The 72089-nt window shown below is 37.1% G+C and overlaps 1 protein-coding gene and 1 long non-coding RNA gene across 2 annotated transcripts; both read left to right on the forward strand.

Moving 5' to 3' along the window:
- Nucleotides 1–29465: 29465 nt before the first annotated feature.
- On the forward strand, nucleotides 29466–30975 carry LOC148852574 (uncharacterized). Its single transcript, XR_016099549.1, has 2 exons — nucleotides 29466–29876; nucleotides 30079–30975. It is a non-coding gene; the product is annotated as an uncharacterized LOC148852574 (long non-coding RNA).
- A 13907-nt stretch (nucleotides 30976–44882) lies between these two features.
- LOC148852575 (nascent polypeptide-associated complex subunit beta-like) lies at nucleotides 44883–60419 on the forward strand. Its single transcript, XM_088944006.1, has 6 exons — nucleotides 44883–45159; nucleotides 51180–51247; nucleotides 53394–53542; nucleotides 53762–53818; nucleotides 55733–55771; nucleotides 59857–60419. The coding sequence occupies exons 2-6, from the start codon at nucleotides 51180–51182 to the stop codon at nucleotides 60009–60011; spliced, it is 468 nt and encodes a 155-aa protein (XP_088800132.1). The 5' UTR covers nucleotides 44883–45159; the 3' UTR covers nucleotides 60012–60419.
- The last annotated feature ends 11670 nt before the right edge of the window (nucleotides 60420–72089 follow it).

Raw genomic sequence — 72089 nt, forward strand, 5'->3', positions numbered from 1 at the left:
GTGTCGTCTGCAATACCGAACTAACCCTAGGGATGGTGAGCTTTATGCTCCAACTGAAACACCACCAGCAGGGGTACTATTACTTCTCCACCCAGCAGAATATTCGGTCTTTGGTCGGGGCCCCTTCTTCTGTGAAGTACTGGAAGGAGTTGTTCTTCTTTGTGTGCATCCCCGGGAGTCTCCCTTTTCCTACCGAGCTACAGGGGCCGGGGACGACTCTGTCGCAGCCCCAATGGTTGGTGCTTACTTGGGAGGAGAGGTCGGCCCTGAGCATGATCCACAAAATCGATGTTATCACGTACACATGCTCGGAGATGCTAATGCTTGTCGTGCTGATGGAAATGGTGGCCGGTCTGTTTCCTTTACTTTTTGTTTGTCGAGTTAAATTTACCTTGCTTGCTTTGTACTTACCTTGGGTATCCTATGTTGCAGGTGTGAGTATGGCTAGCGAGGAAGAGATTGTTCACCGGATGAAGGCACTCTAACAAAGGCAGGAATGAGCCGGTGTGCAACCGGAGGCTCATACCGATGTAAAAGAGCGACCATGATCTGAGGACAAGGTGACTCGTTGGTGAAAAAGAGTCCGACAGTAGGAGGTCGAGGAAGACGACTTTGTTTTAGTTGACCTTGAAGGGGTCCGTCATCCCATAGGTGCATCGGTAATTAAGGGAAGTAGCAACTTGGGTCTGCACGTGTCGAGGTGTTTAGTTCACGTGGATGATAATTTGGAGACGCCTGGGGTTCTCGAGCAGTTACTATGGGGAATCATGACAATGTCAATATCTCGGGAATTGGTCAAGGTCGGTAGCGGAGCCTTGGAGTGTGCGTTGATGCGGTCCGCTACCCGGGTAAATCCTCTTCTTATTCTTTGTGTTTTGCTCTCCTTTTTGGTATACTTATCATGTTTGTCTACAGAATTCTTACGCAGAAATCATGCTGGTTGGTCGTCTTCGAGATCTTCGATCACCGTACAAGCGGGAACACTTTGAGTACATGCGGTAGAAAACCCAATTGGCTGAACTTCAGGTCGCTGGGAAGCGGTCGACCGCACTGGAGAGGGAGGTGGCTGAGCTAAAGGTGCAGTTGGCCGAGCAGGCTAGTCTTGCTCGGGAGCTAAAGCGAGAGAGTGCCGAGCTTAAGGCTGAGCGAGACAAGTTGAGGCAGGAGGCCGTTGAGGAAGCCGTCAATGAGTACAAGGTATCAGAGGAGATGCAGCTGCATATGGACGAGTACGCCGAGGTTTCCTTCGCGGCTTGGTTCAATCTTTTCCGATGAAGGATCCTTCGCCGCCGGAGTTGGCCTTTGAGTCACAAGGCTGAGATGCCTTTGATCCAAATTCTCCGCAAGGGTCTACCGAGGGAGCTGAAGATGAGGTTGAAGCCGTTGCCTATGTTGTTGATTCTGTCGCCGAGGATTGATCGGTTGCCTTCTATGTTTATTATTTTCAATGTTTTTTTTGGGCTCGGTATGACGAGCCTTAAACGATGTAATGAACAGTTTAGTTGAATGTTAATGTTTCTTTATCTGATCATGTGTTGCTACACTTGTGCCTCTTTTTCCAACCGAAGCCTATCTGGCCGAGTTGTTGTGTGTGCCAGGCTAGGCTATGCTTCTATCTTGTGCGATTCTATTGGTCAAAGTATGGCCGGTCGTGATATTGCATGGGTTGGGGTCGATTGAGCCTTGGGCGGCCTCTTTGTACTTCGTGATTTTAGTTTGTCAGCCGAGGTATAGTCGACTGAGGTATAGTTGGCCGAGATGTAGCCGGCTAGAATATGCCTCAGTGTCCCTAGTTCTGTGCTGATCGAGGTGTTGCTGTCTGAGATCTTTTGGTTCCTGCATTCTCAGCCATGGGGTGCTCAGTTTCTGGTCTCGAGTGCCTTTGGAGGCCTTCTAGGGCTACCCGTTTCCTAGCTAGCTCAGCCGTTAGGCTAGCGATTGTGCAAAGTTCCTTGACTGCCCTCAGGCCTTGGCGGGCGGGGGTGTTCTTCCTCCACGCTTAGGCTCAACCGTTGGCAGCTGAGTCAGGTAGCTTCGTTGGCAATGCACTACCGAGTTGGGCATTATGGGCTCAGCCGTTTGGGGATCTGTGGAGTTAGCTCAGTTGGCAGTGCATCTTAGCATGTGCGTGTGTAGTGTGTGCAGTAGGCGTGGGCATGCCTCTGGGTTGAAGAAGTAGCTTAAAAGGAGACTTTTATTGCTTGTAGGTCTATTGGTAGTACATCTTGAGGTTTCCCAAGTTCCAACTCCTCGGTATTGGTCAGCCTTCAAGGTCTTCAAGTCTATAAGTACTCGGTCTGAGGACTTCGGTGACCTTGTACGGCCCTTCCCAGTTTGGTGCAAGCTTTCCTTCTCCTAGTGTAGGGACTATGACTCTACACAGAACGAAGTCGCCTGTCTTGAATTCGCATCTTCTTACCTTAGAATCGAAATGTTGTGCCATCTTCTACTGTTGTGCAACCATATTCACGTGTGCTCGGTTCCAAGCTTCTTCTACTAGGTCCAACTCCACGCATAGATCTTCGTCATTCTGCCCCTCATCAAAGAGCTCAATCCAAGGGGTTGGGGAACCTATTTCCATGGGGATTATGGCTTCGACCTCATAGGTCAGATTGAAAGGGGTCGCTCCAGTGGCAATTTGCAAGGTCGTCCTATAGGACTAGAGAATGCTCGACAGCTCCTCAACCCACCTTCCCTTGGCCTAATCTAGGCGTATTTTCAGGCCGTTTAGCAGGATGTGTTTGGTTACCTCGGTCTGCTCATTGCTCTGAGGTCAGTGTAAGGTGGTAGTCTGATGATCGATCCTTAGGTCGGCATAGAGGGCCTTGAACTTCTTGTCGGTGAACTGTGTTCCATTGTCTGTGATGAGCATGCACGGGATACCGAAGCGGTAGACAATGCCCTACCAAAGGAAGTTTCAGGCATTATGGGCGGTGATGCGTGCCAGAGCTTCAGCTCCTTAACCCACCTTCCCTTGGCCTGATCTAGGCATGTTTTCAGGTCGTTTAGCAGGATGTGTTTGGTTACCTCGGTCTGCCCGTTGCTCTGAGACCGGTGTAAGGCGGTAGTCCGATGATCGATCCTTAGGTCGGCATAGAGGGCCTTGAACTTCTTGTCGATGAATTGTTTTCCATTGTCTGTGATGAGCACGCACGGGATACTGAAGCGGTAGACAATGCCCTACCAAAGGAAGTTTTGGGCATTGTGGGCTGTGATGCGTGCCAGAGCTTCGGCTTCTACCCACTTCGTGACATAGTCCACTACTACGAAAAGGAACTTCTGCGCAATCACGGTGGGGAAGGGGCTGAGGATATCCATTCCCCACTAGGCAAACGGCCATGGGCTAGCGATCGGCTTCAAAGGGGCCACAGGCTGGCCATGGAGATTAGAGTGACGTTGGCAACTATCACACTTCTGCACTAACTGGGCGGCGTCCTGCTTCATCGTCGGCCAGAAATACCCCTGTCAGAGCGCCTTATGGGCTAGTGTGCACGCACCGGGGTGATCTCCGCAAGTGCCCTCATGTATCTCCCTAAAGACGTAGTCATCTTCAGTTGGGGGAGGCACTTCAAGTATGGAAGCGTGTAGGAACGACGGTAGAGTTGACCCTGCATCAGGCAGTACCTCGCTGCTCTGTGTTGGAGTCTTTTCGCTTCTACCCGATCCTCTGGGGAAGTGCCCTGTCGAATATACTCGATTATGAGGTCCATCCAAGAGGAGCCATGTTGCATTGGAAAGATGAGGATGGATGATGGTGCGATGCTCGGCTGGGCCAGTGTGTCTAACCAGACAGTTGAGTCAAGGTCGGTCTACTGTGAACTTACGAGCTTTGAAAGGGCATTGGCTCAGGCGTTCTCGACTCGAAGGATTTGCTAGATGTCGAAATGCTTGAGCTACTGAATGAGCTCCTGCACCTTTTGTAGGTAGCTCGCCATAGAGGGATTCTGAGTCTCAAACTGGTCGTGGATTTGTTTGACCATGAGCTGAGAGTTACTAAAGGCCTCAATTCGTCGTGCCCCAAGGACCAATGCAAGGCGGAGCCCAGCAATCAGGGCCTCATATTTGGCCTCATTGTTGGATGCTTTGAACTCAAACCTGAGGGCATGTTCCAATACTATGTCATCCGGGCCAAGGAGGATAAGGTCGGCGCCACTGTCCTGCTAGTTTGATGAGCCATCTACATGAAGGGTCCATATTGGGGGCAATGGGGCCAGTTCCTCAATGGTAAATGTACATTCTGCGATGAAATCTACCAAGGCCTATGCTTTGATCGCCGTCGGGGCGTGTACTCAATGTTGAATTCACTCAGCTCCACACTTCACTTGACTATGTGGCCCAACACTTCTGGTCTTTATAACACCTGCTTAAGAGGTTGGCTGGTGAGTCCTCGAAAGATGTGGGCCTAGAAGTAGGGTCTATGTTTTTTGGCTGTGATGACGAGGGCCAGAGCCAACTTTTTGAGATTGGAGTACCGGGTCTCTGCACTACTGAGGACCTTGCTAGTATAGTAGATCAGCCTCTGTACGTAATCCTCTTCTTTAACCAAAACTGAGCTGACGACCTCATCCCCGGCCAAAAGGTAAAGCAATAGCTCATCCCCTGGGCTTGACTTAGTCAAGAGGGGCGGCGAGCTCAAGTACTGCTTCAATTCTTGTAAAAACTGCTCACACTTTTCTGTCAAGTGGAAGTCCATTGGCCATTTGAGGGCTTTGAAAAAGGGGAGGCACCGATCCACAGACTTGGACATAAACTTGCCAAAGGCGGTTATTCTCTCGGTGAGCCATTGCACTTCTTTGTAGGTTCAGGGGATGGCATGTTGAGGATGGCTTTTATCTTCTCCGGATTTGCTTTGATTCCTCTCAGTGTTACCATAAACCCTAGAAACTTGTCAGAGACAACCCCGAGGGCACACTTGGTTGGGTTTAACCTCATCTTACACTTTCTAAGTGTATCAAAGACTTCATGGAGATCGACCAGGTGATGTTCAGCCTTTTTGCTTTTCACGAGCATGTCGTCGATATATGCCTCCATGTTCATACCGAGGTGTTCTTTGAATACCTCATTCACTAGCCATTGATAGGTGGCGCCAGTGCTTTTGAGGCCAAAGGGCATTACCTTGTAGCAGTACAGTCCGTTGTCAGTGATAAAGGTTGTTCGCTCCTGGTCGTCTAGGTCCATCCGGATCTGGTTGTAGCTTGAGAAGGCATCCATGAAGCTTAGGAGCTCATGTCCTGCTGTTGCGTCGATGAGCTAGTCAATCCTTGGCAGGGGAAATCTCTCTTTGGGATAGGCCTTATTCAGGTTGGTGAAGTTAATGCATATTCTCCACTTTTCGTTGGCCTTCTTCACCATCACTACGTTGGCCAGACAATCGGGGTATTTGACTCCCTAATGAAGCCGGCATCGAGCAACTTCTATACTTCATCAGTGATTACTTGTCACCACTCTATGGCAAAGTTTCTCTTCTTTGGCTTCACATGTCGATAACGGGGGTCAACGTTCAGCTAATGTGTGATAATTTATAGTAATGTTGCACTATTTTTTGGTCTCTACATGCCACCCCTATGCCAAACTTGGTTGGAAATTTCATGGCGAGGTGGTACGTAGAGACTATGGCCTACAGGGCGTTGAGGGTCGGCCTACCGAGGATCACGTTGTAAGATAAGGGGCAACGCACAACAATGAAGTCTACCATGGTCGTCGCAGTCACATCTCCATCTCCGATCAAGAGGGGAAGAGTTATTCTCCCACTGGGTTAGAGGGACTCCCCCGAAAATCCCATCAAGGGAGTGCTAACTAGTGTAAGTCGTTCTCTGTCAATGCCGAGCTTTTCAAAAGCATCTTCAAACAATACGTCGGCAGAACTCCTTGTGTTGAATAGGATTCGCTGTAGCTCAAGGTTTTCCACTTTGGCTGTGATGAGCAAGGCGTCGTTGCACGGTGTCTGGACCCCTCAGAGGTCGTCGTCAGTGAAGGTGATAGATGTGTCGTGCCTCCTTCTATGACCTCGGTCATCGATCTCGCATAGTCAAGCATATCTTTTCCATCCCGAGTTGCTTTCCCCTCCGACAGTGGTTCCTCCCGATATCACGTGGATGACGCCGGCTGGGGGGCCTCGGGGCAGGGGTTGCCGAGCTTTATCCGCTCTTCGTTCCTCTTGGGCTGACTTTTCCTTTCTGTCTATGAAGCCGCTGAGATAACCGCACCTAATCAGATCTTCGATATGGTTATGCAGGTCGAAACAATTCTCTTTATCGTGGTTGTGGTCCTTGCGAAACTCGCAATATTTGTCTTTGTTCCTCTTGTTATTTTGCGTCTTCATCTTCTTGGGCCACCAGACGTAGTTGCAGTGACGGATTTGCATAAGAATTTCAAATCGCGGAATATTAAGTGGCGTAAAATTCTGATAGGTTGGCAGAGGGGTGCAAGGTCTATAGTCGGTCTGGCGATCTTGTCTCTTGTAGTCTTTGTCCAACCTCTTGGACTTCCGCTTGTCGATCTCTCTCATTTTTTTGTCAGGCTTCTTATCTTCGTCTCTGAGCTGCGCCTAGGCCTTTTCAGCATTGATATACTTCTGCACGTGGCCCATTAGTGCGGCCAGCGTCTGAGGGTGGAGTCCGTGTTGTATGGCCGTCACCGCAACTGATTGATTTAAGTCCCTAACTTGGAGTGCTTCTTTGTTGAACCTCGCCAGGTAATCTCTAAGGGACCCTGTCTTCCTCTATCAAATTTGCATAAGGCTGGCCAAAGTTTTCTAATGCTTCAGACTAACTATGTACTGTGCTAGGAACTGGGTCTCCAGTTGGGCCCATGATGCTATAGACCTCGGCAGCAGGGAGGAGCACCATGCCAAGGATGAGCCCTGTAGCATGGTTACAAGGGCTTTGCACATTAGTCCCTCCGATGCACCATGTAGCATCATCTGTGCTTTGAGCACCGCGATATGGTCGAAAGGGTCGGAGTTCTCATCGTACTTGTCGAATTGTGGGGCTTGCCATCCGACAGGGAGTATCTCGTCCACGGTGTCCTGGATGAAGGGTGACTCCTTGGTGATATGTGCGGTGGCCTGCACAAGTTGGTCTACAGCGGGAATTGCACTCTTATGGGTGGAAGTGCACTCTAACTCTTCCAAACATTGCCGAAGCTCTTTAATTTAAATATCTCTGTTGTTTGGGACTATAGTGTGTATGGCCTCCCTCTTGGGTCGTGTGGAGTGATCCTTGATCGAACTTGACTCGGCGATAGAGACTACGCAGGGCGGCATCCTTTTGCCGAGCCTTTCTTTGGCGGGGATGCGCGCTGATTGGTGTATCTGGCTATGGTAGTCCCATCCACGGGAACGGGCAGTGGCGACACACCTTCAGGTTGTGTCCTGCCTCATACGCTTAGAACGCTCTCCCCTTACATCTGACCAGCGCGCTTTGGGTCCTCAGTCTGAGGATCACCCTTTGTGCGCGTCAAGGCGTGAGGGGGGACAGGCCAGTTAGGTGGCGCAGTAGACCCCAGTGTCTACATAAATTCAAAGATCTTATCAACATTTTTCTTGCATGGCTCAAAATTGCGCTAGATCTACTAGGGTCAAAGGTTGCAAGACTTCTTGGTGCGGGGAGTCACGGTGTCAGTTTTCCCGAGATGGGGAATGGCCAATTGATCATTCGGAGTGGTTTTTAGGCATCTTAATCACTTACTTGATTGCGCGGTGAGGAATGAAAGATTTTCGGGAAAGGATTTTTGTGTGTTCCCATAGACGGCGCCAATCTGATGCCGCTCAATTCGAGGTAGTACACGAACCGAAGATGGCAATCAGTCAGATAGTCCTTGCTGGCAGGTCGGGGCCGAGCTTCAAGGACGAGGCCGTGCTTCAAGACCTACGATCAAGGAAGAAGTTAGAGGCCCGAGGAATTATCCCCAAGTAAGTACTCCGATACTCAAGTCAGTAAGAGGTGGTGGATGGCCCGGCTGAGCTATGGGGATGCTGGTCCCGGCTAATTAGTAATATGGGTGTTAGAAGTTGGGTGAGTCCCTTACCTCGAGTATAGAGTACCTTTTTATAGCCAAAGGGTTCGTATCCTGATTGGAGTAGGTTTCCAGGGAAATCGGGGCAGAGTTCCCTGCCGAGGTTACAGGGGGTAGAGTCTTACTCCTCGGCGGAGTTGTCTTCCCATCCCTATCTGCTAGGCGGGCTTATCCGTGAGGGGCGTAGCTGACGTGGTTGGCGGTATCATAGTAATGCCATAACTTGGCCAGACTGTACCGATGTGGCCGAGTTGTGACAGATGGCCACGGGCCTCTGGGCCAGCTCAGCCATGTCTCCACCAGGGATGTTATTGGGTTATATTTGATAAGGGGTAATCAATCAAATAGGAACCGTGGATTCCTTCTCTTCCTACTTTTAAGCCTGTTAGTGAACAAGAGTTAGGTGGAGAGTTTAATGTAGTTGATCTTATTAACCACACTAGAGAGCGGAGTGAAGTTGGTCATAGTGAGCATTAAACAATCTATAATGCTACCCATCAAAAGACTTAGGGGTTGTTTGATAAGTCTTTTTGGGAAGATCTTCTGGTAGCTTTGACAATTAAAAGATGCATTGAGCTTTTGCATTAAGATTTGAGCAGCTTAAAGCCCATTTGATTAAGGCATGTCTTTCCACGCGAAGACGAATAGTAAAAAATGCAAAATCTCCATTTGGAGATTTCCAAAAATTGTTCGTTTTAGACTTCTCACATTTTTTTGGCACATCAGCTTTTGGCGGTTAAGTCTGCCATCAACCAAACAAGAAAAGACCAAATCGTGGTCTACCAAACTTGTAAATAGCCAACGGAGCGCATGAAAAGAAGCACTAATTGAAAAAAGAGGTTAGCCGAATCAATCGGTTCAATATTTCTGAAAATTTGAAGGATCAATTAGATTTTCATTAATCTAGAAAAAACTAATGGTTAACTGAACCGACCAGTATATATATATATATATATATATATATATATATATATTTTTAATATAAATCACATATTATCTACATATTATATATAAATATATACATATATTATATTTATAATATATAATCTATTATAAATATATTTTATATATTAATATATAGTATTTATAATATAATATATTATATATTATAAATATAATATATTTTATATTTATTTATAATATATGTTATAAATATCAAAAACTGAAAATATGAAGAATTAAACTAGTCAAAAATAAAAAACGGTTAACTGATTAACCAGTGGTACTAATTCAGTTTCGATTCAAAGAAAACGCAAAAACTGGTAAGACCAATTTGGTTTCAAAAAAAAAGTCCATGATTGGGTTACCCAAACTGTGAGCACCCCTAAATGAGAAAATTGAGCATATTTTTTAGCTATCAATTCACACACATTATGTGTGGTCCTACGAAAGGGGTGGTCTCCCCTTTCACCAAATGGCAGTAATTAAATTACTGCCATTAAATTATCTTAACCCAGTTTTAATTACTGATTATGGGGTGGTCTTAATTACTGCCATTAATTACTTATTGCCATTAAATTACTGCCATTACTGATTATGATTAATTACCGATTATAATTATTAACCATTACTAATTGGTTATAAATACCAAACTCGATTTTATTTATAAACCCAGTTTAGATAAATACTGTTATCTATTTATTTTAACCCGGTTTTAATAATTACTGTTTATTATAGTAATTTAATAAATATATAATTAGTGGTTATAATTAATAATTACTGTTATTATAAATATTGTCAATAAATAGATATTTACTTTAATTTTACTTTAAATTAAAATTATAAATACTCTTAATAAATTTAGTAATTATTGTTATATTAAAAATGTTATTAAAAATATTGTTATTGATTATTAATAAATTATAATAATTACTAACTATTACTGATACGTAAATATTGTTAATTTAATTTAACTTTGGTAATTATTAATTTAATGAATATTGTTAATAAATCATTAAATCCTATTCATAAATTTAATAATTACTGTTATATTAAAAATAACTAAATAATATTATTAAAACTATCATTATTGATTATTTAATAAAATATTATAATTACTTACTATTATTGATAAATGTTGTTAATAATTAAATATTTAATAAATAACGTTAACAAAAATCAACAAAAATAAAGTTTGTCTTTTTGCTTATTGAATTTCTTTGGTTTAAATTTGTGGGTTCTGTGCTTTGAATATTATTACATAATGTTAGTTAAAAATGCTATTTGCATTTAACTTAATGAATTGATTCCTGGTTTTAAATATCGACATGGGCCAATATGCCCTGTGTCGGTGGATTTTTTTATGTTTTAGTTATTATTTTTTGAAATCGGTTTAGAGAGGTCGGTTTAAGGCCTGGCTACCGTCTGAACCAGTGGCTGGCCTAATACAACCCCTGTAGGGGCATATCGGGAAGCCACCAACACGATACATATTGGCTGATACAGACCGATACATATCAATACTTTGAACCTTGAATTGCTTTTGTTTACATTTATAGAATTTGTGCTTTGAAGATTGTTACATATTGTAAGTTAAAAATATTGCTATTTGATTTTTTATTTTGAAATTTGATAAACGTTATACGTAAAATTGTCAAATAATGTAATAATAACAATTGTTAAATAATTATAAAAATTATCAAATATAAATTAAAAGAAATTACCATTATTAGACATAAATTACCAATATTTATAAAAAATTACAAAAATAAATCAAAATAAATTATCACAAATTAGAAGACTTTAGGATGATAACTACTTGAAAGTATCAAATAATATAATCCTAATTACATTAAAATAATTTTCCAAAAATTATCATAAATTAGTAGAAATGTCCAAACATAGCCAATAAATTCCATAAAATCAATAAATTACTAAAATTTATCAATAATCTATCATATAGTAATATAATACATTAGCATATATTTACCAAGAAATTAGTATATAATAGAAATTGCCAGAAATTAGTAGAAATTATATAATAGAACTAATTTCCACTAATTGACCAATAAACTAACGTATAATAAGTATAAAAAATAAGTACATATTGACCATAAATTCTCATAAATTAGTACAAGAGAAATTACTAGACCTTAGCCAAAAAGAACCACTAATTTCCATAAAATATTATATTTACCAAGAATTATCATAAATTATTGTATAATAGAAATTACCAGAAATTAGTAGAACTTAGGGAAAAATAATCACTAATTTCCATAAAATATGATAAAATAGATGAAATTAGTATAGCTTTGGAAAAATAACCATTAAATTCCAAAAAATAGTAGAGCTTAGGATGATAATTACTTCAAATTATTAAATAATATGAACCTAAATAAATTACAATAATTTTTCAAAAACTGAATTTCGTTTTCCCGTGCATCATTGCACAGGTACCCACTAGTGTATCATTGAAGGAGATTCAGCTATGTTTGTGAAGTACTTGTTAGAGGATGGTTTTCTCTCCTTCGTGTCTGCATTCTATACTAGACAATTGCATATTGCTTCTTTGTCATTGTAATTCATATCATGTCAAGCACGTTTTGAAGAATGGAAATAAGGTAGCTCATTTAGTAAGGCCTCATTTGGCACCACTCCTGATAATCGCTTCTAGTGATTCTTGGAAGTAAAATTGTGTTTGGATTTGCCTAATTTGGAGAATTCATTCTTTTTTTTTTTATGGAATTTCTCATCCAAATTTCCGTTTTCCTGAAGCGACATTTTTTAACTTCTTAGGATGAGAAATTTTCATCCTCTCAATTCTCACTAGGTCCTTAATGAAATTATGAATACGTGTGATCCTCAGACACGTAAAAACAAGGGCTTTTTGGTCATCTCCCTACTAAACATAGCATGGAATGGGAATTGGGAAAAGCCCTAAAGCCACTGTTCTCTCTTCTCTCGTCTTCGTTCAGTGGTCCTCTGTACTCCTGCATTTCTCTTCTTGTAGCTAATGTTGTTCTCTTCTAGAAATCCATGCTTAATGTTGTTCTTGTTGATTCGTTAATGTTGTTCTCGTCAGGAAATCCATACTTAATATTGTTCTCATTGAGAAATCCATATTTCTAGGGCCGAGAAAAAGAGTATAGTTATGGGTTTTGTTCGAGAATGAATTTGGATAAGATTTTTCTTTCTATTCTTGTCGTTAATATTGTTCTCATCCAGAAATCCATGATTTTAGGGCTGCGAAACAGCGTATAGTTTTGGGTTTTGCTTGAAAATGAATTTGTTAAGTTTTTATTTTGGCTTTCTTGTATCCTTTCTATATTCGTGAGTAAAGAAGATTGACGCCCCGTTTGGTCGCAGGAATAGAGGTCTGAAATCGGAATTGGAATGGGCTATTCTGATTCCAACTGTTTAGTTAGGCGGAATCAGAATTCCATTCCCATTTCTGTTGGAATGACATTTCCCCATTTGAGGGAATGGCCATTCCCTGCCCCTCCCTTGGGAATGAAATCTCATTCCTCCTGAATTTAATTCCCATTCTCATTCCTGTCTGAACCAAACAAATTATGGGAATGGACCATTCCAATTCCGATTCCGATTCCAATTGCGAATCAAATGGACCCTCAGTCTAAGGGATTGTGGTCTTGTCTGTGAAATTGGATTTGAATCGAAGGGGTTATGGTCTTCCAATCAAGATTGGGGTGCTTGATGAAGCCACTCTACCATTGGTTGCCATTAATTCTTCTGTGGAACCTAAGGCTGCCACTCATTGGAATATATGGGAATAGCGGTCTAGAATCAGAATAAAAATCTAACTCCCATTTCTCGGGGAATAGCATTCCCCCATTTGAGGGAATGGCCATTCTCTCCCCCTCCCTTAGCAATGAAAATATTCTAGCTTATTCCGATTCCCATTATAATTCAGGTATGAACCTAATTGGCAAAAGTAGACCATTTCGGACCAATGGATTTCAATTCTAATCCAGACTATGAACCAAACAGACCCTAGTTAACAAAATTTGCTTCCTATAGTACAAATCTGTCCTCATGGTATTTTGAGGTACCTTGGTTCATTGAAGATGTTGTAAACTCTTAGGCCATTGTTTTAAAGGCTCAATTATTGAATAAAGTTGCCTAAGGGCTTTTTTTTTATAAAAAAAAAAAGGATAAACACTAAAGAAAAAAATAGTAAGTCATGTGCTAAATATGCCCCCATTCTCATGTGTGAAATTAAAGATAAAAAAGTAAAAAAGATGAAGTGACATAAATTTTTGAATTTTTTATTATATTATTCTAAGGCAACAACAACACCTTAGAAATCATTGAAGTACTTTAGGTTCTATGCATATTTTTTAATGTTATTTGGTGTGAGCCAGGCGCCACACGGGTAAAAAAGAGAAATTTTTTCTCCATTGCAAGAATCGTCAATTTGACGTTTTCCGTACAAGTTGCTTGCACAGAATCCAAGGTAATAAGTGTTACTTAAAATTATTTGAAAATGTTCCAAAAACGCCCAACCGTACAAGAAAATGGAAAGTCATTTAAAGTATCACCAAATTATAGAAAATTGACATACTCTACCCTTATTATTTATTAATTGCCTTAAAGTACCTATAAGTTTTTTAACAATTGACTAAATCTTCCCCTACCATTAGCATCCATTAACAGAAAGAGGAGACATTCGGATAAACCTGTTAACAGAAATGTAGGCACCAAACCTCCCACTTCACACCAATGGACAATGATGGGCATTTATTATAGTTTTACTATTCAATTTTATTGTCAACAATGATAAACATCAAATGACATTTGAAACCAAAATTACAATTCAAATTGTAAATAAACCAATAAATGATCAAGCTATGAAAATCATAGAAAAGCGATCAAAATGGTGTCAACAAATGCTCAAACCAAGCTTTTAGGTGATCTATCAATGGCATTCCAATTCCATGTTTCTAGTGGTAGTGGCATTGTTGAAAATTTAGATGTGCTGAATTTTATTTTGAAAATTTGAAGAATAATGTAGGGAAAAATCGACCACAAAAGGGTAATATTGGGATTTAAAAAAAATATTTATGTCACGTGATGTCACTTGTGTACAAATTGTGATGGAACACTTAAAAACACTAGCAGTAGGGGAGGATTTAGTCAATTGTTAGAAAACTTGGGAGTACTTTAAGGAAATTTTTAAACAATAGTGGTAGAGCAAGCTAATTTCCTAAAACTTATGGGTACTTTAAGAGATTTTCCCATAAGAAAAAGTAGAGAAAATGGAAAAAATACCTACATGGTACTGATCTAGAAGAAACGCCTTGGAGAAATGGCATTAATAGCAAACACATACTAGGTTTAAAGATTAAAATATTTGAACAACTCTATTTGCAAGTATGGATATTATATCATTTATATGGCAAAGATTTAAAGATATAAGAAAGTGTTTTATTTTCTTCCATATTGATCGAATGGAAAAGTCTTGTTTCTTGCTTTTTATTTCTGATCTCAGTTGCGGAGCCAGGGGGTGGAAGAGGGGAGCCATCCCCCCCACCCCCACCCCCACCCCCACCCCCACCTATCAATGTTTTCTAGGTTTTGACCCCCCTCAAGAAAAAAACTCTAGCTCCACCCTTGTCTGATCTCCTATAGTCTTATGAGAATCCATGCCATGTAGTTGGTTTTGTTATTATTTTGTGAGTTGTTTGGGGGGTGGAAAAATATTGAAAAGTTAAATGGTTAACTCCTTTATTAATTAGAGTCTCAAGAGATCCTTTTCACCTCTAGTATTAAGTATAACGTTTTAATGTGACTAGTAGATGTGGACATGCTTTGCACATGGCAATTTTTGGTGGTGACAATTTTTTATGATGATGATGATGATAGAAAATAATATGTTTCTAAAATTTTCTACAATTTTTTATAGTTCTATGTCTATAAAAACTATTCTTATTTGTTACACATGTTTGTTTAATATGATGAATATACGATATTAGAGATGTGTCCAAATGTTTTTACAAGTTTTTTATATTTTTATACTTTGTATGTTTTTATCTATTATTATTATCATTACTATTTTATAACATGAAGGCTTTACACATTTGAATCAAAAGGTTGAATTGTTGATTCACCATCAAATAGGAAAACAAGTCCATTTTTATGTTAGTTTTAAATTTGTATTTTATTTCTAACATTAATAAAAACAATTATTCTTTATCACACTTTTTTCTTTAATATTGGATCCAATGAAAGAATAAGAGTTAGTATAGCCTAAATATAAGATTTAATGGGAGAGAATTAAATGATAATAAATGTAATAGTTCAAATTAATTATATTTTGTGCCCTCACAATTATAGATGTATCAAATTCAAAAATAAGGGTATTCTAGTCAAGAGTAGGATTCAATGAAAAGTTACATAAGTTAATACCTTAAATATAAGACTTAATGAGAGAGATTTGAATGAGAATAAAAGTAGTTGTTTAAATTACAATTTTGTCATTATAACTACAGAGCAAACAAATTAAAATAATGGGTTATTTTAGTCAAACATAAGTTCTACACTCTCATTCACACTTTTAATAGTAGTATAGATAAGCATTTTCTTTTGATTCAACATTAATTTTATCATTTTGTTTCTTTCTTTTGTTTTAAGTGGTAATCTTGAAATTGTCGGAAGGAGTACACTAGCTTCAAGCAAAGTTTGAAATATTGATGCATATCAATCGATGTATATGGTCTACTAAGTGTCTGTTTTGCTGAGAAAGGGATGAGAAAAGGGAATATTCCTGAATTATTCTCCCTTTCTTGTGTTTGTTTACTAGTAAACAGTGTTTTGGGATGAGAAACAAGAGTGACACGGATCCCAAAATTAAGTGAGCGGGGTCGCACCAAAACAATGCGACCCTGGTGAGAAAAGAAAACGTTAAGAAAATTGCTCGGACTTTGTTAGAGCAAAAAGTCGATCATCTCCTCTCTCTCTCTCTCTCTCTCCACCACTAACCATCTTCTTCCTATTATCAGCACCTCCACCACCGTCGCCAATCATCACCACATCCTCCTCCAGCATCCCAGCCATAACCTCCTCTCTATTCGCTCATTTGTCTACTCCTCATCGGCAGTGTAGCGGCCAAAATCTTTGTTGGCGATGGAAAGCTCCTCTTCACTCTCGCGCTAAAGGTCGTCGTCGGCAAAAATCAAGAACTCACAGCGGCCAAAATCACCGTTGGCGACAGAAAGCTCCTCTTCACTTTCACGCTAAACGTTGTCGTCAATAGAAATCGAGGACTCATAGCGGACAAAATTGTCATCAACAACGGAAAGCTCCTCCTCATTCTCACGCTAAAGGTCGTTGGCGATGGAAAGAGGGAGATGGAGAGAAGGAGGGATCTCTCCAACCAAACCAAAGTTACATTGAACTGCATTAGACCCTGCAACTCATGGCGTGAACAAACCCTTCCTCTTCTTCTCTTCACCTTGTCCGTCAATGCCAGAATGTCTCCAATGCGTCCTCTTCTTCTCTTCACCTCATCTACCAATGCCAGAATGTCTCCAATGCCTCCAATTCGTCCTCAATAAATGCCCTTAAAGTGCCCAAGGTGGGAACTTAGTTTTTGCGTTTGCCATGGCCATGAATAACTATGGCACTCAGCTGAACCTAATTGCATATGGGAACTTGGTTGTCGTGATTCCATTCTCATCAGTAAATAAATCAAAAGCTTCAAGCATGTAAACAATTATCTATAAATTTCTTCCCATAATGGACCTTTGAGAGTGGAATCATAGAAAGCAACATCCATTTTTAGACTATATCTTCAAAAAGACCAATGTTTCTTGAAGAGACATTTGATGATAAGAGTAGTCGGTGGTAGTGGAGAACCAAATAGTTGGTCCATGACTATTGTTGGTAGTGGAGAACCAAATGTTGCGAACCACAGCCAATCCTCAACGGGTGTGAAGGCATTTTGAAGAGGTTTCATTGCTAGAGGGATTATTGTTCAAATAGAAGAAAAAGAGACAGATTGTTGGTCCATGACAACTTGGTCTGTGATTGTGCAAACCTTGTTTTCGACAACCGAGTTCCCATTATCAAAACAAAGAAGATTGTTGGAACAAGTTCACAACATCATGAAACGACCCTATTGACCAAAATCAGACTCTCCATAGGAATCGATGCTTCAACCGTTCTCAAAGTTCGCAACATCTGTGAAGCTCTCTGCAACTAATCTTCTAATCAGCTTTTCCTAGGTTTCATCTCATTTTTCTTTTTTACTAACTTCAATTTTGTGTCTTGGACAAGAATCTCGATCTCAAGGAGTCAAAATCATTGAGAACAGTGGAGTTTTTGTGTACTTTTCAGTGATTTTCTTTGAAAACCTATTCGTTGCTGACTGAAACTTGAAAGACTCAAGGAGTTCCTCTGTGAGTTAGATGATAGATGGAGTAGATGAAAAATGGATGAAGGATTTGGGTGGTTTTGAGCAACATTTCTAGTGCGGAAGCAATTGCGAAGGATAAATGGAGTGATCTGAGTGGAAATTTTATCAAAGTTGGTTGATTTGATTTCTATCGAACAATTGTGAGTTATTTTTTACCAGATTCTATTCCTTGCAAAACAAACACTAGAAAGTGGATTTTCTCACAAAAATTTTAAACTGTTACATTGATACCCTTTTTTTTGGCATTTCTATTACATTGATTCTCAATTACAAATACATCAAACCCTTAAAAATCCATATCATTTGTTACAACCAATGCACATCTACCTATTTCAAATTTGAATAATCCTATTAATTAACACCAACTAATATGTACATGACTGCAAGCATACATACATACATACATACATATGTACATACATGCATACATACATGCATACATACATACATATATGCAAGCATTATAAAGATATAAATGCAGTTGCTTATAAGATTCAAATGCATGCAATGCATCTATATGGAAAAAGAATGATTCTTCCACAAAGCTATAATACTACAAGTTGTCCAAATGATAGGGGTTTAAGCTTAAACTAAATAATGACCATCGAGTACCAAGTATGTATACCAGGCCCCTAGTTTGACCTACTTTGTTTGACTCCTATTATCAATTAATGTTAGGTTTTTTATTTGATTTAAGAGATTAACTTAGGCTTTATTTGAAAAAAAAAATAAGTCACTTGCTTTGAGATTCACTATTTATTTGGTATATATAATTTGAGTTCCTTATTTGATTTTTAAAAGTAAATTTAATTGACAACCTATCTCAACTAAAAAAAATGGACTCATATCATTGAAAGTCTTTATAATGAATTTAAAAAAAATAAAAGACTAATATATGGATCCCACATCTTTTGAAGTTGGTACTTTTTTTTATAGGTAGACACATCTCTAAAGTTAGCATATTTTATGAGAGTGGAGTTAAGTATTAATTCACTTTTTTCAGATTGGGTAACATGTGTTGAGGAATAAGGCTTTTATTTGCAAGTAGAAAAACCATTCTTTGATTCTCTTTCTTGATAATATAGAATATGCCACTTGTTTGAAATAGAAACCCTATAATTTGAGAGTTTTCTTTTAGACCTTGTTCATTTGCCAAGAAGCCCTATGGTCTTTAGCGAAAATATATTTATTGGGTAAATGAGACAGTTTCCCCAAAAAAATCCAGCAAGAGCATTTTGGTCCCGCATTGTTTGGCCAATTTTTGTCCTCCATAAGTAAGTGATTTACCCACCTAAAAGAAGGATAACTTAGAATCAATTTGGAAAGAGTACAAATACATACAAAATAATACAAAATACAAGGTTTTGCACCCTACATATTTTTATTTGTATGCCTTCCAAACTAAGTCTTACTCATGAAAGTGATCCAAAAGTTTATTGGACATAAAGTTTATTTTCCATAGGCCCTGTATTCCATAGGCCCTGTACACTTCCTTGCAAATGAGTGTAGGAAAATTAATGAGCTTCTACATTTACCAACTTTTCCATCCAACTTATTGGAAAATGGAACGAACCCTTAATATATATTAACTTAGTGCCTGTTTGGAAAGAAGACTATAAAAGCTGGAAGACCGTTTGGTATAGTGATGAAAATGTGTTATATATTTATGAATGCTTCATGCGTAGGCCCACAGACCATTCATTTAGCACATGTGGGACCCACATATAGGTCTGAATATGCATTTCATAGTTATAGGCCCCATGTACACTCACCATAAATGAACCCACATTAAGTCCACCTATGCATATCCTTCACTATGGAGTCTGAAGGGAAGGAAGATCCACCATATGGATGGCTGAACCTTACAAGGATGTTGGGCGGATTTTCAAAAATTTTCTTTCTCCCTTTCGAGAATCCTATTCCCTAATTTAGGAAACTGCATTTTCAAAATTTGTTCTTGAAACAAATCGGACCAGATCTAAAACCAAAATGAAGCAAGTAGGGATATACCTGATACGAAATAATAGTAACTCCCAACGTAGGTGTTCACGCCGAAAGAGGTGACCAAAACCCGCCTCCATTGAAGATGACACGGCTTATGGTGAGGTAGAATCAGCAAAGTGGCTCTTCAGCAAGAACCCTAACTCTTCAACAAGAATCATGCAAGGGGCTGATGAGCACGACTTTAGATTGTTTCTTCTAGAAAGAAATAAAATCAAGAACTATTCTTGATCAGATCCAAAGGTGAAAATCGAATTGGGTAGGGGCGATGAGAACTGGAGGAGAATTCTATAGATTGTTGAGTGCATAAAACTGGTGAATTGGCCCTTTATTTATAGCCTTCTTTGGATCAACTTCCTAATCCAATTAGGAAAGAGTTTATTGATTCAAATTTGATATTTGGATCTGGACTCTTAAATGGATAAGATTTATCTTTTCCTTTAGGTAATCCTAATCAGATTATAAACCAAAATTTGCCCCATTTTAATTAACTCACTTAAGCCTAGTTCGAAATGGGCTTTAGGCCCATTTAGTCACATAGCTCATTTTCCCTTTAAATGCTGGCTAGCTTGGCTTTCTTTGTATGGCGTGGGACCCTAGCATTGATCTACACATTAGTCACATGGGTTCAGCCCAACTTTTGTTATAAGGCTTGACTGAATTCACTGTAAAACACAATGAACCCCTGAGTCCATCAGCATGGGCTCTTAATGGGCCCAACATTTATACTAAATGGTCCTTGGGTCCAGCCACCTTATAAAGGCCAAAGGACTATGGGCAGATGCAAGATTAGCCCATCAGGTATAACCCTCAATGATCTTACACTTAACCTCTCAGCCCTTATTGGTCAAACACTGTTCGACAAGAGAGTACCTCTCCCTTGAATGCAAGGTACAGTGTTGCACTCTCTACTCACATGGATCCAGGGAATTAAAACATTTTGCAAACATTTTGTGAAAGCATAATATATATGTATATCTCTATATAAATATATTTTGAAAAACAAATCTCAACAGTTGGAAATCAACTACTAATAGTTTATATTTCCATTAGAGAAAGTGCATTCCCCAATCATTCACTTTGTCCGACAAAGGGGTTGATCCTGTCACTATGATCTCCCACTCAGTTGAAGTCTCGGACTGCCTCAACATACCTAGGTTTTGACCCGGTTAAGGATCTCACTGATTGGCATATCAAAGACAGCCTAATCCGACACCTAGTGCAGTACCATAATGGAGTCTAGGGGTCAGGTGTAACATTCCGATTTTGCCCATTTGTCTCCAAGATCCACGATAATGCTGGAATTTGGTTCGGTTCAGGGTTTCAAGGAAACCCACACTACATGTGCTTTGGGTCCTACCCTGATAGCTGAGACTAGCCAGCCCAACCTTCTTGGCAGCACATCAATGTCAGCCTTGGCAAGATAAATCTCCCTAGATCTATTGAACAGCTGTGAAGATTCCAAACTAACACAAGTCTCATTAGTGTCTAGTTTAAGGGTATTACACAGAAACACACTAAAATAACATGAATCAATTATGCACTTTATTCATTTACAATAAATGTTAATAAGCACATCAATCTTATTGGAGCTAAGGGCATAATTGTCTAACAGTCCACAAATATTTTTTAAGGTGGGCTACACATACAATGAAATCATCATTGGTGTCTACCGTGTCAAGCCTCATTAAAAACTATTCTTAATTCATTTTATTAATAATACATAATATCCAAATTTGATTAACTCTGATGAATAATATTTGATTCAAATTTAAATATTATTGCTAATAGGAATTCAAAACTAGACAGATTTGACCTGGATCAAACCCATTTACAGCGTTGAATAACAATGAAAGCTCTAGAGAGAAAAAGAGAGAGAGATGTGCAACTTGGTCTGGTTTGGGTCTAAGGTCAATTTGAATAAGTAGCATGCTTTTTAGGCCCTAATTGAATTAGATTGGATGAGCATGTATGTCTAGAGGGTCAGCGTATGCATGCTTTTTATAAATCCGTATGTCGCACATGTTCATATATGTAGCCAATCTTTATAGCTCAGAACCAACTAGTAATACAAATGATTCTGATGGAGTAAAATTTGTTTCACCCAATCTTTATAGCTTGGAACTAGCTAGCCAAAATCTATTTCACCCAATTATTCTGATGGAGAAAAATCTATTTCACCCAATCTTTATAGCTTGGAACCAGCTAGCCAAAATCTGTCTCACCCAATGATTCTTATGGAGCAAAATATGTTTCACCCAATGATTCTAACATTTGGTGTAGCCAATCTTTATAGTTAGCAATTGTCTGTGCCACCTCATTGTACCGGTGCTCTCAAAACTTATAAATCCATAAATGTACTAAGAGCCCTACCAACTTGGTTGTGCAGGTCATTCTTGTTGAATTATTGATGTGGTTGGATGGATATCTGTGATAACTTTCTATGCAACAAGTGGAGCCTAACCCATTGCCTTTTTTAGGTTGATTGATCAATGGGATGGTTCTTGGGAGGGCAATGAGTTGGATTTGGGTCTAGGAGGCAGCTCCAAGTCTGACCCAACTGTTTGAATTTCAACCTCTTTGACACTAGCTTGGTTATTCACCCAACTAACTCAAGAACAAGGGGGTGGTGGGAAGATGGGAAACCAAAATAAATAAATAAATAAAAAGAACAGTCATAAAAGTAGTTTGAATCATTTTTTTGAGAAAAGTTACTCAATATTCATCGATAAGAGAATGAGATACGTGAGATGTACAAAGCAGGGGGAGAAGCCCTACAATTTACAATGGAGGAAGTTTGTCGCTATATACATGCTCTAAGAGTGCACCACATTTCGCTAAGCCAACTGTTGTATGGCATTATTCCCTAGGGATCCAAACTAACTTAACATTTAGGCATTCCAAAGAGTCCCTAGCCTCTTCTAAATAGTGACTTAATCTCCATGGCCCCTGCCCCCCCCCCCTTTTGTCTCTTAACCATTCTATTGTATTTGTTGAATCACCTACAATGGTTAAATTTTGAATTTCCAAATTTTTTGTTATTCTGATTCCTTTGAGGGCAGCCATTACTTCAGCCTTTGTGGAATCTGCCACACCAATAAGACCGTTGAAAGTCCAAACAATGTTGCCCCTTTCATCCCTTAATGTTCCTCCAATACCAGCTAAACCAAGGTTACCTAGGGTGATTGATGGAGGTGAGGGAGAAATAAGAAAAGGTGAGCATCTCTATTGAGATCACTGACTGAGACTCCTCTAAAGAGATCAGAATTCACCGTCTAGAGGTTGCACAGATAAGAGATGTCTGAGATTAATTCCTCCAGGGGCCTTGCTTTATTGTCAAAGAACCTTTTGTTTCTTTCATCCCATACACCCCACAACACTGCATGTAACACTGATTGCCAGTAAATTTTACCTCTCTTACTTAAACTTGTTCCTTTCCACTGATGTAGAAAGTCCTTGACATGCTTTGGTCTAACCCAATTGTACCCTGCTAGTTTCATAAAATGGAACAATATCTTTTGGGTGAATTTACAATGAAGGAAAATGTGATCTGCTGATTCTCCTACATTGAGGCATAAAGAGCAAACATGAGGGGAGATAGACAGTCTGCCCAAAAACTTTTTTTGCAAGAGGTCACAAATGTTTACATTTTGGGGGCAAGCATCCCAGACAAAGAAACAAACCCTTGAGGGAATGTGGCTGCACCAGATCTTCTTAAAAGGAGAGGGGGAATGATGATCATTAGAAATCAAAGCCTTGAACCTAGACTTAGAAGAGAATTCACCAGTGGGGTTCAGGGTCCAGATTCGGGTGTTGGACTTGGAGGGGGAGATGTAAGCTTCTTTAAAGGTCTGAATTAAGATTATTAATTCAGAAATTCTACATCCCTTAGGGGTCTTCTGGGTTGAAGGTCTAGGGAGTTCTCAACAGTTTGGTTTGGAAGGCAGGCAGAAATAGTGGCTTCTTAGTCAAGGGTAAGGGTAAAAAGTCTGGGAAATGAGGCAACAAGGGTAGATTCCCCCCACCAAAGGTCTTTCCAGAATTTTATTTTTGAGCCATTTCCTACTTTATATCTTATGAAAGGAAAGAAGGAAGAATAGGTGGAAATGTTACATTTCCATGGATTTGTGGATTTTATCCTGTTCAAATGGAGATTGTTGTCCCACCTGTTCACATTTGATCTGTATTTGCTTGAGATGATAGCAGTCCATAGAACATTGGGTTCTTTAGGGAACCTCCAAAACCATTTACCTAAGAGAGAAGAATTTTTCTCTTTTAAGTGCTCAATTCCCAAGCCACCTTCCTCTTTCGGCTTGCAAACTTGTTTCCAACTAACCAAGTGACTCTTCTTTTCCCCACCTCCTTCCCAAAGAAAGTTCCTTTGGAGCTTCTCAATCTGATTTTTTATTTTGGTTGGAATCTGAAAAATTAAAAGGAAGTAGATAGACATATTTGCTAAGGAGGCCTTCAAGAGAGTAAGTCTCCCCCCTTTAGAGAGATAGCACTTCTTCCAAGTTGAAAGTTTTTTCTCATATTTTTCCACTACCAGTCTCTAGAAATTGAGAGATTTTGAATTCCTTCCAAGAGGCATCCCTAGATATGAGATAGGAAGATTCTCCTCTTTACACCCCGACAAAGATTTGAAACTCTCAAAAAGTTCCACCTCCACTGAGTTTATAGCAACTATAGAACTTTTGTAGAAGTTAACCCTCAAATCAGTGACAATTTCAAAACATTCAATTAACCTTTTAGTGTCTGTGATGTTGGTTATGGAGGCTCCCAAAAATAAGAGTATGTCATCAGCAAACTGTAAATGTGAGATATGAATCTTGTTTCTTCCCACTTCGAAACCTTTCACCAAGTTAAGGGGCATTGCCTTGTTGAAAATGTAGCTAAAGATATCCATTACTAAGGTGAACAAAAAGGGGGAGAGCGGGCAACCTTGTCTGAGTCCCCTGCTATCCTTAAAGTAGCCTTTTGTTTCACCATTTATTAGCTCTGAAAACCAAGAGGAGCCGATGCAACCCTTAATCCATCTGATCCGTCTACTACCCAAGCCTCTCATCTTCGAGCAATTGAGAATACATTCCCAACCCACTTTGTCATACGCCTTTTCTAGATCTAATTTCACTAGGACCCCTGGATTTCTCGTAGATTTTCTATCTTCCACACACTCATTTAGCTTGTAAACAAATGCAAGTTGAAGGGGTGATGTTGTTAATTATCAATTCACATAAAATATGTTCTAATATATTTTGAATTCTTATAACATAATAGAATTTTATCAATATATATATATATAGCTTATTCTTCTTCTTCTTCTTCTTCTTCTTCTTCTTCTTCTTCTTCTCAATAATAATAATAATAATAATAATAATAATAATAATAATAACAATAGTAGGATAACTATCAATAGAGAAAATCTATGATGCAAGAAAGTTATGGTATGGAAAGAGTTTTGACCAATCAAAACCCACCCATGAAATTTGATAAATAACGTCTAATTTGCTACAACATTTATGATTCCAGTTAATTGGTTGGATGTTTTTCGGATATCATATCTTTTCCATATCATAGTTGGACCCCTCTCAATAATATGTTATAGCCTAACCAAATTTGAAACAACCCTGAATTGTCTGCTCTGTCCTAAACCCAAAGCATCCAAATGCTAAAGTAAGCAAGTGTAAATGACAAGATAACTATCAAGTTCCTCATCCACTCAAAAAACCCACCCACCCACACCCACACACACAATCACACAGAAAGTGGCTTATTAGTCAAGGAGGCATTAGGTTCTAATTACAGCCCAGGAAATCCACCATCTCTCTGTGCAATGGAAAACCCTCATCAGGTTTGACACTATTAAAAGAGAATGCTGATACAAAAGGGAGTTAGGCAGGCAGACACTAAACAACAATGAGAATGCTCAAAATTTGTTGAAAATCAGGGAGCCGCAATGAAAACTTGGGGATGGAGCAACAATTTTGGTGAATATCAGGGAGGATAATAGGGCAACAGTTTTGGTAGGACTAGAAGCCACAAGTTGGCTTAAGGGGTTCTAGATGAAGAAGGGTTTATACTATAACAACAGCAATAAGAGACAAAGAAGGGAAATGGGGTTGTACCTGTCTTGTTAGCAAGTTTTCAAACCTCTAATCGTAGAAAGTTACCCTTGATGGTATACGTGCAGAAAGGAGATAAAGATTATCCTGTGGGAAGAAGAAGAAGAAGAAGAAGAAAGATACTCGAAGAAGAAGAAGAGAAGATTACACAGGTCGACAATGGCGGAGCTGAGAGTTAGGGCTCGAAAACTTTTGAGAGTTTTTATCGAATGATTTGTATTTTCTCACAAGCATGTGCGTTGTGCTTCATGTTCGAAGAAGACAAAAGATTGCGGAAGCTTCATTTCAAGTTTCCTGAAAAAGCCCAAATTCAGGCTTTTCATTTCTTTTGCAGGCTACATCTTTTCTTTTCTTTTTTTCAGATAGATCTATCATTTACCAAACGGAAAAAAGCTCAAAATCCAAGCTTCCGAGCTTCTAAACGGTTAAAAGCTCGTGTGAACAGACTTGCCAAATGCGACCTTAGATTTTAAACCAATTTTATCAACTTTTTTCTTATTTATACTAATTAAAAGAGCTAATGAGGAAATAAAATAATTAATTTATCATTAACGTTAGTAATTTTTCTTGATTGAACCCATATTTTAGTTTTTCTACTATTTCTAGGTGTTTCTTTGACAATTGACAAATCCCAATAGTTCAAACCTCATCAACTATTAAAGGACGGTTGTTTGGACGACGTTGGGACCATGTTTGGTGAGAGCACTTATGGCTAAATTGACTAGGTTGGGTGGTTTTTAATGTATTGTAAAAATATTTTGAATTTTTTGTGGCATTAAAAGGAGTGATGAAACTGTTGCTTTCAACCAGAAATCAATAAACATGAGCCCTCAGTCTGTTGTACTACACATGGCCCTACATGAAAAAAGACTCAATGTCCATGGCAAATTCAACTTGATATATATACTCCCCCTTCCCCTAATGCCTCTCATCTATCTGTTTTCTCTTACTCCACCTCTTTCTCTCTCCTCTTCCACATGCATATGTACAAGTCACTCAGCTTGGTATACGTCATGTCCCAAATAGCATGTTACGACTAATACATTTTTAGAGGTAGGGCCCACATGTAACATTACCAATAGGACTCACACATCGACTCACCTTCAAATGTTGTGTAAGATGAGTTGGGATCACCTGCCAACAAAACGAGTTTCAACACCCTTCCAATTTGATCTGATACCACACAGCTCACTATAAAAGTAGGTCCATCTTAAAAGTGGGATCCATCATGAGTTGGGATCACCTGTTAATAAAACAAGTTTCAATATCCTGCCAACTTGATCTAACACCATACATCAATCTCATTATAAAACTGGGGTCTACTTTAAAAGCGGGACCCACCATGCATGAGATGTGTGATGTCAGATGTTATTGGTAGAGTGTTGGAAGATATTTTGTTGGCAGGTGATCCGGGCTCATGTAAGATATACCTTGTGGGTACAAATAATTTAATTTTTACAGGTGGAGCTCGGTCGTGATATTGATGGGGCTCATAATCCAATGCCCAAAGAGTCCAGATCTACTCTTCACAGAGCACTTCTCACTCAACCTCACAGCTTGTTCTAGCCACATATCAGAAATATCTCTCATACTTGTATTTATTATTCATGGGAAGATGTTCCTAATATAAGGTGAGATGTGCTGTAAAGTCTGTATGGAATAGATCCCAATTCATGACTAGAAAGCTTACATGTGATACATATGTACATTAGGCATGTATACGGCTGGGACCCAAGAAATAATTAGCGTAAAAACAAGCTTTACAGTTTACAACATGTATGAATTGCAATGGCATTTTATACTTTGAAAGTTTATTTGAACAAATTTTATTAAATATATATTTGGTTTGGGCTTTAATCGAATCGATTAAAAACAGTAATGAAACCCGTCCCAACCCAATAATTGATCATGGAGACGCAAAGCACATAACCAGACCATACGTAATCGGACATGTAATAATACCGACCCAGACCCATTGACAGCTTTAAGCTCTTTTTATTGGTAGAGCTACAGAACGGGGCACATGATAATAATAATGACCCATAGCTCTTATAATCAGGGCATATGATAATAATATTGACCCAGACTCTGTTGAATTCGGGTTTGTCCGATCTAAACAACCCATTGACAGCAGTGCTTGCTGGAATATTTCCTCCCACCAACCCATAGCTCTTATAATCAGGGCATATGATAATAATATTGACCCAGACTCTGTTGAATTCGGGTTTGTCCGATCTAAACAACCCATTGACAGCAGTGCTTGCTGGAATATTTCCTCCCACCAACCCAGCTATAAGACTCTCAGTTGAATCAAAGCCGTCTGTGATACTGAAGGTCGACGTCACTGTGAGTTCCAAGATGAATTGCTTGGTCGACACAGCGTTCTGGCGTAGGGATGTCAGCAGATCGGGTTTGGTACGGGCTTGATTCAACCCGAAACATTACTCCGAGCTCGAGTATAGCTATGATATGATTGAATCCTAGTTCAACTCAGAACTAAGGATGTCAATGGGTTGGGTTAAACAGTAAGCCTGACTTGGATCGGGTTTGATTAGGGTTTTGATTCATTAATCTGAGTCGGTTGGGTTTGGATTTGGCTGATCCATCAGGTTCAGTTATATCTCCTTTAAGCATGGTTCAAAGTATTGATATATTTTTGTGTATCGGTAGAGGTGTATCAGTACTTAGATATAAGTAGAAATATCTTTTTTTTTTAGTTTTTTTCAAAATTTGATTTTTGGAAAGATATTTAAACATATTTTTATTAAAAAAGAGTAGAATCCCAAAACACCTATAAACAGGTATATCAGACCCCAAAGATAAGATACACTCGATACGAAAGTATCGTATCAAAATTTTGAACCTTGCCTCTTAGGTATTCTTGTCATCATTTGCTATGACTTGTAACTCTATAGCTCTAAAAGCTTATAATTTCTTTTTATGTTTATTTTTTTTCTTTCACTATAGATAAAAAGAAAAAGAAAAGAAAAGAAAAGAAAAAAGACACCTTAATACCGGTAAACCAAATTTCAACTTAATGGTTTTAAAGTTTCATAATGTGTTATAAAAGAAATACAATTAAAAGGCTCCAGGCCAGGCCAGGCCAGATTCGTACCGGATTGAACCATATAGGGTCGGGTAGTGTGGAGGTAAAGTCTAACCGAATGCAACCCATTGACATCCCCACGAAACCCAGTCAAATCTGACCTGACCCTTACCCAATAGGCTCGGGTCAGTGTGGTTTATGCTTTATCATTTAACTGGATCCATTGACATCCACACTTAGGGGTGTCAATTGGATTGGATTTGGTCCAATCCGGTCTGGTCCAATGTGAGTTCATTACAAATCGATCTGGTCCAATCCAGTCCAATGAATATTTTATACCATTTTGGACCGGTCCAGAGACTGTTCAATTTGTTCAAATTCCTGTTAATTTAGATTGGTATCAATTCAAATCTGGTCCATTGACACCTATGTTCTAATCTTCTATCAATGGATCAGAAATTGGCTCAATCCAATATAAATTCATTATGGACGGACCAGGTCCAATCCAATATATCATATTAGTCCATCCAGTCCGTCCAAATTCAATATGTCTTACTGATCCATCCAATCCTTCCAAATGGATTTTGATTTGGACGGAGTCAAATCCAAAAATGATCCATCGACACCCCTACCTACACTACACAAAAACCAATCAAACCTGATCCGACCCTAACCCGATAGATCGGGACGGTGCAGTTTATCATTAAACCCGACGCAACAATTTTGTCATTCACAGTTTCACACTCTAAGCATCAACCTTGTTTTATAAAGCCCTGGCCGGCTGTCTTCCATCTCCCAATGCAAACCAAATTAAAAGTTCTTTCACTTCGTACTATATTCTTCCATAATGGCTCATAATAATCCTACTTCATCTGCTCTTTCTGTGGCTTTGGACGAAGAAACCCAAGAAGATCAATCAAAAAATACCCAGAAGACAATCTCCATTATCGCCGTCTCCACAGCTGCCATTGCTGGAGGAGCTCTCTTCAATTCTCCTCCGGCGAAGTCTGATAAAGAAAGCCCCATCTACGAATTCCTCTCAAGAGCATACACAATCTCTATCGCCGTCAGCTTGGGCTTAAGCCTGGCGATCCTTCTGCTCGTGCTCATACAACCAACAACACGTAGAGCTGTTCCCACAGCCAAGGCCATGAGTTGGGTTACTCTTGCACTGCTTTTGTTTGGGGTTTCAGTTTGGATCTATCTGGTGTTGATGCATGCTTGAACTGAGCTGAGCTTGTTCATTGTGCTACTCTGCTTTTTAACTCCATCACTGATCAGTTCACTCGCCTATAATCAGTAATTCCTAGCATTCTGGGTGAGGTTCTTGGTCCCTGACCTTGAGTAGTTTTGAGTAATTAAAGTTTGTAATTTCCAGTGTATTGTTCATTGATTTACGAGTTCATTCGGTCTGTAATTTCCTGTTGGGTTTACTCCTTCCTACTGTAGCTTTTTTTTTCTTTGGTAATAAGAGAATTTTATTATCAAAATTTACTTACTGTGGAAAGACTACATCGTAGCTTAAATCCAAGAATTCTGTGGAGACCATTGAGCTATTAGATGGTGTGCATGGCAGCTGCCATGGAAAGCCTGTGTCGTCTCATCGCTGTGCGGGGGAATTTTTGTCAGCTAGCTGCTTGAGAGCTGAAAACTTTTCTGAGGCAGCTCCGTTAATGAACGTAATGATCATCGCCTGTGGCGACAAACGTGGATCAAGAAAAATCTGTCGGAGACCCGCCTGTGAGGCTTCTCCTAACAGCAAGCCTGATCAGCTCGTAGCTCAGCGTCCAACACGGATCATACCAGCCTCGCTCTCCGGTGCTCGCGCTGGAGGTTTGTTGGTTGTCGGAGTATCAGGAAGAAGCTTAATTCCACGGTCTGATGAGGAATTTCTGAACCACCATTAAAGGATCCGTGGTGGATCCTTTGAAAACCATGCCGTTTCGAGCAAGTAAAGCCACCCATTTGTCCTGCTCGATCATCACCAGCAGGAAATATGCCCTCCTCCATTAATGGCCAGCATTATGGCTATACCTGTAATTAATGGACCTCCCCAGATCTCAGTGCAACAGGCGAAATAATAAGCTAGCTAGACGGCTCTAGCAAAATTGATGGCAGTGGATCGATCCCCACTTAATTTCTCCGAGAAGCTTATTTACTGCTGTTGCTCGGAAGCATACCCGCCATAGAAAATTCCTGATCTTCACCGGAACAAGAAGGAGAGATGCTCGGTCTTGATCTCAGATTATCGATCATCTACAAGACTACCAACTCCATACCATTATTGCTACCACCCAAGCCAAATGATAACCCCACCTTACAATAATTCCCACTGTGTGTGTTTTTGAGTTTACTCGACTATCAATGATTCTTAGCAATTTCTTTCGCCTATAGCTTGCTTATATATATTTTGTTTTTCTATTGTTTGAAGCCAACAAATTAATTAAGCATAAATGTCAAGATTGTGTTGTAGTTAGGCTTAGTTTGGAAAGAGTACAACTACATACAAAATAATATAAACAGCATTCTACATATTTGTATTTGTATTCTTTCCAAACAGAGCCTAAAAAAAAGAAAACGTATTCATTGTTTTAAATTTGAAAGAAAGGCTCAGTAAAGTGCAAAAGGTTACATTTTGTATTATTTTGTCTGCGTTCGTACTATACTCCTTCCAAAGGGATCACAATAAGCAGATTGTTGTTAATGCTGGACGCCCACGGGATGATGATATCCAATCTCCCTTATCTGCATTAATTCTCTTCAATCAACTATTATACGGGAAATACATACAAGTTATAACCAATGATCAACTGGTATAAACAAAATAGGTGATATATATACTGGTATTTATCAAGTTAAAATGAATGGTGGAGGTAAGGGTTAATTACTTATATATACCCTTTGTATTTAAGAAACTAATTAAATGGACTCCCAATCTCTTACCCACAAGTGAAACATCTCTCCATGCATAATATTATGTAGGAGCATGAAATGTTCCCCGTGTATGATTGTGACGTTATTGATCTGTACAAATTTTTTGTTCATTGATAAAATGAATTTTTCTTTTCCATTTCAAATCCATGACTATGAAATCAGATAAATGAGAAATGAATCATCAAAAAATGAAAAAAAAAGAAAAAGAAAAACAGACAATTTCTAGTTATATGCCTGGATTGAGGACAGAACTAGATAGTTCCAACTGTTCTATTCCGAGAGAGCTTAACCCAATAAACATGGGCAGCTTGTGGTAGGAGATTCAGCAGTCCAGATTTCCTACTAACTCAATTCTACAATCCTCTCTAGTAACCCAATAAAACAATGCCACCTGTCTCTAAACATGTTTTAGAATCCTAACTTGTGCAAATGATTAACGACTGTTATTGCCCTTCCGTCAGACATCTTTTCCTAAAAAATTCTTTTTTTTTTCTTGTGCATGATTTCTCTGTAATTCCTCTCACCCTCTCCTTTCTGGTGTTGTTGGAATTTTCTATATTCACCAGACAACAAATTTTTGTCACCTAACGTCGTAAATTTTCTCACTGCAATCATCTCATAATATATATTAGGATGGTCCCATCTTAGATGCCCTCTGAACCTCTGAAAACCCTTCAAATATAAATCAATCTTTTATTCAAGATGTATGAAAATCCAATCTCCAATTCATGTTGAGTCTGTATCAACCTTGTTAACAACTTGTTTTGAACAGGTTAGAAAAGGTAGGCATCCCCGTAGGCATCCCCTTATTTTTTTTGCTTTTGCTTCCATTTTCATCCTCTTTGCTTTTGCAACTCAATCGAGTATAGATACTACTGCTCTGTTTTCTGCAACGGAAACAAGGCGCAAACTAGTTCATTGCCAATCATCCCAAACTTCACTACTCCTCCTTTGAATGGAAATCTACTACTTTATATGGAAGCTAGTGGACAATTGATTCCAAGCCTAGAATCCAAACCATAACAGTTCTATTATGAGACTCGTTCTATTCACTTTCAGACCAAAACCTCCCTTAATCGATATTTTATGGTGATTTGCCTTTCCATTGAGTAAATTTTGGAATTCTATTGCGATTCCATTGAATTCACAATTAGGTCAAGAATACCCATCTTCACTTCAGTTTTATCCTTGTAGTCATACCATGGGCCGAATATAACATCGAGCAAAGAAGAGAGAGGCAGAATCATGCATATTTTTTTTAAGGAATACATGTCTAACGGAGGGGTAATAACACTGTCCATGTTATTTGCAAAGTTAAAGATCAAAAGATGTTTAGGTACAGGTGGCATTGTTTTATTGGGTTAGTAGAGAGGATTGTAGAATTGAGTTAGTATGAAGTCCGGACTCACAAATTATAACACACTAACAACGGATTGGGTCCATCTCTATAAAATTAGAAGCAAGGATTAAAATATTAGCACGATATGTCGATACACGCTGATACTCATGCATCTCTTTTGTCTTGTTTAAAAAGAGCTCTTACAAAGAATCAAACCCAAGTCTTGGTGCCTATGCCACTATGCGCTACCATTCTAAACCACTATGCCATCATTCAACTTGTAATATTATGTGAAATAAAATAAAATTTATTACCTTTATCATTAACGTGAACATAGACAAATACTATATGTTTATGTTCAATAATTTTAACTTAAAAATAAAAAAAAATAACATTAAAAATTACTACTTTATAAACATTAATGAAAGAAACAATCTACCAAATTTATATTTATATCAAAAGCTGTTTTTACTCTCAATAGATTTATACAAATAAAAATATTAATAATAGATAATTATTTTAGTACTTAAAATTCATAAATTTGTACATTGTATGTATCTTCAAATTTTAATATTTATTTATAAACTATTCATTGATATTTTAATTTAGACTAAAAATAGCATATTTATTATTTACAAAAATTAAAAATTTTTGTTTACAAAATATTCTAGAATATCATATTAAATTGAATTTATCAAATCCACTAATTTAAATTTCTATCAAAATGATTTGTTATTTTAGAAAAAAACTATAGAAAAAATGTTAATAATGAAATCATTACTTTAATAATTAAAATTTATGAATTTCATATGATATGTACCTTAAAAATTTTAATAAATTTGATATAATTTTAGTTAAGATTAAAAGTAAAAAAATGAAAATAATATATGCATCTTAGAAAAATTATAAATTTTATAAGATAGTAATTTTGATATTATCAAACATTTCAAATTTTAATATTTAATTGCCTTTTTTGTTATTGTTGAAAAGTAAAAATAGAAAATAATTGTTATAGTAATTAAAATATAATAATTGTATATGTTTTGTGTCTTGGACTTACATAATTTAACACAATAATGGTTTGGTGCATGTTTTACTTTGTAAAAACTATATAATATGAGTCTTGGATTCTTGATTATTGGATTATCAATAGAATTGTATGATATTTATGTATCTTGTTATATTACTAATATATTTTTTTATGTATTTATACTTTATTTGTAGCTATTTTGACTTTTAAAATTAGTGTAATTGATGTGTTCACAAAATTTGTATCATTTTCCTAGCGTATCCATGAGTTTTCATATCTTTTGTCCATATCCATGCATTTCTAAAGTAATATCCATATCTAAACTGAACGATACAATACCCGATACTAATACTTTGATCATTGATCGAAAGACAAAAACCTCTAATAGAAATGTAACTAACTTGATCATAATAACCTCCAATACCCAATTCAGCAATAATCAACGTCCACCTATTATAATGAAAAGCAATTAAAAGGAAAAGAATTGAGGTCATAGAGCTTGAGAAAAGCTTAATGGAAGCATCAGAAATCAAAAATTCGGACAAGCATATATCTATCTGTTAAACATAAAGAAGCCAGCATTCCATCGGTACCTAAAATTAATAGCGGTGCAGATCTATCCACCACTTAGGCACCTGAAACTAATAGTGGTGCAGCTCTATCCACCACTCAAACGAAGCGTTTCACCAATCGATCATTGATCAGATGCCATAAATATTCAAACTGGTAACATGAAAGAAATCGAGCCGTCGTTCTCCACTTTTCTCAGGAATAACCAATCGAACTCTTGATCAGACCTGCCAAAAAACCCAATCTAAAACTGCGATTTGAGGCCTAACCACAATCTACTACACCACCGAAGACGGATTCTATAACTCACTTAGAAAACTCATAACGATGGCTCCTCTGTGTAGTAAAAACTGCGATTATTTCTGGGTTTTGATTTTTAGTTATAAGGGTACTGTCATTACAAAAAGATTTAGAGCATGATATTAACGGTTCTAAATGGTCCATTAACAGTGGTCTTTTATATGTTTTTCTTTTTTTTTTTGAAAACATAGGGCAAGAGCTTTATTTAACTTTCAATTTGGAGGCTACATCTCATCCAAAATAACAAAATAATAGATAGGATCTGGAATAAAGGACCAAGTAAACAATCGGCTTTGTCTTAGAGCAAATTGGGCAAGCCCATGGTCTGTTCTATTACAGGACCGAGGGGTGTGATACACAGGATGGGAAGAATTTTGAGATGGTTTTACAATCCAAGGCAACTAACAGCGAACTCCAAGGGCGTTCCAGATCCGAAGAGAGAACTTGAATAGCAACTTTTGCATCACTTTGGTTGTTTAGCGGGCAGTTCCACGCCAATAATAAAATACATGTGACATGCCCCTTTTATAGTGGAGCGTATGAATTTATTATTAGCGTGGAACCTCATCATTGGTTTTACAGCCCGCTAAACAGCCAAAACGTTCAGCTAATCCGAATTCAAGATTGATTGGTCCATATTATCTCCTGAGGCTCCGTTTGTTTGCCATTTGGTGGAGGCGTTTTAGTTTGGGGCTGATCCGTGTCATGTATAAGATTTCTGAGTTCCCTAATATCCCTTGTCATGTAATCCAACTCACCAACCAAAACCTCTATGACACTACCACATTAACTACGAACTTGGCGGGTTCAGGTTAACCTAATTGCACAAGGGGCACCATAGGTCTGAAACGTAGAAACCTCTTTCCATGAGGCTACCACCCAACCAAAAAACTTGACTTTAGAAGAGGCCACATATCTCCAAATTGCATTGCTTGGCAACTGCTCTTGAAGTTCACCAATTAGACTTTTATAAAAGGATTTGACAGTATGATTCCACTTCCATCATTTTACATCTTGAGAAAGCAAGTTGGGGAGACTATTCTGAAACAAAGTTAAGAGCTCAGCCACCATCACAATCTCCCAATCATTAAAGCTTCTTCTGAAAGAGGGATTCTAGATGATTCTCTGTTGCCTTAAACCACATATGATTCAGCAATTGAGGCCAATTTGTTTTCAATGCATACATTGTCTCCACAGCATGGGTCCAACCAAAACCTTAACTTCCTTCCATCCCCTAAGTTAAGCTTTATGCCTTTTAATTTGTTGAATAGAAAAAAGTTTAGAAATTCCTTTGCACACAAAACCAATCAAAATATGTTCTATTTGATTCATTCCCAATAAATAGTTTTCATATTTCAATGGTTTTGACATAAGGATGAAGCCATTAACTGTAAAAGATTTGCCTGATATCTATCCAATATTTAATAAATGGTATACATTTACTAGAATACCACAAAAAGAGAAAATTAAGCAATTTGAGAAGTCAACTAAGTTATTGATCAAACTGTTTGACCCATGGCTTAGTGGCCAAAAAACTGAATTTTAAGTGTGGGGCAGGCATAACAACACAGCTACAAGTGATTCTTAATGACTGCAATGTTATTTTCTATGATTAGACAAAACACACCTTTCGTGATTTTCATACCCACTATCCACTTAACTATTGATGAGTGCGGATTTGGCCCTCCAATGACATTGTGACACATGGTATATTAGAACAATTAGGTGACATCCGGAACCACTTAGGCAACAACTTGCTTTAGCCAAGATGATGGTGTCCCAGTTGGCGACCTAGCACAAGTGCCGACCTGGCGACCTGGCACAGGCGCCGAACTGGCGACCTGGCAGCCTGGCACAGGCGCCCGATCGACGGCCTGGCATATGTGCCAAATTGGCAACCTGGCATAGGTGCCGAACTGGCAGCCTGGCATAGGCGCCGACCTGGCGACCTGGCACAGTCACCGAACTGTCGACCTGCGAGATGTGCTCGCCGAAAATTTTGGCACACATATCCCAACACTCCAACGATCCTTGGAAGTTAGCCCACGTATCGAACGTTCCGGAGGATGGTCAACATGCATGGCGGTTGCCTCCGGGAATCTTAGACCACTTAGGCGACCTCTCAAAAATCTCGGATACGGTGCGTGAAGCCTTGCAGGTCTCTAAAGAACTACGAAGCTCAACAATCAATCCAGCTCGACACCTAATAGGCAGCTTGGCCCTCTGGTCAGTTCGACACATAATAGGCAGCTCAGCCCTTTGGTCAACTCAGCACCTAATAGACAATTCGGCACTCTGGTCAGTTCGACACCTAATAGGCAGCCCGACCCTTTGGTCAACTCGTCACCTAATATGCAACTCGGCCCAATAAGTTCGGCACCTAACCTGCCCAGCTCGGCCCAATCAAATCGGCACTAAACCTGCCCAGCTCAGCCCAATCAAATCGGCACTAAACCTGCCCAGCTCGGCCCATTCAGTTCGACACCTAACCTGCCCAGCTCGGCCCAGTCAATTCGGCACCTAATCTGCCCCCAGCTCGGCTTGGTCAATGTGGCATCCAGGTCCTCATCCAGCAAAAGTTATCCACTTCGGCCTCTGAGTCATTGGCCACTTGGAAGCATACCAAATGACGAGGTACTTAGCACAAAAAAATTGATTCATCAACTATTATCAAATATATTAACAAACAAAAGGATCTGAACCTACAAAAGTTAAGAAACCACTAGCATTCAGATGAATCAGTTCCAAAAGCACAAAAGCACCTACAATAAATAGAGAGAGAGAGAGAGAGTTTCACTTGTTAATGTTGGTACCGTTCTCTTGTTGTCTAGTGGTTAGAAAACCGAGATTGAGATCATTGTTTGGTTGTTATCCGGTTGTGAGAACGCTAAGATTAAGATCGTTCTCTGGTTGTCCTCCGTGGTGAGAAAGTTGAGAGAGAGAGAGAGAGAGAGAGAGAGAGAGAGAGCAAGAGATAGAGAGGGCAAAAGGAGGAGGAAGATGAAAAAATGGTTTATGTAGGGAGTCCAATTTACAGGCTCGATTAATAAATGAGCCAAGCTCAAGCCTAATAGAGCTCAGCTCGCAAGCCAAGCTCGAATATATTTATATATATATATATGTATGTATGTATGTATGTATTTCTTAATTTTTAAATATCAAATTAAAAATATTTTTATAAATAATTCTCAAATCAAGCTCGAGCTTATGAGTTTTTACTCAAGCCAAGATCGAGCTCAAGATTCTTGCTCGAACCGAGCTCGAGCTCGAGCCTTGTACTACCTTGGTGAGCCGAGCTCGAGCCTCGTACTATTCAACTCAGCTCGGCTCGAATCCACCTCTAATTTGCACTATCCTCCAAACTCTCCAAAAATTCCTTTTTTCCAAGTTCATTGGCTAGCAAAGCACTAAATACGCCATTCAAGCAAGGAGCATTGACTTTGGTTGTTTGGTTGTACCTCTTAAATTGGGTCTGAAACCTATTTTCAAATCTGAAAATCACAGACCTTGGGTTGGCTCTTAATGAGTTCAGATGTGTTTCAGAGTCGGGCCAATGTCCAAAATATCCTTACAATTTTTCGTAAATGAGTTGAATTACCCTTGATACCCCAAACCTAGAAAACCAAAACATTCAACCTCTCTCTAACTCTCTTTCTCCCTCCCTCTCACTCTCAATCTCCCTATCCGCCCTGTCTTCCTGCCACCGCCGCTACAACTTGCAGTGGCAACTCTCTCTCTCCCCATGTCTTCTCTCGCTCTCTCTCTCTCTCTCTCGCCCTCTCGCTCTTCGCCCCATATTCCCGCCATCGCCGCTACAAGTTGCAGCGGTGGCTCTCTCCCCCTATCTTCTCTCGCTCTCACTCTCTCTCTCTTCGCCCCTGTATTCCCGCCACCGCCGTTGCAAGTTGTAGTGACGACTTTCTCTCCCCATGTCTTCTCTCTCTCTCTCTCTCTCTCTCTCTCTCTCTCTCTCTCGTTCTTGCTCTTGCTCTTGCTCTCTCTCTTCGCCCCCTATATTCCCACCACCGCCATTGCAACTTGCAGCGGCGGCTCTCTCCCCTCCTGTCTTCTCTCGCTCCCCCCCTCCCTCTCTCTCCTTCCCTATCATCTCTCGCTCACTCGCTCGTTCTCTCTCTCTTTCTCTCTCCCCTATATTCCCGCCACTGTCACCGCCGTTGTCTTCTCTCTCTCCCCCCAGCGACGACTCTCTCTCCCTCTCTCTCTCTCTCTCCCTCCCCTATCTTTCCACCACCACCATCGCCGCTACAACAAGCAACAATGGTGGTTTGGTACTTCGGTGAATAATAATAATGGTTTTATTAATTATTAACTATAAAATATTTTTATTAATTATTTTAATATTTTTTATTAAACATTAATTAATTTTTATTAAATTTACTTATGTTATTTATTATTTATTAATTATTTTTATTAACTAATAAATTTTAATTATTTCATTAAATTTTAAAAATTATTTTAATTTTTATTTGTACAAATTATTAATTATATTAATATTTTTATAATCATTATTTATTTTTATAATTATAATTTTTTATTTATTAATTAGTAATTATTAATTTTTTATTTTTTATTTATATTATTTTGAGGTTGAAAATTATTTTTATGAGAATGTAAATTGAATTCAACATTTTCAAATTGTATATTTTAGGGGTAAAATAGTAAAATCAATAAATTTTAGATGGTAAAAGATTGATCCAACACAAACAAACTCATGGATTCAGATCTTCTAAAAAGTAAAAAAGCAACTATACCTCTTTTCAGATTTCAAACACATTTAATTTCTTTGTAACTTTTCATATCTGAATTTTCAGATTTATCAAACGCCACTTAAATTTCAAGTGGGATCCACTTATAATTTCAAGCGGGTCCCAAGTATTACTTTTTTCTAAAAAGAGGAAATATTAAATGGTTTTATTTTATTTAGTGGACCCACTTGCAATTTTTAACTTTAGAGTTTAATAGTGTCATGTCAGCATTTCCTATTATTTTATTTATTATTTAATATATTGTAAATGATGTCACTAACACCATGCATTTTAGGGCTAATAGTGGCGTTTTTTTGAAGTCTGAGGTCTATTGGCCTCTCTGATTGTATAAGGGAAAATGTGGCCTTCTTGCAAAGTACAGGGGTTTTCAGAGCCAGAAATCCAAAAAGAATAAGCAACCACAGAAGAGATACAAAAAAATTACATGGTAATGAGGCTTCATCCACAAGCAAAGCCATCAAGCCATTGATTCACTATCAATAAAAAGGGGTACAAGAGATTGTGTACAACCTCCCTACAACTTTTGAGAAATAACCCACATATACAAACCCTTCTTACAACTTAACCAAAGAGTATTCTGACCTCCACAATGTCACTACAAAACTGGAATAACATTATGAAGAAAACCAAATCAGTAGAGTGCACCCTTTGTAGGAGAAGAATAAAGAACTTCGTAGAGAAAATCACCACCCAAGTGTATCTCGCAAGCACACAAAACTTTTCTACCCTTCCTTTTCTCTTTTCACTCTTTCTCTATCTTGAAAAGTAAAAAATCCCCACCAAGGATTTAACTCCTACTTAGTTCTTATTTCCAAACAGCTCATGTCCCATGATTTAAGTTATAAAGTGTGCATTCCAAAAAATGCCCCTATAGGGAAAGAAAAAACTCCATTCAAATGAAGGAAAATATAACGACAATTTTATATCACCCACACATCAGATTTTCATTATTAGAAGCAGTCAACCTCTAGCCACTTGATCTGCAAGATGTATGTATGTGTTTCTTCTTTTTTATTGGGAAAATCAATAAGGGCATCTTATGACATTAGATAATCATGAGTACATGTTAGTTACACAAAGTGATGGACAACTTTTTCTATACTCACCCAAGTGGTTATGACCCGTGTGATGCACGTGCTTTATTTATAAGCAAAATTGAAGATAGAGCTATATGACATTTTCAATTAAACGTTATCCATCTAAGTTCAATCCAAGTATTCTTTTTTGGGGTTATGTCTAATTTATCCAATTACAGTCTAAGCTGTGCTTTAGTGAGAGTGGCAAATTTTCTATTCTCTAGATAAATTTGTATTATTCTTTTGTATCTTAGTGCTAATTTTTATTAATTATTTTGAAAAAAAAGTTTTGTATTAATTTCTATTGGTTTATTATTATTTTTTGTATTTTTAGGTAACATTATAAAATAACATCCTCTTATAAAAATTCTATAAACCACCTTTATGTTTTGACCCTAATAAAGGCCTCTCCTATAGTTTTGAGAAAAAAAGTGCAAATATCTCCTTTTCCTTGGCCTTTTGGTAACAAAGATATTGAAATTACCAACCTTTGTCCTTGTTAATGCATTATCATACATAATTTAAAGTTTCAACTTTACCCTTTGCTAATTTTTTTTGCCAAACAACTTTGGAAGAATAACTCTCCTTAATCTTCTCTGACAAAATAAGGTAAAAAGTCTAAAGTAAAGTAAAATTAATTCATTACATCAACACTTTTTATTTAGAATGTTGATGAAAGAAAGGTATTTGCACCTTTTTTCAAAACAACAGCGAAGGTTTTTGTTAAGGTCAAAACACTAGGGAGTTTCATAGGATTGTTAAAAAACCCAAGGAGGTTTTTGTAATTTTCCTTATTTTTAAATGGAATTTAAATTGATTTTAAAAATAATTAAGTTATATTTAGAATTAACATCTTTATCGATTCTTGAAAATTAGTAAAATTTGAATATACTTAAGTATATTAGGTTTTTATTAAATTTAAATTTCATATGAAATTTAATTAACTATATATATTTTGATAATTTTATGGAACTTAAGTTGGTTTTAAATTAATAAAATATAATTATAAAACTAATAATTGTATTAGTTTTATATTAATTTTGAATCAATAGTAGTTTTTAATTTATCTTGTTTCTTTTATTAATTAAATTCTTTTTATTATATTAATAAAAATCTTTTTATCAATAACAATAAGTAATAATTATTTTTTGTTTCATTTAAATAAGTACCTAAATTTTTTTTATTATGGTTAGTTTATTTTTATTATTTTAAAATGGAATATACTTTTAAATATAAGTAAATTATTTATCACAATAATATATTGTTAAATATCTCAATTTCAATATAATTAATCTTTACTAATAATTACAGCTTAATACAAATATATATATATATATAGGTGATTGATCACTTGAGTTATTTTGTTCAATTTTAAAATTAGAAAGTTCAATAAAAGTAGAAAAAAGATAGCTGCCTTTGAGAAGAAACTAGAAAAAAAGATAAATGACTTTTACAATAAACCACAAAGTAGGAAAGTATAGAAAAAAATCCACTTTAATATATAGATATAGATACACAACCTGTCAATTACCAAGAAAACAATAAACATAAATTATAGAAAAAAATCCATGACATGTTTGTTATAGAACCTCTTGAAAGCAACAGTCCATTGAAGACTTGGGATCTATGTTCGCATTGGTAGTGGTATGTAATTTTGTATTTCTTGCACAACAGAAAATGATAAAAAGCTTAAAAGAAGGCATTTATGATAGATAGACAATAATTTCCATCCAACCCTATATGTAGTTGAGAGAACACCTGTTGAAACCAAATTATATAAGATATTATGGAGAGATTATCAAATTACAAAAGTTAATCTTCAATTCCAATTGCAAGCGTAGCACAAAGCAGATTTTATATATGATAGATATCATGAACTGCATTTGAATACTAACAAAGATTTTTTTTTTTTTTTTTTCCGGATTCACTAGGATGCAGCAAATTCTTATTCCAAATTAATCCTTCATGTTTAAAGAATTCACACCACCCAAATGATTCTAATCCTTTGAGAGTGAAACTATCAATCAATGTTATTCATTATCAAAGAAAACAAACTTAAATATGAATTCAAAGGATTAATCTTGATATGCTCTGTCCTAGGAATAAAAGGAAAGACTCACTACAAGAAAAGTTGTAAGAAAAGTGAACCCAAAGGATTACTAAGGCTCAGTTTGGAAGCAGTACAAATGCAAATATGTACAGCGTAAATACATACAAAATAATACAAAATATAAGGTTTTGCACTCTACATATTTGCATTTGTACTCCTTCCAAATTCAGCCTACAGGTCTAAACATATTCTTACATATATGCTAAAAAATAATAAAATTAAACTATATATATATATATATATATATATATATATATATATATTTTTAAGTTATAAGACTTTAAGAGATGATAAGTTATAAGGCTTTTAGGACTAAATAAAAGTGAAATCATATTGTTGGCTTGACATGGATGTGGATTAATTGTGCTGTGTTTGGTTGCAGTGCAATTCTATTTGTATTAGTACAAATGTATAGGAGTGCAAATGAAAAAAAATGCAAAATTTAGTTTAGTTTCATTTTGGATTTTACTTTATTCTACTCTAGGTCTTATTTTACTTCATTTGTACTGCAACCAAACAAAATAAGGTAAAATTTGAAACAAAAATATATCAAAATTTACACCCAAAACATTTGCACTGCCATAGTTTTGCATCAGTGCAAATAAATTTGCATTGCAACCAAACACATCATTAGGAAAACTTGGATAAGATATATACACCAAGGATGGATTGGAATGAAGGTGCAATCAAAGGTTAATCACTTCATTATGCAATCACAAAACATCTTTGTTAACACTCTGATTTAAAAAGACATAAGGCTTATATAAAAATATGTATGTAATAAAAAATATATAAATTCTATTACCACTATTAAAAATGAGAATGATTAATGGCTCTTTGTTAACACTCTTATTTTTATTTGCAAATTTACCCCTATTATAGCCCTAAAAAGATGAATACGTGGACATCCAAATTCTCCACGTAATGGTTACCCTATTAAGGTAGTCATAATATTAGTTAAATTTTTATCAAATATCGATGTGGCTGAACCATGGTTACCAGACCGGAAAAACTGGAAATCGTTCAAGTGACCTGTTCTGTTTTATCCTAAAACTGTTATTTCCCCCAAAACCATAGATTTGGTCAACAAACCATTGACCTGGACAGTCAAATCGTTCAAACCATTCAATGGTTTGACCAGTTTTTATTTTTAATTTTTTAATTTTTTTTTTGTCAGAGCAAGTCATTTGTTCACTTCGAATGGTCGAACCATTCGACCTGGGAACCGGACCCCTGATCGGTTTGTTGTTCGGATCGCTTTTTAAAAACCTTAGGCTAAACAACTCTCACATTACTCTGGATTATTTTCATGATATTAAATGGAATCAAATCACCATGATAAGTTCAAAAATTCTCCTTCAAGGATGAACTTAATTGATAAGTTGAACATATGTATCTCCCCATTTTAAATAAAAATGTGGTCATATTTATAAAAATCCTCCAAATTTGAACCTAAATATGAGTGCAGTATGTTATACGATTTGATGCTATTTCGTTTTACACAACCAATTTAGAATCCAAAATAAGAGTTCACTCAACAAAGTAGTTAGTTTATTATTATTTTTATTTTGCCTAAAATTCTAAATTTATGATTTAACTTGCACTCTCTTTTGGTTACTCTTTTATGCTTTTTTTTTTTTTGTTAATTTGTTTTGGGTGTATAGCAGTTTACATGAAGAGAAAGGTGATTATACAACCCTATAAGTTGAAACTAAAATAATGGTATGACTCTTCACTTTTAAACAGCTTTGGGAAGACTACCATTTCTGTTTTGATATGGTCGTTTTGGGCTAGTAACTATAAAATAAAATAAGTTGTATCTATATACATAAATATTATACATACATATATACAAACATTACATTATAATACATATAAATATAGAATTAAAAAATTATAAATTTTATACCTTTGGGTCTTATGCCTCAAATCGGCTTACGCTTGGCTCTTCAACACCGGTTCATGATACTCAATTACAGAAAAACTTTAGCTGTTGGGGGCCAACACCCTAAGCTGTTAAAACAGTTTTTAGGAATGCCACATTACCATGAAAATGGATAAATTATTAATTACATATTAATTTATTTTTATTAAAAAATAATAATTACATATTAATTTAATTTTACGGAAAACTAAAGCATGGGTGTGAATAAATAAACTACCCTGAACGTGCCCTGCCAACTGTGTCAACAGCCTATGCTGTTGGGCCCAACAGCCAAAGTTAACTTAATAACTCATGTAAAGGGTATAGTAGTTTCTACCAAATAATAATAATAAAAAAAAAAGGTAAGGGTATAGGGGGAAAATAAATGGAGGGTTTTGCAGAGCAGCTTACTTGGATGTAAGCAGAGAGGCTAGGGTTTGAGCGGTTCAATTTTCCGCTAAGCGGCGAGGTGCCCTTGTCATTGCCGGGCCAGGGTCTTGCATCGAGCAAATTTTGAAGAGCACAGTTCAGGTTAAGCTCTACTCTGAGTCCTTCAAAATTGGTGTTTCAGTTTTTCTTCCTTGAAGACCTCCCATGTTCGTTTCGGTGCTATCACATTTCTGATTTGTCGTTGTTATTGGAACTTAAGTTTTAAGCTGGTTATAGTTATAGCTTGATGTTGCTTGATTGTTTGGACTGTTCAGTTGGATGCAAATAATTGGGGAAAATTGCAGGTCGGTTAGGTTTAGCTGTTCGAACTTTTTCTATTAGACATTGCATGCCGCTGCATTCTTCAGTTTTGCTTGATAAATATCAGGCATTACCATGTGTATCTGTGTGGTTAAGCGACTAACTTGGTTTCAAGTTTAACCGGCGAATCTTTTGATTTAACCTCCCTGTATACGTGTGTGTGCTCATCTGAACTTCTGTTTATTAAAAGGCCGAGAAAGTTATTTTATCCTCTCGATGTACGTTTTCTTGTATTTGTCAAATCCAAGCTTGGTATTTGGTTCGCAGTTGGAATCAGAATCGGAATGGTTCTGTTTGGTTCAGATAGGAATTGGAACCAGATAGAGTGGGATTTTATTCCGAAGGGAGGGAGAGAGAATGTTGATTCCCTCAAATGGGGAATGCCATTCCACTAGGAACGGTAATGGGTTTCGATTCCGCTCAACCAAACAGTTGGAATCAGAATGACCCGTTCTAATTCCGATTCCAGACCTCTATTCCTGCGAACCAAACAGCTCCTTAATTGATCTTTCTTTGTCATTTTGTAACGTAAGATTGAAGTATCAGCTTTGGTTAAATTTACTTGAAAGGAATACGGGTTACTTTTTAGTGTTTCAGATAAGTTTTAACACATGTATCTTATTTAGCAATAAGATTGACTAGACTTCCAATCTTTACCATATGTTTTGTTGACAAGGTTAACGTTTTTTTTTTTTTTTGTATTTTTTATTTGACTTTCAATTCTGTCATGTTGTCCATTTAGAACTTACATGCCTTTGTTATTGCCATTTAATTATCGAGCCTGGTATACATTTCCATTAACTGTGCTTATGCTATAGTTTCCATTCCCCTTCCAAAACACCGTTTGTTCTCGTTTTTGTTTCGAGACTTCTGTTTGTGTGGTGTGGTTTGCTAATTTTTGGTTCGTCTTTTTTTGTTTACCAAGCATATATACACTGCGTCGGTGTGTCCAAAACAAAAGGCATCCAACCATCTTTGTGTAAAATCTTACTGTAATGTGTACGATTACATGGTTTCAAACTGTCTTACTGAATGGTTGAGTCACTAACATTTGATCCACCCGACTTAATGGTTCACTTAGGGAACATATGTCAAAAGCTTGCCATAACCTTTGAGATGTCCAAATTTCTGATGTAGGGTGGGTGGGTCTCCTAGGCACTCTAGCATTGGGGTTTTGTGAAAGATTAGTGATCAGGTTAAGATCTTGTATGAAACCATCAAAATGGTGTTTTATTACTGGGGCTTTGTTTTAGCTTGGTTCTTTTAACAGTTAATAATTGTCTGCCTTCTATGTAAGATGGGTCTGCCTTTTGATTTGGTTTAATCTGTGCTTAGGATTATTAGGTTTTGTTAGACCTTTCAGGTGCATGTTGGGTGCCTAGTTGCATAGGTGGGTGCTTAGTTGCTGTAAATCAAGGCATTAAGGTGAGGTACCCAACCAACACCTTGACAACTATGATATACTTATTAGGTTTAATGTTTATAAAGGATTAGGTCTTCTAGGCTGTATTTTTATCAAAGTTTTCAAGGTGCCTAGGTGACTTTTGGAGAAAGTGGGTTGTCGGTTGCACAAGTGATAAGAATTTTATAAAATGAAAAACTAAATTTTGGTTAGTTCCCTAGTTTTTTATACCAATGAGCATGCATATTAATTGAAAGTAGCAATTCTGTTTATTAAAAACATTAAATTTCTTCTCAAAACATGGAAAATCATCATATCTTAAAAGGCAATAGTATTTTAAATATATTTCCCCACTTATTACCTACCCACCTTTAAAATTCCAGTAAAAATAGCTAAGCAACTAGAAAAAATGATGAGGGATTTTTGTGGGAGCCAATGAGGAAAAGAAAGATCATTTAGTGAAGTGGGAACAAGTGTGTAAATCTAAGGAGCAAGGAGTTTGGGTATTGGGTATCTGATTAAGAGGAATACAACTCTTCTAAGAAAGTGGCTTTCTCTTAGAGGAGCAGATATGGCACAAGGTCATTGGAAGCATTCATTATGTAGCAGACAATTGCCGGAATGCAAAACTTGCGTCTTACACTGCTTCAAATTCCCCTTGGAAAGTAATCTTTGAGGTACTGCCTACCTTTCTCAACTTTATATGTTTTGATGTGGGCTGTGGGAATAGTCTTATTTTGGGAAGATCTCTCTGGCTTGGGGATCTGCTACTCAAAGCTCAATTCCCTATACTATATTCATTAAGAAACCTTAAGAATGAACCTGTTTCTAGATTTGGCTTGCCCTAAGTACATGGCTTAAATTGGAACTATGGGTTCAGAAGGGGTTTAAGGGATAATGTGTGAATCACTTATCATCATACTCTCACTTTTGGAGAAAGGTCTTTTTGGATCAAAACCTCTTGGATGGTATAGTTTGGTACCCCTCAACTGATGGCCTCTTCTCTTGTGCTTCCTTACCTTTTCATCAATTCAAAACCTTTGGGGGTGAATTTCCTTGTGAGAGAAATTTGGTGCAAACCAATTCCCCCTAAAATACTTGTTGGGAAATATTCCTTGAAAAGATTAACACCTATAGCATGCTATAGAAAAGAAGGCGAAACAATTGCCTTTGTCCTCATGTGTGTCTCCTTTATAAGTCTTGTGGTGAGACTTTTCTTCATTTACTAATCTCCTGTTCTTTTGTGACTTGTATTTGGGATTACTTCTATTATCTCTTTGGCTATAGATCAGTTCCCCCACAAGATGTGGTTAGTTTATTCATCTTCAGTTTCTTGAGGCAATAAAAGAAAAGGGGAGGATGCTTGTGGAGAATAACAAGAGCAGTCCTGGTATGGATTAACAGGGAAGAAGGAAACCAATGGATTTTCCAGGAGAAGAGTAAATCTAAGAAGGAAGTGGTTGAAACTGTAATGGTTAGATCTGCACATGGCAACAACAATGAAAATCTTCAGAGATGTCTACAAATGACTTATTATGGAAATGGGCTGAAGTGGTACAAATAGATACATAGAAAGAAGCAATGAGAGTGGAATGGTTACCTCTGGGGCCAAATTAGCTGAAACTAAACTTTGATGCCACCTCTTTTGGCAATCAAGGGAGGCCAGGTATAGGGTGTCTTTAGAAACCATCAAGGAGCAGTAGTGGCCTTAGTCTTGGGGCCAATTGGTTTTGGAGACTCGGTTACGGATGAAATAATGTCTCTCTTACAAGGGCTAAAACTAGCAATGTGGTTAGGTGTTAGAGAGCTAGAAGTAGAGGGTGACTCTTTGTTGTTCATTTTGTGGGTGAAGCAAGCCAAACAGGTTGCTGATGTGGACGTCGGCAGCAGCAGCAGCAGCAGTAATTTAGTGTTCTCAGCAGCAGCAATTTAGTGTTCTCATCCTATCTGCTTTCAGTAGTAGGGATTAGTAGGAGTCTTATCTATTCAATGTTCTTATCTTATCAGTTCAGTAGTATGGATTAGTAGGGAGTCTTATCTTATCTTATCTTATCAGATTAGTAGGGAGTCTTCCTAAAAGTAGGACTCTTATCTCTTGTAATCTCCTATTTAAGGAGCTGAGAATATTGAATAAAATCATCGAAAATTTCAATCAAGAAAGAGAGCAAGGAGAGTTAGGTGATCTCTTGGACAAATCACTATTAAGGTGCCAAGATAGGCTCATCAAGAGCAGGGAGGAACAAGGGAAAATAGGAGGTTTTCCCTGTGGACCGACCTGTGACAAGATCCTATTCGCAGGCCCATAACAATTTGGTATCAGAGCAAGGCGTCATGGGTGACTTTGAGCAATTGACGTCTAGGGTTCATGATTTGGAGCACAAACTCGTGGAAAACAGCAAGGAGGTGTGTGAGATCAAGGCGCTTGATGGAGTTGTACTTTTCCAGCAAGGAAAGGAACCCGGAAGGGGCTACAACCACAACCGGTCGCCGACCAGACATGGCAAAATTGTCCGGCGAGCAGTAGGTCGTTGCCCTAGCACAGGTTAGCAACACCCAGAATGTCCCGATTAAGCAGGAATCCGGTGTCGTTGAGGATTCCATCAACGAGAGTTCAAAGAAGAATAAGAGCAACTACTCCAAGGTTGTCATCGCTGGTGAAGGAGCTTGTATGCCTCATGTTGCAGCTGCAAATGTTGCAAAAGAGTGTTTGTTAGCTGCAGTCAAATCAGATCCTAGGGCTGCACATATCTAGGTGAATGTTGCTAATGCATACTATTTGGCTGGTGATCATAGCAGTGCTGGAAAGTGCCTGGAGAAGGCAACAAATTGGAGCCTAATTGCATATCAACTCGATATGCTGTTGCGCTAAATCATATCAAGGATGCAGAAAAGGTCTCAAGATCCCACTGAACAACTTTCATGGGCTGCGAATGAAATGACTTCAATACTCAGAGAAGGGGACTCTGCAACAATTGAGCTTTGGATAGCATGGGCAGGACTTGCCATGGTTCACAAGGCTCAGCATGAAATTGCAGCAACGTTTGAAACTGGACATAATGATTTGACGGAAGTGGAAGAGTGGGCTCTATACACACTAAAGCAAGCAATAGAAGAGGATCCAGATGATGCAGTTCAGTGGCACTAGCCTGGCGTTCACAATCTTTGTACTCTATAGTTCAAGACATCTCAAAAGTACCTTAAGGCTGTAGTTGCCCGCGACAAAAAAAGAAGCTACGCATGGTCAAATCTTGGTATCTCACTGTAGCTGTCTGAGGATGAACCCTCTTCATTGGAACCCGATCCAGGAGGGCAAAATCATTCCACCTATCTGGGATTCCTTTGACTGTGTTTCAAGACACCCATCTTGAATTCGAGCTTGAGACAAGCTTGTAGTCCAGGAGGGGAGTAATGATGTGGACGCCGGCAGCAGCAGCAGTAATTTAGTGTTCTCAGCAACAACAATTTAGTGTTCTCATCCTATCTTACCTATTCAGTATTCTGACCTATCTGCTTTCAGTAGTAGGGATTAGTAGGAGTCTTATCTTATCTTATCTTATCTTATCAGATTAGTAGGGAGTCTTCCTAATTAGCAAGGAGTCTTCCTAAAAGTACGACTCTTATCTCTTGTAATCTCCTATTCAAGGATCTGAGAATATTGAATAAAATCATCGAAAATTTCAGTCAAGAAAGAGAGCAAGGAGAGTTAGGTGATCTCTTGGACAAATCACCATTAAGGCGCCAAGATAGGTTCATCAAGAGCTGGGAGGAACAAGGGAAAACAGGAGGTTTTCCCTGTGGGCTGACCCGTGACGAGATCCTATTTGTGGGCCCATAACAGTTGCGGATTGATCCATTTTATTTTGGACAATATTGTAATCTGTAATAGCAAAAAGGGGGGATGACAAACCCAAATAGTGTGGACAAGCTGCTTTTCTAACAATTTTTTGGGCTATTTTGTAGCTAAAACCATGTATTTATCTCAGACATTAATTAATGAATTTATTTGCTGATAAAAAAGGTTACGGAATTGCAAGGTACCAATCAGCTGGTTGGGTGATGGATTAACACCCCCGTTGTGTAGCCCTTCAAAAGATATCAGAAAAAAAGGTTACGGAACTTGGATGATGCAGAGGGATGTGGTACCTATTTGGAAATTTTTAGTCCATAACATAACCGCATGCTATTTTCTGAAGATCTTGATTAGCCTTGTTGAATGACATTCTCTTATTTTGGTTTTGGTTAGCTGTTTTGCATTCTTGGTTTTGTTGAGCATCGACCTTTTCTCTATATTGGTTCCGTTTGTTCTGTTACTTATTTATTTAAACTTTAAAGTGCAAATACTTATGATATTATAATAGCATAGGTTATTCTAGCACCCTGAGAAATTGTTAATTTGCAGATGAATCGCGAAAAGCTTATGAAAATGGCTGGTGCAGTTCGCACCGGTGGAAAGGGTAGCATGCGAAGGTGTGTTGAATACTATTTTGTTTCTTACTATTCTTTTAAAGTATGTTTGATGATCCTTAGAGTTTAAAATGTATCTTGTGATTTTTTAAAATGAGGCCAGAGCAAACGTTCTGCCCTTTCATAATAAGACTTTCTAGAGCAAACTGATTTGGTTAGCTAATTTCTTTTATTGTTGGAGATTAGTAACTTCCAGAATTTTATACCGCACAACTACAAATGGATTTGTGCTCTTCAATGAATAGTCCACCTCATGGATGGGTTGGTCATCTTGAATTTGGTTGCTTATCCTACTTTTAATGCAAGCTGTTTGTGAAATGTTGCCACTTGTCATATTACTTGGATGCATGGTGCTATTTAAAAACAACAAACTCTCAGAAGTCTTGTTTCTTCCTTGCTATGGGTTGTGTTTTACATAACTTTTGGATTTACCTGGCTTTTTTTATGTAAAGAAATTTGGTTTATCATGCCTGTTTTTACACACTACTATTTTTATATAATTTTTAATCTACTTCATGTTAGCAAAATCAATTTGTATAGAACTTTCACATAAACTAAATTTCTAAAATTTAATACATATAACAAGTTGTCAGTACTTGAATTTATTGACGTAAATGTTTCATACAGCTGTTGACAGTTATGTGCAACCCATTGTGTGCACAACTGTTTGATAATGTGTTCATCTTCTTGACCTGCCAGTATTATAATGGGAAAACAGTTTCTTCCATAGAAGCATTGAATGCAAAATTTCCTTGAAGAATTCAATGAGTGGTGCAAATGTCATGATGGTTTTTTGCTAGGTATCCTTGGCTGGGTGTCTCACCTGAAAGCCATGATTTATGGCAACAAGGCACCTGTCTCGGCAACTAGGCTTCTGCCTAGGCAATAAAGTGCCAGCCTAGGTGACAAATGACAAAGCATATGCCTTATTATAATATTATTGATAATGCTACACCTTACTGAGATGTCTGTTAATACATTTATCATATATTATATATATCATTTATACTTTGTTTTGAAGTTCCACTATTGAAATTTAAAAGAACCATGGGTGTTGAGAAGAGAAAAAGAAAGAAAGGAAGTATAAAGAAGTTGCTTTGTTTTTGTTTGTTCTATTTTCTTCCTTTGTCTTACATTAAATAAATCGACGGGTCCATCCTTGTTATTTTTTTCTTTTACTTTTTATCTTAAATTTTATCATATAAAATTATAGCCTTCTTTAGTTGCTAATTTGATATGAAATTCGTCTATTTAATACTTATTATATTAGTATTACTTTTGAAAATATTGAAACTAATAAATTTGAAGTACTACTGTCCTAAATATGATCATTTGCTATGTTTAGTCATTGGTTGGTTGAAAAAGAAGGGCTATATAGTCAAGACAATTGCAAATTCTTGTAAGATGGGTTAGGAGGTCTGCTAATGGCTTGGCAGATGGATTAACTAAGCAAAGACTAAAGAGTATATAGAAATCATTTGTTTTGGCCTCAATGTTAAAAGGGTGGTGGGTCTTTTTGTTATAAAGGTTTCTATTCCTAACAACTTCTTGTCGTATTCTCTTTTACTTTTAAGTTTTAATAAAATTCTTTGAGTTGCTGATAAAAAAAGATGCTTTGCCATGCTATGAGGTGAAATCTAATTCTCTTAATGAAGAGAATTGGTACTTTTTTCAATTAATGTGCATGCTCAATGGTATATAAAACTAGGGAACTCACCATGGTTTGAATTTTTATTTTATTAAGTTCTTATCACCTACACTTTGCCTTGATACCTGCTCTCCATTGTTGTGCAGAATTGCCTAGACTAGACAACTATTTTCCCAGCTACCTCCAAGAATTGGCTACATAGTCGGAAGTTTACATATTTTCTTTAAAATCTATTGCAATTGTCTGTCAACTAACTGTAATTGATGGAAATGAATTGTGTTTAATGAAGGGGAAGACTCTATGATATTTGATTATTTGTCTTGGAAATTGAAACTGATTTCTTTTTTGTTTGCAACTCTTGGTTTCTGTTCTTTAGTTTTTGCAAATATCATTTTATTTGCTGTAGACCTGTATCTGGTTTTTAGACTTGTCTGTTGTGTTTATGAACCATGTATTGTGCTTTTTTTTGATAATTATCATGTATTATGCTTTTGGTTACAGAAAAAAGAAGGCGGTTCATAAGACTACAACCACAGATGACAAAAGGCTTCAAAGTACCTTGAAAAGAATAGGGGTGAATGCTATCCCTGCTATTGAGGAAGTCAACATTTTTAAGGATGATATAGTCATCCAGTTTTTGAACCCTAAAGGTAATACTAAATGTTCAAGAATGTGCTATATATTTTCCGTTATGGGCCTCAAGGCATTTTTCTTGAGCCATTCCTTGATATAAGCCTCAAGGCATAAGCCTTCTGTGGTTTTTAAAATACTGGTGATAACCCACCATGAAGAGGGCCTTAAAACATTTATCAACTATTGCCAACTTCATATGCTTTCTCATTCTAATACTTACTTTCCTCCTATTTCAGTTCAAGCCTCGATTGCTGCCAACACTTGGGTTGTTAGTGGCTCTCCTCAGACAAAAAGTATTCTTTACAACTCTCGTTATTTAGAACGATGCAGTTTTCTCTTTGTTGAATTTCAGTATGTGCAAATATGTCATGAATTGCTTCACAAGAATGTGATTGTTCTCGGATTTATGTGCTAAGCCTGCTATTTTACGTTGTTTAATTTTGTTATCATACCCTGACAAATATGTTTGTAATATTCATGTTTGGTTAATGTGATACATATTTATTGGAAAGATCAGGTACCGTTTGTTTAAAAGGGGCTTTGCACAAAAGATTCACTAGGCAAAGCCACAATAGAGTGAGTTGTTGTATTAGATGACCTATACAAAAGCAAACAACTTAACAGGTATTCAAAAATGTATATATCTTCTAAAATTAGGCCCAGGTTATCAAGAGGGGTATCTGCAAACTCCGCCCTCATGGAGAACCACAACCTAATTCTAATATTGTTCCTCATCAGTTAATCTTCCTGAGGGAATATCTGTGGAAGATCATCGACTTGCAGTCCCTCCAAATAGACCAAATTATACCAGTGAGAATGACCTTCCATAGAGGCCTGCCCTCCTTCAAGAAGCCAACTTGCCAATGGAAGAGAACCTCTTATGCTGTGTGTTAAAAACACTAGCACAACTTGAGAGCATTTAAAAAGTGCCACCAGGATCTATTTCTGACCCAACAATGTAGAAGCAGATGGTCACATGATTCAAGCTCACAATTACGGAACTCACAGCCTTTGTGTTGGATTCCATGCCCCTCTTTATCATCTTATCCTTGGTGAGACATTTGACTAATGCTACAGTCCACACCAAGAAGACAAGTCTTTATGGTACATTTGCTTTCCATTCAATTTTACTTGGGAAATCAGAATGTTTAGGTTCTATAATCTGCCTCCTGATTGAGAAACATCCACTGTGCTCCCATATATGGATGCTGTTAATTGTCATCATAATGTTGTGGGTTGCTGACCTCTTCCAGCTTCCAGTTTTGAAGGTTTCTGTGAAATTTGGGTACCCCAAGTGCACTATCAGCACGATCAAGTGATGCCTTCTGATTGGCAGCGCCTGCAAACAGGTTTTGAAAACAGAGTTGCAATGGGCTCATCCCGCACCAAGCATCATTCTGGAATGACTCTGGAATCCCTCCCCACCTTGAGTTTTGCCTCAGCAGCAGAACCTTTATGAACTTTTTCAATACTCTTCCAAGATGAGCAACCAAGGTTGTTTGTCTGAATTTGGATGCCATCCTCCCCATCTAGAGCCAAACTTGGACTTTTTTTATTCCCTTTTGAAGATGAGCTTTTAGGAAAGCTTACCTTGATTCCCTTTCCAACTGGAGACTGATTCACTGCTTGGAATGTCCTAGTTCCCAACCCAACTGCAGATTTAGGAAAGCACACCTTACTCCAATCAACAAGGTGAAATTGGGATCCTCTTTTCAAGCTGAGCTTTTACCCCCTTTGGCCAGTATTGGGAGGAGAAAAAAGGTATTAAATTTGATGGTTAGCTAAAGTGCTTGTGATTAAGGTGAGCTTACCTCCTTTAGACAGTTAAGAGAAAGGTCTTTGCTAGAGTGCTTCTGAGCTTGCCCTCATTAGACAGGTAAAATGTCTTCCCAGATGCCAGTTTTATATCCATCTGCTCCAACACTGGATCCCAAATTGAGTAAGATGATTCCTTAGCTCCCAATGGTATGCATAAATGTTTAATGGAGATTGTCTTTTGCTATTATTCACTTAATCCCAGAATATGATCTACTTGTACAAGAAATGTTTATAATAATGCTTTCTGTTGGCTGACTGCTTAGGTTTGTTATTTATCTTTCCGTAAGTGAGGGGAGGGGCCACCATCCTTACTTGTGGACAAGCCATTATATGCTCTCTGTTTATTTTATATAGTTGCAGGAACTATAACATGACCTTTTCTATTACAGAATTGCAAGATCTTCTCCCAGGGATCATCAACCAATTGGGTATGTGCCTTTTTTATCTTTTGTATTCCAAATTCATGTGTTATTTGTCCAATGTTCTTTATGTCATGACTGTATTGAAAGGTGCTATTATTTGATTGATAACATTTGATTTCAATCTTTCATGGTTCTACCCTTTGACATCCAGATACTGAACACCACCATACCAGTGTCTAACAGGATACGTACCTGTGTGACACTGGCACTGCTTGGAACCTTCTATATTATAAAACATCAACTTTTTTAGAGTATATTTTATAGTACTGAAATTTTTTAAATTTGTACATCTTTATGTTTTAATAAATCATTGTAAAGACGACTATGCATTTTAGAAGTTTGATTAATTTGTACAAGTTATAAATATTGAGGAGTGACACTGTTGACTGATTTTGTGCATGAAATGTGAAACACAACAATTGAAATAGAAAATGTATTTTTTATTGACATAAAATAAAAGAAAATGAGATAAAACTTTTTCCTTCTTCTCTTGGGTATAATTTCTCTGATCCTGTTGTCAATGCAGTCGGGATCCTTGGTGTCTTTCCAATTCAATAATTTGAATGTAAAATCTAAAATGTGGTTTCTCTTGTACTAGGGCTTCAAGCTTGATCTAAAATGAGAACCATGTTCTTGCACTGTTTGTTGCTGCCCATGGTGTAGTATGCAAAAAATAGTAAACTTCCATGTAAAAAGATTTGAGGCTTCAATATGAACTAACCACTCATATATTGCTCAAGTATGTTGTGTGTGGAGCTACCCTTCTTTTATGCTTTAACTTACACCAAGCAAAGAGAAGATTTTGAACACTTGGACCAGTGTTTGAATGTCCCTTTTTTCAATATGTATCTTTCTTTTTGTGTCCCTTTCAGTAGCAATTCTGTAGTCTGTACTTAAATGGGTTCTTGCACATATGAGGCAAGAAATGAAAGAGTGATACTGTGATAGCTCATCCAAAAGCTCTACTTTCAGACAACACTGATGTTGGTAACTTCCCTTTTTTTGATAGGTATCTTTTTTTTTGTGTCCCTTTCAGTAACACTTCTGTACTTAAATGGGTGCTTGCACATATGAGGCAAGTAATGGAAGAGTGATAGCTCATCCAAAAGCTCTACTGTCAGGCAACACTGATGTTGATAACTTGTGGAAAGTGGATTTTGCTTTCTACACATGCATAGATGGTCCTCACTTTGGAGATTGAATTGCTTTTCAAGTGGTTATGCTTAGGTGGAAAGAATCAAGAATGCACAAAGGAATGCTTTTAGTTTAGAGGGGTTCATTTTCATGACATTTTAACTTTCAAGAAGTCCATTTTTGTGAGAAATGATTTGTTAGAAAATAGGTGTGCTTGGTGATGTAGGATGGGAAGGAGAAAATGTCTCATGATCTTCATGTTGTGAGAAATAGAGGGCAATCAGATCTGAAATGGGATAAGGTAAAGAAAAGCAAAAGGGTTTCAGATTTTGAATATATTGGTGGAGGGAGTGAATTAGCACTTCTCCAAAGAAAAAAAGAGTAAAAGGGGGTGACACATTACAAAATAGCTCTATAAAAGTTCCTATATAATAGAAGAAACATATTTCTAGACTTTAGAGGAGGGATTGGCTACACCACTTGTTCATAAGCTCTTGGTCTCTGATCATATTTGTCAGTCTTTTATGAGTAACAACAATATTTTATTAAATTTGCCATATAGAGTTAGATACGTAATGAAAACTTCCCACATTGAAGCACGAGATGCAACCTCTGAAACACAATATTATTACAATTAAGCCCAAAATAATTGGTCCTTGTACATCCCTTGCTTAGCTAAAGAATTTGCCAGTGGATTTGCTGATCTTCTTTCCATTGCACTCTCACCTTTAAATTTGAAGTTAACCACTTGAATTTTCCCATGGCCCCCTTAAAGGACCAAGGTACAGTCTCCAGTTCTTTCAGCAATCTGATTACCTATTTAGAATTGCCTTCAATCCAGCAACCTCCCAAGATTTTGTTCTCTAGCAACTTGTACTCCCTGTAAAACTTCTCCGACCTCTGCACTCAGCATCCCCCACTCCAATAGCACCAGAGAATAAGACAACGATCTGATCGTCTGCATTTCTGAAAATTCCCCCTATACTAGAAGGTCTAGGATTACCTAGGCTGTTACCATTAAAGTTCAGCTTCATAAAACCTTATTCTCAGGGCTTCCAATTCACAACAGGCTTGTTCTTAATAGTAGAGCTTTTTTGCAATCAATGCTCAATTTCACCAAATGTCTGCACAAGAGAAATTTGAGAAAAGGTCCAATACTTTAGCCCAATTAATAGCCATGTTAAGTATGCAATTCCAAACAGTATATTCTTCCTTCTCTTTTATCATTAAAAATATTAGCATTTCTTTCCTCCACACCAAAGCAACCCTAGCACATCTCCATAAAACTCCATCTCTTCTCTTAGGTCATCTGAAAGTCATAGGGTCGAGAGGGCAACCAATCTGCAAAGGCACAATCCACCTGCAACCAAAAAGACGAAAAGGCTTTTCCCAAAGTCCTACAACCAAAGGGTAGTAGATCAGTGGGTGATAACAACTTTCTCCATGGGTTTTGCAAAGGATACATATTAAGACCAGGTCTTCTCTTTTGCAGATTGTCTAGTGTGTGGTTTCCTAAGAGAGACTTCCCAACAAAGAGCTTCCAACTTGTGAGGATGGGTTTGGTCCAGATTTCCTTACAATAAAAAGGCCGCGGGGTGAGGGTTAGAGCACAACATAGAGGGAAAAGAAGCACAAGAAAACAGTCCTAGAGGGTTAGGAGTCTAGATTTGAGCATCAAGTTTAGAGGGATCCTAATAAACAGAATAAAGAATTTTGAGGAGCAATGTTGCCTTGCCAACTTCAAAGTTTCTCAAGTCCTTTCTAAAACCCAAGTTCAAACAAAAACCAAAAGACTAAGAGAAAAATACAAACCTCTGAATGGGTTCATTTTTGAGGAGGGAAAGGGAGTACCAGGAAGTAACTAAAAAGGTCCTTGAGGGTGGAGTTACCAATCCAGATGTCCTCCCCAAAGAAAACCCTATCTCTAATACACATGTCATACCTGATGAGGTGTAGGAACTAGGAAGAATACCATTTAGAACATTCCACAGAGAGTTCAAAGTGGCCTGCTGAAGCATCCTAACCAGTACTTTGTGTCCAAGACTACTTGCAACCTTAGGCATAGCCTCTCCCTTTCTAGAGGCCATCTTAACAGCCATTACCCAACAAAGCTTCGTTCTTGTTCCCTACATTACCTATTCCCAAACTCTCTTGTTCCTTGGTTCTACACACTAATTCCCATCTAGCCAGATAATCCTTTATACCTTCATTGGGCTCCTATAAGAAATCCCTCATAATCGTCTCTACTTTCAACACCTCCCTTTGTGGCATCTTAAAAATGAAAAGGAAGTAAATTGGCATAGACTGCAGACATAGAATGCAGGTCCTCTGTTACCCCTACTTTTTCCTGTTCCTAACCTTTTAACTTACCTTGCCGATACAGTTTGAGAATCTTGGGGAGTAACCACGTTTGCATTACCATCGTTAACCCAGAGAAGATATTTTCAATCAAAGCACCACCACACATAACTGCTACCTGGTTGAGAACATGGTCAGTCCAAAGGTTGAATGGAAGTCCGACATTTCTGATGATAAAACTTCCGTCATCGACATCTACTTCATTACACGAAGGGTTCCAGTTTTCTATCACTGCCTTTCTGAACCAGGTATTCACCATGGAAATCTCCTCTTGAGTTTCCCTGGAGTCGAGGATGGCGGCATACCTATCACTGCCTTTCTGAACCTGCCTTTCATTAGCACTGGTTTAAACATGGGAGTGCAAATAACTTATACTCTGAAACAATGATAAACTCTAGAATATGCACATTTAAATTTCCTGATGCCAATATTTTTGGAGAACTTTAGATTTAAATCATGGTTTTACAGGTTACCAGTTTATTATTCTTGCTCCTATTTGAATGTTGTGTCAGATGTTTTCAATCTAGGGAGATGATCAATGTCTTCACTTTGTACTTGTGTGAATTTGCCTTTTTGATGGTTCCTCGTATAACTTACAGGGCCAGATAACCTGGACAATCTGAGGCGGCTTGCGGAGCAGTTTCAGAAGCAGGCACCGGGAGAAGTTGCAACACAGGAAGATGATGATGAGGTCCCAGAACTTGTTGCTGGAGAGACATTTGAAGCTGCTGCTAATGAGGCTCCTTCCTCTTAGAGATTGTCTTTTCGGAAGCAATCAATTTCTTTTATTTTTTTGTCTTACAAAATTTTGTGGATTTATTTTTAGCGACAGGCCAGAAATTGGTATTGTTCACTTCACGAGATAAGCCTCATGCAAATGGTCTAAGCCATCTATAACGTGCTTCAAATTTTGTGTGGCAACCGGCAGGTACTTTATTTTGTATTGCCTCTTCCATTAGAGATCTTTTCTTTTTTTTTTTTTTTTTTTCTTCTGTAATCTTCTATTAGCATTAGAGCTTCTGTGTGTGATACTGTGGTTGTTTGTATTCTCAAATGCTCTCCAATGATCCGATCAACCTGAAAAAGGCCTTACCCACGAGCTCTTTATATTTGAATCTGAATTTTATTATTTGAACGATTAATGGATCAAGTTTGGATTTAACATTTAATTGCATCCGATTGGAAGACAATGGAAAAAAAATTATCAATAAAAAACTAGCTAGAAATGACTCCGATATTGAATGTCATGATTGTTAGTGTATTATGAAAAGGAACGAGGTAAACAGTACTTGGGGGTTTTTGCAAGGATAAATGTATAAAGAGTTCGTTTTTGATACCTAATTTTGCTCCATTGTAGAAATTGTCTATGATATCGAATTCCATGATAACTGATTTAATAACCAAGAACTTGGTAAAATTTTGAGTTTATCTATCAAAAATGGTAATTTTTTGAGGTATTGCCATATTAGCAATGATGACATAAAGCAAGATTTAAAATATCGATATGCAACTAGGGGTGTCAATCAACCGGTTTTGGGTTGAACATCTAAATCAAAATCCATTTGGATGGATTGAATGGACCAATAAGATATATTGAATTTGGACGGACTGGATGGACCAATATGGCATATTAGATTGGACCTTGTCCGTCCATGATGAATTTATATTGGAATGAGATAATATCTGGTCCATTGATAGAAGATAAGAATATAGGTGTCAATGGACCAAGTTTGAGTTGAAACCAATCTAAATTAATAAGAATTTGAACAGATTGGATAGTTTCTGTACCGGTCCAAAATGGTCCAAATATTCATTGGACTGGATTGGATCAGGTCCCTTTATAATGGACTCATATTGGACTGGACCGGATTAGACCAAATCTAGTCCAATTGACACCCCTATATGCAACTATCAAGATTCAATCGACACAATACCTATCCATATGCAGTGTATATGTATTTGAAACTCAGACATGTGTTGTGGGTGGTGGTGGAATTAGGGGTGGGAGTTTGGTAGGCCAAGGTTCCAGATATCAACACGTTATTTATTTATTTATTTATTTATTTTGAAACTGGTTCAGAGGGGTCAGTTTAAGGCCCGGCTACCCTCTTAATTGGTGGCTAACCTAATACAACCCCTGGAGGAGAGTACCAGTAAGCCATCAGCACGATACATATCGATACTTTTAACCTTGGGGCAAGTTTTGGCTTGGTTTATGGTCAATCATGACTCAACTCTAAAACTGGGTCTTAGGCCTGAGCTGGTGTCGAGCCCAAGTTTAATTGCTCAAGTCCGATTTATCTAAGTTGGGTATATCCCACATTGAGTTTTGATGCATTTGGTATTTGGTATATGTGTTTATATAGGCAGTTTTTTGGCATTTGGTGCCATGCACAAATAATTTCCCCTTGACCCCCCCCCCCCCTTTTCCCCATAACAAGGTTCAAAATATTGTTACGTATTGGCCGATATGTATCATATCGGGGCCTTTCTAGTATGCCCCTACAGGGTGTGTATTGGGTCAGACCATGGTTCAGAGGGTAGTCAGAACTTAAATCGACCCCTCTGAATCAGTTTTGAAAAAAATAAAACACAAAAAAGAAAAACCAATACAAGGCATATCAGCCTATATCAATATTTAGAACCTTGCCCCAGAGTACCAGCTACAAGATTCGATTCCGCGCCAACCCTGGATCAAATCAGCTAACACACCAATGAGCCAGCCTTCGATTGGTTGTATATAGGCAGATAGGTATGTGTAAATATGAATCTATATATGTATGTGTACATGTGAATAGTTGGGTCTGGCTTGAGTTACCTAAGGGCTAGTCACAAGCTTAGCTTAAAAATAAAAAGGCCAAACTCTTAGCCCTAGGCCTGTTTGAAGTATTAACTATCATACACTTTCATTTAATCATTATTTTCTTGATTAAAATGCTCTTATCTTTTAGTTTAGCTTGTCTCTAATTGTGAGGCAGAAAATGTAATTTGAACTTCTTTTTACCTCATTCAATTCTCTCTCATTAAGTCTTATATTTAAGGTATTAATTCCCGCTCTCTCATTCAATCCTATATTTAAGCAATATAAAACCCTTGTTTAAAATCAACCCAAAAATGAAACCATTCCTCCATTTTGGTAGTGGGTAAGCAATCCAACCACACAAGTAAATGAATCAAACTATGATGACATAGTTAAATAATAAAATTTTGAGATTGGAAATAAATTCAAAAAAGAATTGTAGAAAAATTGGACATGTTTCTAATATTTTATATTAATCATATTAAAGAAAAATATATATGATAAACAATAATTGTTTTATTGGTGTTGGAAATGAAATACAACATTTAAAACTATCCCAAAAATGAAATTATTTTCTTATTTAGTGGTGGGTTAACACCAAATGTGTCAACCCTTATTGTCAAGATTAAACAATAATAATTAAAAATGCCAAAAATACAAAAAAAATGCATAAAATTACTAATATTTTATATTAACCATAATAAATAAAAACAAGTGTGATAAACAATAATTTTTTTATTGATGATGGAGAGGAAATAAAAAATATAAAGCCAACACAAAAATTAAATCGCTTTGGTATTTGGTTGAGTGTAAAAAATTTAGCCTTTTGGATCAAATGCGTCAGCCCTTGATATCATAATTAAATAATGGAAAAGATAGAAAAGATAAAAACACTAAAATTATGAATAATGAAGCAATTTTGTAGAAAATACTTTGATAGATTTCTAATATTATATATTCATTGTATCAAACAAAAAATATAGAAAACAATTGTAGAAAATTTTGGGCACATGTTTAATATTTTATTGAAGATAATGTTTTATTAATCATATTAAAAAAATGAGAAAATTTGTTTTTCTTTTATTGATGATGATGATGATGAAATGCAAAATTCAAAACTACCCCAAAAGTGAAGTTGTTCTCATGTTTGGTGGAAGCCCAATAGACCAACCTTTCAGGTAAAAAATGTTAATTGTGATTTCATAATTAAACAATAAAAAAAAGATAAAAATACAAAAAAGTTACAAAAATAGATAAATTTTGTAAAAATAATTTGGGTACATCTCTAATATCATATATTCATTATGTTAAACAAAAGTAAGTATGATAAATAATAAATATTTTTATACACATAAATATAAAAAGTGGTAAAAATTAGAAAAAAAATATTATCATCATTGTAGACATGTGAATTTTTAAGCCAAATAAGTGGGATTAGTTTACATGGTAGCCCTCCCAAGTTAATATGGCCCTCTATGGCCCAAGTCCTAAGTTTTTATAAATATATTGCCTCGCCCAAGGATCTAAGTGTAGTAAGTCTAACAAGGCCCATGTCCTATTTTAATAGGTTGGTCCCATTGGCAAGACCACTAGTTCCTACATAATGGTGTATGTATTGGAGTTAAGGTTGCAACCTTAATCCTACGCTATAAATATCTTTGGATAAGAAGAAAGATTCTTTTTTTTTCACAATCACATTTACAAGAGCTTTCACACACCAACAATTGAGAATTCCAAGCAACTGCAAGCTCTACAAGCTTCAATTCTACTTCAACATCAAGAAAGAAGAAAGAAAAAAAGAAGGAAAGAAGCTTTTTAGATTTGTACTCCATACTTGGATTCAACCTCTTCCAACAAGATAAAGTGTGAAGCTTGGAGTAAAGAAATCTACATCAACTCTTCAAAAAGCACCAAAATCAAAGAAATCTACATCAACATTTAAAGAAGTACGGGAAACATGTCAACAATCCTTGTCTTCATCGAATTTGACCATTAATCAGAGGTTGCTCACGTCATCAACCAAAATAAAAGAAAGTTAATTCCCTTGTATTTTTTTTGTTACAAATTTATTTTTATAATTTTTTCTATATTTTGTGTTAATTAAAATACATGAAATTTGTGTTGAAAAATTTCTAGCACACCCGGTGGGTTTGTCTCTTCATTTAATCTTTTGATTCAACAATTACAACAATCATCTAATGGCTACCAAGAAGACTACAACTTCCATCAACAAGTCATCCAATGCTATTAGTTCTTCTTATGACCAACCTATCACACGTGTTATGGCAAAATCCAACAATGTGGAACTATTGTCTCCAATGGATCTTCTAACACAAAAAATCACCAAAGTGACCATTCTACAATCCAACATTGGATCAATGATGGAGTTTTACTCCTCTCCATTATACAACAACTCCTACTCTATTTCTAATGGTGTCGTACCAATGGTGATGACAAAAGCCACGATGACAAAAGAATAACTCTAGAAGATGGTTGAAACCGTTGACAACCTCAAGAGTTCAAATGCCAAGAATTTCATATTGCTTACTTGATGAACACACTAAAGATACAAAATCGCCAAGTAGAACCTAGCCAAGGACCTTCTCACCCTCCTGGATTCACTCCTCCTGTAACTCTTGACCCCAAGAAGAGCAGAAACAATAGCAAGAAGAGAATGATCGTGTCACCATGCAGAACATGATGCAGGACACTACTCAAGTCTCCTTCACTTCTCTAACAGTGCAACATCTCCAATATTTGATCATCGACATCATAAGTCTCAATATGGAAGAGTCCCTCAAACCTTTCTAGTGTATGATAAGGCGTACACTCATCGCATTGATGAGATGCACATGCCGATGAGCTATCAACCTCATAAGTTTAATCAATTTGACGGGAATGGCAACTCAAAGTAGCACATAACCCACTTCATCGAGACTTGCAACAACACGGGAACCTATGGTGACCAAATGGTGAAGCAATTTGTTCATTCCCTCAAATCTACATTGATTGGTACACTAATCTCCAACTAAGTCCTGTTGACAATTGGGACCAACTTAGAGAGAGAGAGCTCCTCACCTGCTTCTATTATACACGCCAAACAGTTGGGCTTCTAGAAATTTCAACTACAAGGAAAAGAATGGATGAGTCTATCACTGACTACATCTAGCAATTGAAGAACCTTGCCCTTCAATGTAAGGAACAAATCAGTTAGTCATCTGCCATGGACACGTATATCCAAGGGATGTAATGGGGGCTAGTCTATAGCCTCAAAGGAAATATGCTAGACACCTTCAAAGAACTAGCTACTCGAGCTCATGACTTGGACATCCAAATAACCAAGCATGGAAATCCTCAACTAATGTATAAACACATTTTGCAAAATCAGATTTCAAACACATGTAAAATCCACTGCTGACAGTTTAGGTTTCCATCAAAGAGAGTGTAAACCTTGATATTTATTTTGTTCGACAAAAGGGTCAATCCTATCATTATGATCTCCCATTCAAGTGAATTCTTAGATTGTTCCAACATACCTAGGTATTTGACCCTTAATGGATTTTAGTGATTAACATACCAAAGACAGCCCACAACACCTGATGCATTATCATAATCAAGTCTAGGGTTATGTGTAACTTATTAGTTTTTCCCATCTACCTCCAAAGTCTAGGGCATAACTGAAAATTACTCCGAGTTTAGTGCTTCTAATAAGCAGCCACTGGCTATGCTTGGAGTCTAACCCTAGCAGTTGAGACAAACTACTCCAACTCCTTGGCAGCACATCAATGTCAACCTTGTCAAGATAAACTCCCCAAGTTCATCCAATGGCTTAAAACATTTTAAACTAATACGACTCTCTTAAGTATCTAATTTATGAGGCAATACATAAAAACATACCAATATTTAACATGAAACAATAATATACTTTATTCACTTACAAATAAATGCTTATATACATCAATATGATTAGAGATAAGGGCATACACTATCTAATAATAATGGTTGCCTCAAACTAGGACATCAAACAATCTGTCCAACCCTACTCTATAACATTGATTAACAATTTCGGAACAAAATGTATCAAAATACAATTAAAAAGATCATAGAATTAAGAATTAGATGAAATGAAAATATGGACAAAGAAAGGCAAATACTCTGTTAAATTGGGCTATCAGATTTTTGTTTACCTTAAACCATGTTTATCTAGTACTAACAATAGATTAGCAAGGATTTGGAACAACAAATACCCTACGGATTTCAAATATTTCATTCGAAATTGTTTTGGGGAGTTTTGAAAAAAGATAAAATCAAGCATGTGCTAATTCAATAATAGTGTGGTCAATAAATAAAATTATACAGGAATAGTGGTGTAAACTCCAAAAATCTCTCCATCACTTCGCAGTTCAGCCTGATTTAAAACATTTAATTGTGAAGATTATTGATTTCCCCCCCCCCCCCACCCAAGTTCCTTTATCTGATCTTGCAATATCAGATTCGGTTGTGTTGATTATTTGCATCAACTCCATCCATTGCCCTATCTCCCAATCATTCAAATTTCCTTTAAATGTGGATCACCAATCACCTAAACTTCTATCATATTTAAAAAATAATAATTGTCCTATTTATACATGTTTTCAATGGAGTAATTTAAGTATTTGAAGATGTCGATAGTTTAATTGATATTATTGTAGTAACCTTTTGTTTTACTATGTGCCAAGGGATGATGTGACCAATCCAGTTTAACCACCAAAAAGATGACCATTTAGATTGGCCAAGTTTTAATTTATCCCCATTCCTTTGTATCCGTTCATTTTCCCACCAACCTTGAGTCTTCCTTTGGTAATATGAGCAATTGAATCTTCAATGTTCAACTAAAAGCTTCTCAGTAGACAAGAAGATCTTGTTTCAGTCATCACATGGCCTGAAAACTCATAGGTAGAACCTTATTTGATTGACATAGAACCCTTTCAAGTTTCATAGCCACCCCATAAACTGCTACAAGCCAGAGGTTGAGTGGATCTGTTTGTTGGACAGATGGTCATGAATAAACAATATGTATTTTCTTTTCTTTCTTCTCTTGATGGGAAGAGGAGACTTAGATAAACAAAGTTGACATGCAGATGTGGACTTGCTTTGTTGGTTCCAACACTAATCAAGCTAGCCTGAGCCTCTAATGCTGGCCTAGCTAAGCCTATCTGTACCTACCTGAACCAAGTTTCCCTACCTTTTATTTCAAACCAAACATAGTTTAAAGGTGACAAACCTTGGCTTTACTTGTCTGCCTGCACCTAACTGTCTATTTTTCCTTATTCAAATTTTGACAAGGTTTGTAGTTCAGTCATGCCTGAAAATTAAATTACTTATGTTAACTTGGTAGATCATCAAACAAGAGCCTTCGTCTGCCATGTCCATGTTATTAGTTCAGTTTTGACCTAATTCATAGGTTTTATATTTATTAACTTCAAACTTCACATTCCCTTCTATTAAATGTCTAAAAGTTATCTTAAAACTTCAACCTTTTTTTTTTACTACTAATGTAAAAGTAGTATCCTTTTTCTTCTTACTACCTAATTACTATTAATCGATAATGATGTAACACCAGATTAAAATTAGATCACTAAACTGATTGAGTTGTATAAAGTTGATGAAGTTTAGATTCATCTATCCTAAATTAAAAATAAATCAGTTATATATGCAAAGCTCTAACTAATTTAGCCACTAGGTATGTTTTTGGGTAGCCATACATTAGGCTGTGTTTGGTCGCAAAGCAAATTTATTTGCACTAATGCAAGACCATGGTAGTGAAAATGATTTCAGTGCAAATTATGATATGTTTTTAATTCAAAATTTACCTTATTTTGTTTGATTAAAATACAAATGAAGTAAAATAAGACCTAAAGCATAATAAAGTAAAACTCAAAACAAAATTAAACTATAATTTGCATTCCCATGCATTTGTACTAGTGGAAATAAAATCTCACTACAACCAAACATAGTCTTAATATCAAAAGGGGCTTAGTGTGTGAGTGTTGGAGGCCCAAAAGGGTCTATTTGTTTAGTTCAGTACCATTTTATTCATCAAAAAAGTTTCCATTCCTAAGGCCCTTGCCAAGAGCATCCATTGAAGTTAAAAAGACAGAAAAAAGAATGGTCAATAGCTAGTTAACATATCGGTCAAGGAGATCTCCACCCTCCCCATAACTGTAGCAATAGAACTGAGATGGATTGGAGGATGAACACTTGCAATTAAAAGGCTTCCATGGTTGTGTCTGATGGGTGTCTTGGTGGGCTAAATCATCCCTCCAAATGTCCGGGATGGTTTAGATCTTCTTGAAATGGTAGAGGAACACAACCAAGAAATCTAAATAAAACTCATGCAATGCCATGCTCTAATGCTAAGTCATCAAGTTTAATTTTGGCAGCCACCTCAAGCTGGAAAACTCAAGTTTAATTTTGATGGTTGCTATCTAGGAAACCTAGATGAATTTGGGGTGACCTATCAAGGGTGTGTTTGGGAATGTTTGGGGCCAAGGCTTCATTACTAAGCTGTTTTTTTTTTTTTTGTCAAGGGTGTGTTTGGTGACCTGTCACAACCTTAACCATCAATGACATTCACCCCCTTTCTTTTAGCATCTCCTTTTCAATGAATTTCTGACGAGGACAAGTTGGCATTATGAAACAATCTTAACTCTTTGTATCTACCTCATAATTGTAGTCAACCTTCATGTTTTCTAATATATAGAACAATATGACGCATTCTTCCAATTCCCTATGGAGTAATGGTTGCCTTGAAATAGGACATCAAGCAATCTGCCCACCCCTACTCTATAACATTGACTAACAGTTTCGGAACAAAACTTATCAAAATACAATTAATCATATCACAGAGTTAAGACCTAGCTACAATGAAAATAGGGAAAAAGCAATGGAAGAGAAACAATAATGGCAAATAATCTGTTAAATTGGGCTATCATGTTCTCTTTACATGGCATGAAAATTGCATAGATAGAATATTATTTGATTGACATATACCCTTTTCAAGTTTCACAGCCACACCATAAACTGCTACAAGCCATGGGTTGTGTGGATCTGTTGGCTGGACATATGGTCATGAATAGATCTGTTCATGGGCCGGACCAGGTCGGGAATGGGCTAGGCCGGGTCGGGATCGAGTCGGGCTTTTACTCTTTATTAACAGAAAAATGTTAGGCTTGAGCCCGAGCTCGGCCCGACCAACGGACCTACAATTTGGGCCTGAGCCCGGCCCTGATAAAAAGCCCGAAGCCTGACCTAATAAAAGAAATTTGAATTTTTCCCTATTCAAATGGACATTATCTATTTTAGTTCAGATATTTTTTCCCCTATTTAAATGAACAATGGACCTACAAGTGAATCAACAACCTTCTTAAATAAAAAATTTTATTCAAATGGACATCACATAGGGTTTTTACTTAGGTTTAACTATAGGTCGGGCCAGACCAGGCTATTTTGGCAAAACCCGATCCCAACTCGAATTTTATGCAGGTCGGGCTTTTTGGCCCAAGGTTAAGCCTGCGGGCCAAAAAGCCTGTTCAAGCCCGTCCGGGGGCCGAGCCAGGCCGAGCCGGCCCATGAACAGGTCTAGTCATGAATAAACAATATGTATTTTTCTTTTCTTTCTTCCCTTGCTTTGTTGGTTCCAACACCAATCAGGCTAGCCTGGGCCTCTAATGTTGGCCTAGCTAAGCCTGTCTCCACCTATCTAAACAAGTTTATAAACCCTTCCCCTTCCTTTCCCTACTTTTTCTTTCAAACCAAACACAACCTAAAGGTAACAAATCTTGGCTTACTTGCCTACATGCATTAAGATCATCAAACAAGAGCTTGGTCTGCTATGCCCATGTTATTAGTTCAGTTTTGACCTAGTTAATAGGTTTTATATTTATTAACTTCAAACTTCACATTCTCTTCCATTAAATATCTAAGATTTATCTTAAAACTTCAACCTTTTTTTCCTACTACTAATGTAAAAGTAGTAGTCTTTTCTTCTTACTACCTCATTAGTTATTAATTGATAATGAAGTAACACTATATTTAAATTAAGATCATTGAACTAATTGAGTTGTCTGGAGCTGATGAGGTTCGGATTCATCCATCCTAAATTAAAAATAAATCAGTTATATATGCAAAGCTCTAACTAATTTAGCCAATAGGTATGTTTTTTCTTGGAATGCTGTAGAGAGATATTTGGAAGCTCATAGTGATACTTGTTCAATAAGAGACTACACAAAAACCAGCATCCAATCTTTTGTGTACTGATTACATTGTGTGCCTAGTAACAAAAAGACTACTCAAATCAAAGAAAGCAGGGACCAAATCAAGTCTCATCTCATTGATCACATGTTTATTTACAGAACAAAAAGAAGAAGAGAGAGAAAGAAAAAAAATGCAAAACCATCCTACTAAATGTATTTATTCTTCATGGTCTTTGGGCAGAAAATCTAATTTTCTACAATTGAGTAGTCTTCCTCTTCGGGATCTTCATCTTCATCAATGACATTTGTGGGGACAACCTTATTTAGCTTCTTCTTTAGTTTAGAAATTCCAGTCTATAAAATTTGAATTCCAATTTCAAATTTTTTACATTTCCAATGGCAATATTTTAAGTCTTCAAAGTTAACATCCTTTATTAGTATATTGAACTGCTCCACAATTTTTAATTGCCTTATGGGAGGCATTTTGTTATATATCTTTCTATGTACTTGCTATTTTTCCAAAAAAACTTCCAATTGTCTCCACCAATATTAAGAGTACTTACGACTCTAAATTCCTGCTCCACAACTTCAACTACAACTTTTGCATGTGGCAAGCCCATTCTCAAGCTCAATTCATTCAGGACATTTTTGAAGGAAATTGAATATTAATTCCTTTTTGCCATAGTTTCTACAATAAATAAATAAATAAATAATGAAAGTGGAATTTTTTTATATGATCGTACTTACAAAGAAATCAGTGCAACTCTGAAATGGTTGCAATTAAAATTTCTATCCCTTTAATATTTGCACTATAAATAAATAGAGTCTTAATATTTTGTCTTTTCAACAAAATGGGGTTGCACAATAGGGAATCCTCCCTAAGATTCCCTAGATTCCCCAACCCTGATGGAGGTAGGACTCTAGGTCTCCGCTACAACCAGCTAGCTAGTTAGCACCTCTAACATATATTTAAGTTCAAAATCACATTAATTATTGTGTCAATCTGGCCCCCAATTGAGAAGTTGTATAAGATAAAAGGGACCTATGCCATGACAATAAAATGGGGAAGTCCTAAGACCATAGAAGCTACATAGCAAACTCCATTTATTAGAGGATAAATGATTTTCAATCTCTCTATCTCTAATAATTTTGTGTAATTGGTTGGAATTGGTGTTAGACCACTACCTAAGCCAAGCTTGCAACAAAGAGTTACTCAACCATGTAAACCAAACCAAGTATTCAAGAAGGCCTACAATTGTGGGGAACAAATACCTGGTTGAAGAGGTGGCTGATGTGCAACTAGAAAAATATGCAACCCAAAACCAGAAAAAAAAATATATGCAATCAAAAATGTCAACATAAGTAGAAAATCCATTTGCTAAAAACTCTCACCTCAGAAGAGACAAAGATACCTTAGATGCATAATACTACAAGCAAGAGAATCATCAACTCCCTTTCTTCTTCCACTCGTTGTTGTTGTGAACTCAAACTTGTACTCTGCCAATGATATATAGGGGCATTTTCTATCACAAATAGGATTTTCAAGCATAGGCAAGTCTTCTAGAATGTTTTCAATCCAATGGTCAAGCAGGAACACATCTCGACTTTCTTCTTAAATTCAATAGTAAATTTTGGGAGCTCCCATGAAGCCTTTTCTGACCATTCTTCCATATTAAATTATAAGGTAAATTTCTTAAAGGACCCTTATGGTTTAACTAATTGGCTGTGCACCTTTTGTTTAAAAATTGACTAATGCTACTCCTACTATTTCTGACAATCTACTAATACTTTCCTTATT

This window comes from Nelumbo lutea, chromosome 5 (genome assembly GCF_056320005.1).
Source record: "Nelumbo lutea isolate HS-2025 chromosome 5, American lotus-T2T, whole genome shotgun sequence".
NCBI classification, from domain to species: domain Eukaryota; kingdom Viridiplantae; phylum Streptophyta; class Magnoliopsida; order Proteales; family Nelumbonaceae; genus Nelumbo; species Nelumbo lutea.

Coding starts and splice junctions, on each gene's coding strand:
- LOC148852575 (XM_088944006.1), top strand. CDS start 51,180: ATGAATCGCGAAAAGCTTATGAAAATGGCTGGTGCAGTTCGCACCGGT. Junction 51,248..53,393: donor GGAAAGGGTAGCATGCGAAG/GTGTGTTGAATA, acceptor TTTTGGTTACAG/AAAAAAGAAGGCGGTTCATA. Junction 55,772..59,856: donor AGGGATCATCAACCAATTGG/GTATGTGCCTTT, acceptor TATAACTTACAG/GGCCAGATAACCTGGACAAT.